This window comes from Mustelus asterias, chromosome 16, assembly GCF_964213995.1.
Source record: "Mustelus asterias chromosome 16, sMusAst1.hap1.1, whole genome shotgun sequence".
In the NCBI taxonomy this organism is placed as follows: Eukaryota; Metazoa; Chordata; class Chondrichthyes; order Carcharhiniformes; family Triakidae; genus Mustelus; species Mustelus asterias.
Window position 1 is genome coordinate 11,015,849 of NC_135816.1, and position 72,089 is coordinate 11,087,937.

At 46.7% G+C, this 72,089-nt stretch overlaps 1 protein-coding gene across 1 annotated transcript; it reads left to right on the forward strand.

The window, feature by feature from the left end:
- Positions 1 to 11,658: 11,658 nt before the first annotated feature.
- Positions 11,659 to 40,642, forward strand: LOC144505647 (H-2 class II histocompatibility antigen gamma chain-like). The gene is made up of 9 exons (XM_078231786.1): positions 11,659 to 11,881; positions 21,131 to 21,309; positions 24,035 to 24,117; positions 26,996 to 27,058; positions 28,495 to 28,590; positions 30,251 to 30,359; positions 33,744 to 33,851; positions 37,593 to 37,790; positions 39,228 to 40,642. Exons 1-9 carry the CDS (start codon positions 11,781 to 11,783, stop codon positions 39,233 to 39,235), a joined length of 945 nt encoding a protein of 314 aa, XP_078087912.1. The 5' UTR covers positions 11,659 to 11,780; the 3' UTR covers positions 39,236 to 40,642.
- The last annotated feature ends 31,447 nt before the right edge of the window (positions 40,643 to 72,089 follow it).

The following is a 72,089-nucleotide window of genomic DNA, read 5'->3' on the forward strand; positions in this document are numbered from 1 at the left end:
ATTGAAATAGAACTCACAACAAACAAACAATTTCAATCACAGCCATGGCCTGAGGTAAAAGTGTCTGGTTTGATGTTTCCGAAGTGCTTACTGACCCAACCAGACTGACAAAAAAGGGGAGATTTACTTGGTGAGGGTGGAAGTGGAGGAGGAAACTGATTGGTGGGTAGATTGAGTGAAGCTGCAGCCTCATTGGACAGGTGACGGGGCAATATGGCACGGCCCATCAGTGATTTGCTCTCCCTTTAGAGTGGCCAGCGTAGCATCATGGGATTCGGGTGTCACTGGCGAGGCCAGCACTTGTTGCCCATTCCTAATTGCCCCTGAACTGAGTGTCTCACTTGGCCATTTAAGAAGTCAACCACTTTGCTGAGGTTCTGGAGTCACAAGTAGGTCAGACCAGGTAAGGACGGCAGATTTCCTTCCCTAAAGGACATCAGTGAACCAGATGGGTTCTTACAACAATCAACAATGCGTTTCATGGTCATCATTAGACTTTTAATTCCAAATTTTATGGGCGGCATGGTGGCATAGTGGTTAGCACTGCTGCCCCACAGCACCAGGGACCCGGCTGCCATTCCCAGCTTGGGTCACTGTCTTGTGGAGTTTGCACATTCTCTCCGTGTCTGCGTGGGTTTCTTCCGGGTGCTCCGGTTTCCTCCACAGTCCAAAGATGTGCAGGTTAGGTGGATTGGCCATGCTAAATTGCTCCTTAGTGTCAGGGGGACTAGCCAGGATAAACACATGGGGTTATGGGGATACGGCCTGGGTGGGATTGTGGTCGGTGCAGACTCGATGGGCCGAATGGCCTCCTTCTGCACTGTAGGATTCAATGATTTTATGAATTCAAATTTCACCATCTGCTGTGGTGGGATTCGAACCCTAGTCCCCAGAGCATTACCCTGCGTTTCTGGATTACTAGTCGAGTGACAATACCACTATGCCGCTGCCTCCTCAGCTTGTTTGGCCATATAATGAGATCATGGCTGATCTGTAATCTAACTCCATCTTCCCTCCATATCACTCTGGTTAACAAACATATGTCAATTGCAGATTTAAAATGGACTCAGCATCAATTTCCATTCGCAGAAGAGAAACTTCCAGCACCCTTTGTATTCCCTGACTTTACTCCTGAAATTTCTGCCTCTAATTTTCAGGTTATGTCACCTGGTGCTAGACCGGCCAAGCAGCAGAAATAGTCCCTCTCCGCCCCACCTGTTCCCCTTCACATCTTTCCTCTAATCTCCCCATTTGCTCTCCCTTGGAGTCAGGATCTTTCCTGGGAGCGAGTGACTGGATTTAATCCGTGCTGTGAATGTCCCACCTCCAACCTGGGGCTCCATCTGGAGTGGGGCTCTGCTGTGTGAGATTACAGTAAGAAGTTTAACAACACCAGGTTAAAGTCCAACAGGTTTATTTGGTAGCAAAAGCCACACAAGCTTTCGGAGCTCCAAGCCCCTTCTTCAGGTGAGTGGGAATTCTGTTCACAAACAGGGCATATAAAGACACAGACTCAATTTACATGAATAATGGTTGGAATGCGAATACTTACAACTAATCAAGTCTTTAAGATACAAACAATGTGAGTGGAGAGAGCATCAAGACAGGCTAAAAAGATGTGTATTGTCTCCAGACAGGACAGCCAGTGAAACTCTGCAGGTCCAGGCAAGCTGTGGGGATTACAAATAGTGTGACATGAACCCAATATCCTGGTTGAGGCCGTCCTCATGTGTGCGGAACTTGGCTATCAGTTTCTGCTCAGCGACTCTGCGCCGTCGTGTGTCGTGAAGGCCGCCTTGGAGAACGCTTACCCGAATATCAGAGGCCAAATGCCGATTACCCCAGTGAAACTGCATCTGATGTCTGAGACACTCCCATCTCACAGTGCTCGGGATGCCAACACTCCGGGGTTAGCCTGGAGTCTCCTGGAATTGAAGATCGAACTCTAGGACACTGCTGTGTGACATCCTGGAGAGAAAAAAATACATCAGGACGTTAATAAAGATTTGATTCTTTTGACATTTTCTTTGAAAGTTTCTCTTTGCCAGATACAAAAACATTGAAAATGGGGGGAAAAGGCTGTGTTCATAAAGCGCCACAGTGATCTCATGGTTGAAGAGCTTGGACACGATTAATTGCTTGGATCACATGTAAAGATCATTCATTTGACAGCAGTGGAGGGTGGGTTGGTACATTATACTGTTCTCAGTTAGTACCTAAGCAGACTGGGACTATATTCATTGGAATTCAGAAGAATGAGGGGAGATCTTATAGAAACATATAAAGTTATGAAGGGAATAGATAAGAAAGAAGCCAGGGAAGTTGTTTCCATTGGCAGGTAAAATTAGACCTGGGGGGGGCAGAGCCTCAAAATAAGGGGAGCAGATTTTGGACTGAGTTGAGGAGGAACTTCTTCACCCAAAGGGTTGTGAATCTGTGGAATTCCCTGCCCAGTGAAGCAGTTAAGGCTACCTCATTGAATGTTTTTAAGGCAAAGATAGATACATTTTTGAACAGTAAAGGAATTGAGGGTTATGGTGAGCGGGTGGGTAAGTGGAGCTGAGTCCACAAAAAGATCAGCCATGATCTTATTGAATAGCAAAGCAGGCTCGAGGGGCCAGATGGCCTACTCCTGCTCCTAGTTCTTATGTCCTTATGTTCAGAGACAGGGAGAAAATTATCGGCAAGAAATGGATCTTATTTACATTGGAGTCATTGAGAGCAAGAGTGTATCTGTGACTAATGTCAAAGTCAGTTTTTAAAAACTCATTCACACGCTGTCGCTGGCTGGCCAGCATTTATTGCCCATCCCTAATTTCCCTTGAGAAGGTGGTGGTGAGCTGCCTTCTTGAACCGCTGCAGTCCATGTGGTGTAGGTACACCCACAGTGCTGTTAGGGAGGGAGTTCCAAGATTTTGACCCAGCGACAGTGAAAGAGTGGTCAATATATTTCCAAGTCAGGATGGTGAGTGGTTTGGAGGGGAACCTCGAGGTGGTGGTGTTCCCATGTGTCTGCTGCCCTTGTCCTTCCAGATGGTAGCAGTCACAGGTTTGGAAGGTGCTGTCAAAGGAGTCTTGGTGAGTTGTTGCAGTGCATCTTGTAGATGGTACACAATAGTATACACTGCTGCCACTATGCATCAGTGGTGGAGGGAGTGAATGCTGAAAGGGGTGGATGGGGTGCCAATCAGGCGGGGCTGCTTTGTCCTGGATGGTGTTGAGCTTCTTGAGTGTTGTTGGAGCTGCACCCATCCAGGCAAGTGGGGAGTATTCCATCACACTCCTGATTTGTGCCTTGCAGATGGAAGACAGACTTTGGGGAGTCAGGAGGTGAGTTACTCTCTGTAGAATTTCCAGCCTCTGACCCAGGGAAGTGTTGATGAAACCGTGGGAAACAGTTGGCATTGAACACACGTAGGGCAGGATATTCTGGCAATGCTTGCCCCAAAAATCGAAAGTCCCCCCCAAGGTCAACAGACCTTTCCATGATCCGCCCCCTCGCCTGCTCCGATTCCCATGGCGGGTGGAACGGGAAAATTCGCGCCATAGTCTTTTTCCCGGGGAAGGGGAATTGACAACTAGAGGGCATAGGCTTAAGGTGATAGGGGAGAGATTTAAAAGGGACCTGAGGGGCAACTTCTTCACGCAGCCGGTGGTGCGTGTATAGAATGAGCTGCCAGAGAAAGTGGTTGAGGCAGGTACAAGAGCAACATTTAAAAAGCATTTGAATAAGTACACAGATAGGGAAGGATCAGAGGGATATGGGCCAAACGTGGACAATTGGGACTAGCTGGGAGAGCACCATGGTCGGCATAGACTGGTTGGGCGGAAGGGCCTGTTTCCGTGCTGTAATGCTCTATGACTTTATGCAAGGTTGACACTCCAATACAGTACTGAGGGAGCACATGCCGACACTATAGTTAAGAAAGCCCACCAACGCCTCTACTTTCTCAGAAGACTAAGGAAATTTGGCATGTCAGCTATGACTCTCACCAACTTTTACAGATGCACCAGAGAAAGCATTCTTTCTGGTTGTATCACAGCTTGGTATGGCTCCTGCTCTGCCCAAGACCACAATAAACTACAAAGGGTCATGAATGTAGCCCAATCCATCATGCAAACCAGCCTCCCATCCATTGACTCTGTCTACATTTCCCGCTGCCTCGGCAAAGCAGCCAGCGTAATTAAGGATCCCACGCACCCCGGACATTCTCTCTTCCACCTTCTTCCTTCGGGAAAAAGATACAAAGGTCTGAGGTCACGTACTAACCGACTCAAGAACAGCTTCTTCCCTGCTGCTGTCAGACTTTTGAATGGACTTAGCCTGCATGAAGTTGATCTTTCTCTACACCCTAGCTATGACTGTAACACTACATTCTGCACTCTCTCGTTTCCTTCTCTATGAACAGTATGCTTTGTCTGCATAGCGCGCAAGAAACAATGCTTTTCACTGTGTGTTAATACGTGACAATAATAAATCAGATCAAATCAAATCAAATCACTGCACTGTCAGAGCTGTTGTCTCCTGGATAAGATGTTAAACCGAGATATCTGGCCATTCCAGTGGATGCAAATGACACTGGTCACCTCTAGTTGAAGAAGGTTGTGTGTGCTGTCTCCAATGACCTGACCAATATTTATTGTTTAGCCAATATCAGTACAATATGGATTACCGGGTCGCTATTTATTTGTGTGAGTCGCTATGTGCAAACTGCATGATGCGTTTCCATCAATTACAGCACAAAAAACTTAAATTGGCTGCAAAATTGGCTGAGCTGGTGAAAGGCGCTATAGAAATGCAAATTCATTGTTTATCCCTTTAATGTTTTGTATTTACAACTGGAGAGTCTGCCATTGGAGTACCAGAAGAACCGGTTTGACCATCACAGGATGGGTAGTATAGCAGGTTTCAAACTGAATAAACCTTTACGCAGTCAGGCAGCTTCCTGTCACCAGCACTTTATGTACCCTTAAGCATGGACTATTCCTTGTCAATAGTGAAATTAGGTAAACACAGTAAGAAGTTTAACAACACCAGGTTAAAGTCCAACAGGTTTATTTGGTAGCAAAAGCCACACAAGCTTTCAGAGCCTGAAGCCCCTTCTTCAGGTGAGTGGGAATTCTGTTCACAAACAGGGCTTATAAAGACACAGACTCAATTTACAGAATAATGGTTGGAATGCGAATACTTACAGCTAATCAAATCTTTAAGATACAAACAATGTGAGTGGAGAGAGCATTAAGACAGGCTAAAGAGGTGTGTATTGTCTCCAGACAGTGAGACTCTGCAGGTCCAGGCAGGCTGTGGGGGTTACAGATAGTGTGACATGAACCCAATATGCCGGTTGAGGCCGTCCTCATATGTGCGGAACTTGGCTATCAGTTTCTGCTCAGCGACTCTGCGCCGTCGTGTGTCGTGAAGGCCGCCTTGGAGAACGCTTACATATAGTGAAATTATCCAAGGGTTTCTACTTTTAACAATGTGGTTAAAATAGCCGGGAACAGCTATGATTTGATTAATAAAGGATTATGTGCTGGAAACAGCACACAATTAGACCATAAGACCATTAGACATAGGAGCAGAATTAGGCCACTCGGCCCATCGAGTCTGCTCCACCATTCAATCATGGCTGATATTTTTCTCATCCCCATTCTCCTGCCTTTTCCCTATAACCTCTGATCCCCTTATTAATCAAGAACCTATCTATCTCTGCCTTAAAGACACTCAATGACGTGGCCTCCACAGCCTTCTGCGGCAAAGAGTTCCCAGATTCACCACTCTCTGGCTGAAGAAATTCCTCCTCATCTCTGTTTTAAAGGATCGTCCCTTTAGCCTGAGGTTGTGCCCACTGGTTCTAGTTTTTCCTACTAGTGGAAACATCCTCTCCATGTCCACTCTATCCAGGCCTCGCAGTATCCTGTAAGCTTCAGTAAGATCCCCCCTCATCCTTCTAAACTCCAACGAGTACAGACCCAGAGTTCTCAACCGTTCCTCATGCGACAAGCTCTTCATTCCAGGGATCATTCTTGTGAACCTCCTCTGGATCCTTTCCAAGGCCAGCACATCCTTCCTTAGATATGGGTCCCAAAACAGCTCACAATACTCCAAATGGGGTCTGACCAGAGCCTTATACAGCCTCAGAAATACATCCCTGCTCTTGTATTCTAGCCCTCTCGACATGAATGCTAACATTGCATTTGCCTTCCTAACTGCTGACTTAAACTGCACGGTACAGGGGAAATGTTAGGGGGGAGTTTTTCACACAGAGGGTGGTGGGTGAGTGGAATGGGCAGTGATGGTGGAGGCAAACTCAATAGGGTCTTTTAAGAGACTCCTGGATGAGTATATGGGAATTAATAGAATGGAGGGTTATAGGTAGGCCTAAAAGGTAGGGATATGTTCGGCACAACTTGTGGGGCCGAAGGGCCTGTTTTTCTATGTTTCTATGTTAACCTTAAGAGATTCTTGAACAGTGACTCCCAAGTCCCTTTGTGTTTCTGATTTCCTAAGCATTTTCCCATTTAGAAAATAGTCTATGCCTCCATTTCTTCTTCCAAAGTGCATAACCTCACACTTTTCCACATTGTGTTCCATCTGCCACTTCTTTGCCCACTCTCCTAATCTGTCCAAGTCCTTCTGCAGCCGCCCTGCTTCCTCAACACTACCTGTCATAGAGTCATAGAGGTTTACAGCATGGAAACAGGCCCTTTGGCCCAACTTGTCCATGCCGCCCTTTTTTTTTAAACCCCTAAGCTAATCCCCATTGCCCACATTTGGCCCATATCTCTCTATACCCATCTTACCCATGTAACTATCTAAATGTTTTTGAAAAAGCATCCAAAGATGTGCGGGTTAGGTTGATTGGCCAGGTTTAAAAAAGAAATTGCCCCTTAGAGTCCTGAGATGCGTAGGTTAGAGGGATTAGCGGGTACATATGTGGGGATAGGGCCTGGGTGGGATTGTGGTCGGTGCAGACTCGATGGGCCAAATGGCCTCCTTCTGCACTGTCGGGTTTCTATAAAAGACAAAATTGTACCCGCCTCTACTACTACCTCTGGCAGCTTGTTCCAGACACTCACCACCCTCTGTGTGAAAAAATTGCCCCTCTGGACACTTTTGTATCTCTCCCCTCTCACCTTAAATCTATGCCCTCTAGTTTTAGACTCCCCTACCTTTGGGAAAAGATATTGACTATCTAGCTGATCTGTGCTCCTCATTATTTTATAGACCTCTATAAGATCACCCCTCAGCCTCCGACGCTCCCGAGTAAAAAGTCCCAGTCTATCCAGCCTCTCCTTATAACCCAAACCATCAAGTCCCGGTAGCATCCTAGTAAATATTTTCTGCACTCTTTCTAGTTTAATAATATCCTTTCTATAATAGGGTGGCAGGAACTGCACACAGTATTCCAAGTGTGGCCTTCAACAAGACGTCCCAACTCCTGTATTCAATGTTCTGACCAATGAAACCAAGCATGCCGAATGCCTTCTTCACCACTCTGTCCACCTGTGACTCCACTTTCAAGGAGCTATGAACATGTACCCCTAGATCTCTTTGTTCTGTAACTCTCCCCAACGCCCTACCATTAACTGAGTAATTCCTGCCCTGGTTCAATCTACCAAAATGCATCACCTTGCATTTGTCTAAATTTAACTCCATCTGCTATTCATCAGCCCACTGGCCCAATCGTTACAATTGGAGATAACTTTCTTCACTGTCCACTATGCCACCTATCTTGGTGTCATGTGCAAACTTACTAACCATGCCCCCTATATTCTCACCCAAATCATTGATATAAATGACAACAGTGGACCCAGCACTGATCCCTGAGGCACACCGCTGGTCACAGACCTCCAGTTTGAAAAACAACCCTCTACAACGACACTCTGACTTCTGTCAAGAAGCCAATTTTGTATCCATTCAGATACCTCACCCTGGATCCTGTGAGATTTAATCTTATGCAACAACCTACCATGCGGTCAAATGCCTTGCTAACGTCCATGTAGACAACAGCAACTGCACTGCCCTCATCTATCTTCCTGGTTACCCCTTCAAAAAACTCAATCAAATTTGTGAGACATGACTGTCCCTCTACATATCTTTGTATCAAATTTAGCAACAGTGCCTTCAGTTCCTTCCTCCAAATCATTAATGTATGTTGTCAATGTATAATGTAAATCGTAAATGTATATGTACAATTATCTCTCGGTCACTGATTTAGCGGGTCCAAACAGGACGTGTGATACTAAATTGGTTGACAGGAATGTCTTCTGGGCATTTCCAATTAATTCGGGTGGCACGGTGGCAGCGTGGTTAGCACTGCTGTAACAGATTTGGACAATTTTCCACATTGCTGGGTAAATGTCAGATGCCAGTGTTGTGGCTAGACTTGGCTAGGGGCACGGCAAGTTCTAGAGCACAAGTCTTCAGTACTATTGCTGGAATATTGTCAGGGCCCATAACCTTTGCAGAATCCAGTGACTTCAGCCATTCCTTGATATCGCGTGGAATGAATGGAATTGGCTGAGGACTGACTGGGTGGCGCAGTGGTTAGCACTGTTGCCTCACAGCACCAGGGACCCGGGTTTAATTCCCGACTTGGGTCACTGTCTGTGCGGAGTCTGCACGTTCCCCCCGTGTCTGCGTGGGTTTCCTCCGGGTGCTCCGGTTTTCTTCCACAGTCCAAAGATGTGCGGGTTAGGTGCATTGGCCATGCTAAATTGCCTCAGTGTCAGGGGATTAGGGGTAAATATGTGAGGTTACGGGAATAGGGCCTGGGTGGGATTGTGGTCGGTGCAGACTCGATGGGCCGAATGACTTCCTTCTGCACTGTGGCGATTCCATGATTCTTTGGAAAGAGTGAGATTATGAGAAATTTAGATGAAAAAGCACAAGGCTCATCCAGACTCGAAACGCTGGCTCTATTCTCTCTCCACAGATGCAATCAGACCTGCTGAGATTTTCCAGCACTTTCTGTTTTTGTTTCCGATTCCAGCATCCGCAGTATTTTGTTTTTACCTCAGAACAGGTTTCCTGTTTTATTGAGTCACAGGTCTGGTCCGGTGAGATCTTTCCAGAAATGCGGACATTGAAGGAGAAGGATTGATGTTGATTCTGAAACAGAAAGGAATTCATCTTCAAAGCCGTCACTGGCCTGCCCCTGAATGAAAGGATATCTCCCCTCTCTCCTCACCTCAATGTCGCTGGCTCCAATTCCACTTATTAAAGGTTAGGTGCATTGGCCCAGATGGCACAGTGGGTTAGCGCTGCTGCCGCACAGCGCCAGGGACCCGGGTTCGATTCCCAGCTTGAGTCACTGTCTGTGTGGAGTCTGTACGCTCTCCCCGTGTCTGCGTGGGTTTCCTCCGGGTGCTCCGGTTTCCTCCCACAGTCCGAAAGACGTGCTGGTTGGGTGCATTGGCCGTGTTAAATTCTCCCTCAGTGTACCCGAACAGGTGTGTGGCGAGTAGGAGATTTTCACAGTAACTTGATTGCAGTGTTAATGTAAGCCTACTTGTGACACTGATAAATAAATAAATAAATAAGTGAAGATCCTGAATCCTTTAACCTTAGTTTTCCCTTATATAGTGGGGATGGTGGCATAGTGGTATTGTCACTAAACTACTAATCCATGGGCCCAGGCTAATGGGACTTGGGTTCAAATCCCACTACGGCCACTGGTGGAAATAAAATTCAATTTTAAAAAATCTGGAATTAATAGTGACAGTTAAACCCATTTGGTTCACAAATGTCCTTTCGGGAAGGAAATCTGCTGTCCTTACCCAAGTCTGGCCTACATGTGACTCCAGAGACTCTGAAATGGCCGAGTGAGCTACTTTGTTCGGGGGCAATTAGGGATGGGGGACAGATGCTGGCCTAGCCAGAGACGCCCACATCCCATGAAAGAATTTATCAGAAAGGCTGATATTTTCCGGCCCTTCTCGCTGGCGGAATCTTCTCGATGGTGACCCCCCCCCCCCCCATCCTGCGGCACGTTTCCCCGGTGGCGGAGGGTGTGGTGCAGGTATATTCCGGTAGACCAGGTGGGACCAGAAGATCCCATGGACGGCCAAAGGCAGCCCACTTCCGCCACCAGAAAATGAGGCGGGGAGAATGTGGACCATTATCTTTCACCTTCTCCGGGTGTCGGGGACATTTCCGTCAATGAAGTCTTTTTGATGTCTTGGTGGATGGAGTAATGTACGAAACACAGCTTCCACAAGACAGCAGTGACCCAAATGACGAGATTCTATTTTCAAGCCTAGAGTTGGTTGAAGGATCAATGTTGCTCAGGACTCGCTGCGGGCTTATCTTTGATGTGCACCCGGCAGAATGGATGTGGGGGCCTTGGGGCTTAACGCTTCATCTGAACAATGGCACCTCCGACATTGCAGCACAATGGCACAGTGGTTAGCACCGCTGCCTCACAGCTCCAGGGACCGGGGTTCGATTCTCGACTCGGGTCACTGTCTGTGTGGAGTTTGCACGTTCTCCCCGTGTCTGTGTGGGTTTCCTCCGGGTGCTCTGGTTTCCTCCCACACTCCTAAGATGTGTGGGTTAGGTTGATTGGCCATGCTAAATTGCCCCTTAGTGTCCCGGGATGTGTATGTTAGAGGGATTACTGGGGTAAATGTGGGGATAGGGGGGGGTGGGATAGTGGGGATAGAGCCTTGGGTGGGATTGTAGTCGGTGCAGATTCGATGGGCCGAATGACCTCATTCTGCAATGTAGGGATTCTATGATTCTATGATTGCCGCATTCCCTCGATTTTGATTTGATTTATTATTGTCACATGTATTAACATAGAGTGAAAAGTATTGTTTCCTGCGCGCCATACAGACAAAGCATACTGTTCATAGAGAAGGAAATGAGAGAGTGCAGAATGTCGTATCACAGTCAGTGCTAGGCTGCAGAGAAAGGTTAGGTCCATTCAAAAGTCTGACAGCAGCAGGGAAGAAGTTGTTCTTGAGTCGGTTGGTACGTGACCTCAGACTTTTGTATCTTTTTCCCGAAGGAAGAAGGTGGAAGAGAGAATGTCCAGAGTGCGTGGGGTCCTTAATTGTGCTGGCTGTTTTGACGAGGCAGTGGGAAGTGTAGACAGAGTCAATGGATGGGAGGCTGGTTTGCGTGATGGATTGGGCTACATTCACGACCTTTTGTAGTTCCTTGTGGTCTTGGGCAGAGCAGGAGCTATACCAAGCTGTGATACAACCAGAAAGAATGCTTTCTATGGTGCACTGTAAAAGTTGGTGAGAGACGTAGTTGACATGCCAAATTTCCTTCGTCTTCTGAGAAGGTGTTAGCATGGGTGGGGGTTGGGGAGGGGGCGGGGGGGGGGGGGGGGGGGGGGGGGTGGAAACCAGGACAGGTTGTTGGTGATCTGGACACCTAAAAACTTGAAGCTCTCGACTCCTTCTACTTTGTCCCCGCTGATGTACTGCACAGGGAAGTGGCAGCCTTGGATAATGTGCTGATGCTCCCCATCCCCCTCTGAATGAAGTGATGAGTGAAACTTGAACCCTCAAAGTATTGACTAAGAGGTGAGAGTGTTATGTTAGATCCCTCCGGGTGCTTATATACAAGGTCGACTGATATTCAGTTCAATACGGTAGGGACTTTCCATGCTAGACCGTGCCAACTTCCTCTTTACTTGTGGCTGAGAGTGTTTAAAACAAAACCCTTGATCAGACTGCGCACATACCTCTCTCTGGCAGCACGAGAGTGAAGTCTTCTGTGGACAGTCCAAACTGGTGGAGTTTGCTTTGACAAAGGTTCCACAATGTCAGCCGATGAGCAGCAGAACGCTTTGCTGAACAATTCACAGCAAGACATTGCCAGTCATTCCAATGTGGAAGCCAGGACCACCGTTACAGGGCAGAGGTAAGATTAACGCTTCAACAATCGTCTGTCACTTTGCATGGAATTGTTTGTCGTAATCCCAGCAAGGGAACAAAAAAACCCCTCTGATCCTCACTCAACAACTGAATGTGGTTCTGACTGTATCCAGAAGGACAGAATCTGAGTCCTGAGAAAGCTGCAGGTTAAACTTCTTACCTGCCACATCTTTCCAGGACTTGTCTTTATTTCTTAATGCATTCCTGGAACACTGGCCTGGGCCAGTATTTATTGCCCATTTCCATTCTGTGGCGAAGCCGCCTTCTTGAACTGTTGCCACCTGTGTGGTGCAGGTGGACCCTTTGACAAAGCTTTGACAAAGGGTCATCTGGACTCGAAACATCAGCTCTTTTCTCTCCTTACAGATGCTGCCAGACCTGCTGAGATTTTTCAGCGTTTTCCCTTTTGGTTTCAGATTCCAGCATCCGCAGTAATTTGCTTTTATCCAGTGTTTTCCCTCGGGCCCTGGTTAATATTTGTACCTCAATCAATATCAACACTGAAAAAACAGTCTGGGGATTATATTACTGTGTGTGGGATCTTGCAGTGCGCGCTTTAGCGAGCGTGTTACCTACATTACAATAGTTATTACACTTCAGAAAATACTTAATTTAAAAAAAATGTTTTGGGACAAAGTGGGATCAGGAAAAGCACTGCCGGGATGGAAATCCCTTTTGTCTTTGTTTAAAATGTACTCAGATTCATAAAACAATGCTCCAGGTTCTGGGAACAAAAGGCGATTTTCTTAAGCTGGACTCTTGAGGGGTAATGGAGATTCTTTATGTAATATGATCCATTGTATCTGTTCAAAGACAAAAGCAGATCGATCAGAATCTGAAAGGGTTACGGTGGGGTCCGAGCTCGAGAGTTTTCCTCACTTTCTAAAACTGCTGCACATATTTTTTCTTTTTGTTTCGAATTTTGGAATCCTTCGTGAGCCAACATCTTTACTTTCGTGTCTTTGTCTGTTCCCCCAAGCTATATCTCGATCCTCTCCCCTTTGTGCAACATCAAACCAGCCGCGTTGAAAAGAAAGATCAGAAGTTTGGGGCAGTTCCATTTCTGTCAAAGCCCAGCACCTCCCAGTCACCCGACTTTATCATTCACAACTTTAAGCAGGTGGTTCAGCCCCACTCACACTCAGCCCATACACACACTCACTCACACACTCATACACACAAAATCCCAGTGTCAGTCACACACCCTCCACCAGAGGTCAGTGGTGAGTTGTGAGGTGCTTCTATCTCATTCTGTTGTAATCTGTTTAACAATGTCTATGATGTGGAGATGCTGGCGTTGGACTGGGATGAACACAGTAAGAGTTTTAACAACACCAGGTTAAAGTCCAACAGGTTTATTTGGTAGCAAATACCATTAGCTTTCGGAGCGCTCATTCACTCCATCTGACGAAGGAGCAGCGCTCCGAAAGCTAATGGTGTTTGCTAACAATGTCTATACCACTGGTCTGAGATCACTGACACTAGTCTTCCTGTCCTCACACCTTCCTCTTCACTCCCAATGAGGAATATTTCCCTTGTGATCCAGAACAGTGAGAGTCAATACAAAAAGTGGGGCATCGTAAATCAATTTATGCTACACTCACCTAATATTGGGCGGCACGGTAGCACAGTGGTTAGCACTGCTGCTTCACAGCTCCAGGGTCCTGGGTTCGATTCCCGGCTCGGGTCACTGTCTATGTGGAGTTTGCACATTCTCTTCGTGTCTGCGTGGGTTTCCTCCGGGTGCTCCGGTTTCCTCCCACAGTCCAAAGATGTGCGGGTTAGGTTGATTGGCCAGGTTAAAAATTGCCCCTTCGAGTCCTGGGATGCATAGGTTAGAGGGATTAGCAGGTAAATATGTGGGGGTAGGGCCTGGGTGGGATTGTGGTCGGTGCAGACTCGATGGGCCGAATGGCCTCCTTCTGCACTGTAGGGTTTCTATGATGTACACACACACACACAGACACATACACTCACAGACCCACACACACGGACCCACACACACACATGGACACACACTCACAGATACACACACACGGATCCACACACATGGACCCACACTCTCACAGACACACACATACACGCACACACACACTCACAGACGCACATACACAGACCCACACACACAGACCCACACACACAGACCCACATACATGGACAGGCACACGCTCCCACACACAGGGACAAGAATACTCACACAGGCATGCATGCATCCACACAAACATGTATATGCACATATACAGGCATATTTGTATGCACATACAGGCATGCTCCCACACACACAGATACACGCATATGCACACACAGACACAAAACAGCCACACACAAAGAACATGCAGACACACAGACACACAGTCATGCACACGCACTGTAGACATTGGTCGGAAACAGGATCTTCAGCTGAATTTGATCCTTTCTCCGGGCCCCAGGACGCCACTGAGCTTTACAAAAAAATGGTCTGCGCAGGGAAAGTTTCCAGCTGTGGTTAAAGTTAATTTCCCACCTCCGATATGAACCTGAATCCAGGTTCAAACCAGGTAGCCCGCATTCACCCAGTGTGGACAAGTTCGCAGGTTTTAACGAACGTTCTCTTTGACGGACTTACAAATAAATTAATTTCTGGTGGAATCTTGGTCTATTTGTTTGTCATTGTAACGGGAGGGATTTACATTGCAGTGTTATGTTCTGAGGGATCTGGATGTGGGGCTTTGTACACTGGCCTGTTACCCTGCAGAGTGGATCAGCTGGGAGGGTGGTTATTGACCTGTGGGCATCAGAGCATTGGATCTACCTTGTATCAGCTTTGGCTGGTATCAAGTGTGATTGACACCTCACTTCTGGCCTGAAACCTTTTTTATCCACTTCCGTCAGGCCAGGCTATAATAAAACCAGAAAGTCAGCTACGGACAAGAAATTAAAGTCACCAAAGTCCCAGAGGACCATTGGCTGCTCTCCCTTTCTGAGAGAGAGCTGACTGGTGGCGATTTTAACCTGATGGGTCACCACACCTCAGACAAGGAGCAAGTTCCTCATGGATAGCCTCAGCTGGTACGGGAATTGAACCCACCCTGTTGGCATCACTCTGCATTGTGAATCAGCCATCCAGCCAACTGAGCTAACCTGTCCCCTTTATTGGCCAGGAGGCAGCCATGAAAACCAGCAAGGGCTAATGTGAGCGCAATCCCTGAACCAGCTGTCAAACAAAATGGCCGCCCTTCTACTGGCAGGGCATTCTTTGAGACAGTGGGCGGGATTTTAGGGCCTCGCTCGCCCTGACACTGTAAAATCCCACACGAGGTCAACGCACCTTCCTGTGGTCTGCCCCTTGCCTGCTCCAAGTACCGGTAAAATTCCACCCATTACTTCAGTTGGACCTGGGCATCAGTTTTCATGAAGTCTGCCCTAACAGGATGGCACGATGGCACAGTGGTTAGCACTGCTGTCTCACAGCGCCAGGGACAGGGTTCGATTCCCGGCTTGGGTCACTGTCTGTGTGGAGTCTGCACGTTCTCCCCCGTGTCTGCGTGGGTTTCCTCCGGGTGCTCCGGTTTCCTCCCACAGTCCAAGGATGTGTGGGTTGGGTGGATTAGCCATGCAGAATTGCCCCTTAGTGCCAGGGGGGACTAGCTAGGGTAAATGCATGGAGTTATGGGAATAGGGCCTGGGTGGGATTGTCATCGGTGCAGACTCAATGGGCCGAATGGCCTCCGACTGCACTGTAGGATTCTATGATTCTAGGATGTGGAGCAGTCATGTATAAACCATTAGCACAGTCCCAAGGTTATTGTTGTCATTTGGGTACTTGTAGCGGCCATTTTGTTTGAGCACTGTCGGGGAGAGAATGGTCAAACCTAAGATGGAATTTCTATGACTCTAAAATGGCTGCTATTCTGTCAGTGGCTGCAATGTGAAAATGATGAAAACTGAGACATTTGTCATAACCTATCCAGCAAGATTCATCAAAAATCCCAATTTAATTTTAAAAAGGGTGAATACAGCTGTGAAAATCATTTGAATCATCCCCGCCCACACTCACAATAGTTTCCTGTGTTTTGATATCTCATCCTTTCATTGCTCAGTTAGAAGAGGAAGTCTTCATTATCTCAGATTTTAATTACATCCGTAAGCGTCCTGGGACAAGAGGACTGTCACTGGGTAAACATCTGGAGAGTGGACTTAAATCAATCCCTCTTTCAAAGGGCCAGTACAGACACAGCAGGCCAAATGGCCTTTCATGCTGCCAGATTCTGAGATGATTCTACAACCAGTGTAAGTTTTCAAGTCAAGCTTATAAACTCACCTTGCTGGGATTAAATTCACCATTCCCTCCCCCCCCGTGGGACCGTGATCTGGTAAAACAAAATGCACCTCATCATAAAGCCTGCTCAATTTCCATTGTAGTGGATCTTAGTGGAATTTTGCGTTCTATAAATGGATGTGGAAGCCATTTGCAAATCGCTACCCATCGTGCGGCAGGCATGAGGTGGAGGTTCCAAAATTTAACTCACTGGCAAAGACATTCTGTTTGATTTGCTTCCCAGACATTTCATCATTCCATTTTCCTTGTTTCATGAACTACCCTGGATGGTCTTTCTCAAACAAATACAGCAGAAGGAAATAAAATTATCATAGAGTTTGACAGCACAGAATGAGGCCTTTCAGTCCATCGTATCTGCGCCAGCCCTCAAGCAGCTTTCTAATCTAATCCCATTTTCCAGCACTTCCTATAGAATCCTTACAGTGCAGGAGGGGGCCATTCAGCCCATCAAGTGAGCACCGACTTTCTGACTGAACATCCCACCCAGGCCCTCTTCCCATAACCCTGCACATTTACCCCACTAATCCCCCTAATTTACACATCTTTGGACCCCAGGGGGCAATTTAACATGCCCAATCCATCTAACCTGCATATCTTTGGACTGTGGGAGGAAACCCACACAGACATGGGGAGAACGTGCAGACTCCACACAGACAGTGACCCAAGGCCGGAATTGAACCCGGCTCCCTGGCATCGTGAGACAGTAATGCTAACCACCGTGCCACCGTGCTGCCCTCACTTGGCCTTGTATACAATGGCGTTTCAAATCCTCTCAATGTTGGAGGGTTCCCACCTCTGCGACAACAGGGTTGTCTTGGTAACAGGCTTCATGCATTTGAATGTATGAATTTTGCCCAATCAAATTAAAGCAGGCACTCAGCTACCAAGAACCTATAAGATTTGAATTTGATGTTTTGACAACAGCAGACCAATCCTATTGTAGGAAAATTGTCAGGTCATCACAGGTATAAAAGAGAGTGAAATGAGGGAAAAACAGTTGGTTAGCAACTGCCATCTCTCAAGTCGAGAGAGAGAGAGAGCAGCTCCACCCTGCCAGCTGTATATATCTCTTAAGAGAACACAGCATCTAACCAGAGAAAGATACCAAATCAAAAGGAACTCAGAGACCGAGGGAATCCACAAAGGACACCAAAAGCTTCTGAAAGCCACAAAACCTGGTTGTATTATCAGAGAGTGACGGAATTCTATTATTATATTTTTGGTTAATGAATGAGTATTGTATTCATTTGAACAGCATTCCAGTAGAATCTTATTTGACTCGGGACGTTACTTGTTCAGTTAAAGTTCCCAGTTAGTTAAATAAATAAATTGTTAAGTGTTCGTGTTAAAGTGAGTGTGGGGTATTTCTGTCCGTCACCCACTAAATGTTACTGGAGAACAGTTCACACCTTCCCACACACTTTTCACAGATTACTAGGCGAGGGATTCCTCTTTGGGTGGATTCGACGTTACGTCTTAAAGGGAACAACCTCCGCGTGGTAACACTATCTATATCTCACATCCAGATTCCCACTTCCCTCTGGGTGAAAAGATTTACATATTTGGATGTTAGCTACAAGGACAATCCCTGGTTCATGCTGACAAATACATCTGAGAAATTCTGGTTGGATAAAACGCTGTATGATTATAGTCTTCAAATTCATGTTGGAATGCGGGCCATCATTTGCTGCCCATCCCTCACTGAAAGAGAAATTCTTGCATTTCTATAGCGCTTTTCACGATCTCAGGGTGCTCTAAGGCTCATTACAGTCAATTAACTACTTTCTAAACTGTTATACAAAAATACAAAATGCAGCAGCAGGAGTGGCCCACATGGCCCATCGAGCCTCCTCCACCTTCAATCAAATTGTGGCTGATCTCGGGTTTCAACTCCATTTTCCCACCCACTCCCCATATTTTTATTCATTCATGGGACATGGGCGTCACTGGCTGGCCAGCATTCATTGCCCAGCCCTAGTTGACCTTGTGCTGTAAGTCAACCACATTGCTGTGGCTCTGGAGTCACATGTAGGCCAGACCAGGTAAGGACGGCAGATTTCCTTCCCTGAAGGGCATTAATATACCAGATGGGTTTTTCTGACAATTGACAGCCATATCCCTTAATTCTCTGAGAAACCAAAAATCTGTCTGTCCCAAAAGAGAAAATGCTGGAAAACCTCAGCAGGTCTGGCAGCATCTGTAAGGAGAGAAAAGAGCTGATGTTTCAAGTCCAGATAATCCTTTGTCAAAGCTAAAAGGCAGAGAAGGTGGGAGATATTTATACTGCAGGGGGAGGGAATGAAGGATGAGTCACAGTCACAAAAAAAGGGGAAAGGTAGCTACCGGCAGTCTATAGAGAGAATAGGAGAGAAGAGAAAGAACCTTCTATTCCCTCTATGGGCTGCCATTAGCAATCTTTGCCCTTGTTTCTGTGGCTATGACTCATCTTTCATTCCCTCCCCCTGCAGTTTAAATATCTCCCACTTTCTCTGCCTTTTAGCTTTGACAAAGGGTCATCTGGACTCGAAACGTCAGCTCTTTTCTCTCCTTACAGATGCTGCCAGACCTGCTGAGATTTTCCAGCATTTTCTCTTTTGGTTTCAGATTCCAGCATTCCCACAGTAATTTGCTTTTAATCTGTCTATCCCAACCTTAAATATGTTCAATGATGAAGCCTCCACATCCCCTGGAGTAGGTAGAGAATTCCAAAGATTCACAACCCATTGGGTGAAGTGATTTCTCTTCAACTCAGTCCTAAATGATTGGCCCCTTGTCCTGAGAAAGGATATACTGGCACTGGAGAGAATGCAGAGGAGATTCACTAGGTTGATTCCAGAGTTGAGAGGGTTGGCTTATGAGGAGAGACTGAGTAGACTGGGGCTATACTCTTTGGAATTCAGAAGAATGCGGGGAGATCTTATAGAAACATATAAGATTATGAAGGGAATAGATAAGATAGAAGCAGGGAAGTTGTTTCCACTGGTGGGTGAAACTAGAACTAGGGGGCATGGCCTCAAAATAAGGGGAAGCAGATTTAGGACTGAGTTGAGGAGGAACTTCTTCACACAAAGGGTTGTGAATCTGTGCAATTCCCTGCCCAGTGAAGCAGTTGAGGCTACCTCATTGAATGTTTTTAAGGCAAGGATAGATAAATTTTTGAACAGTAAAGGAATTAAGGGTTATGGTGAGTGGGCGGGTAAGTGGAGCTGAGTCCACAAAAAGATCAGCCATGATCTTATTGAATGGCGGAGCAGGCTCGAGGGACCAGAAGGCTACTCCTGCTCCTAGTTCTTGTGTTCTTATGAGACTGTGCCCATGTTTTAGATTCCCCGACCAGCAGAAACACTGTCTCAGCATCAATAGGAAATTCAGTTGCTCTTTTACACACAATACAAGGTCTTACCAACATGGTGGTGGAGGTCAGAATATCGGCCTGACTGATAGTGATCAAGCAAATAACCATTGAGCGGGAGACTGGACAGAAGGCCACTACTCTCTCTCAGTGAGTGCTACCTACAGAGTGAAATCAAACAGGAAGCTTTCTTACAATGACCTTGAATCACTCCAGTTGCTATTTGTCATACAGTGGAAGTTTCTAGAATTCCTGACTGCAATCAGTAGGGGATTTCCATGTTCAGGCTCAATTATAATAACACCCTCGTAAAATAAATCTGAGGCATTAGAACAATCCTTAGTCCAGAAACTCCCTCAGACAATTCAAGGCAGCTCCCCAACATGCCCCAGTCCAGGAGCACCTCAGATTAACAATTAACATTCCTCATGGCTTTCCCCTACATTGGATACCTCATGGCTCTCTCTGTAATCTCCTCCAGCCTTACAGGGAGCTCAAACTCACCCCCACTACTTGTTAGCACAATATTGCCCATGTGGAAAGGTCTCCTGAAATGATACAGGAAAACTGATAGCTTACACCAATACACAAGACATTAAAATGCAATGACCCTTGCCCCTTGTTAGCGCAGAGACCCTTGCCCCTGGTTAGTACAGTGACCTTTGCCCCTTGTTAGGGCAGTGACCTTTGCCCCTTTTAGTACAGTGACCTTTGCCCCTCGTTAGCACAGTGACGCTTGCCCCTTGTTAGTACAGTGACCCTTGCCCCTCATTAACCCATTGACCCTTGACCCTTGTCAGTGCAGCGACCTTTGCCCCTCGTTGGCGTAGTGACCCTTGCCCCTCGATAGGGCAGTGACCCTTGCCCCTCTTTAACGCATTGACCCTTGCCCCTGTTTAGCGCAGTGAACCTTGCCCCTCATTAGCCCAGTGACCCTTGACCCTTGTCAGCACAGTGATCTTTGCCCCTCATTAGCACAGTGACCCTTGCCCCTTATTAGCACAGTGACCTTTACCCCTCATCAGCACAGTGAATGTAGGAATAGTTGGAGGTAGAAGATATTGCAGTGAAAGTTCAAGGAATGCCAGCATTTGGCGATCACTTCAACCACCTGGTGCGGAGGGGAGCGGGCAGGCGGGGAAGGCAGAGGACCTCCTTGTGAACCTGCCTCTGGGCCTGGCCAAGCTTGCCATAAACAGGTCCAGGCAGTGGGTGACTGAGGGAGTCATCTGAAGTGACTGCCTGCCCCTCTTCCGCAGCTATATTCGCAGCTGGGTGTGCCTACATAGGGAGCGTGCAGTGTCCACGAGCACCGCTGAGATCTTCTGTACTCATTGGGCACCGCAGGGGCTGGGACGTATTATTGACTCTTTTGATCACATTTTGGTTTGATGTTTCCTTTATGCTTTGTTTCTTGTTTCAGGTGGTCCTCCTTCCTTTAAGGGGCTGCCCCTTTTACTTTGTCCCTCAGTTTGTTTGGTCAGTTTAATTGTTTTGGGAATGGCAACCCCCTCAACCTTAGAGAGCACTCCAATAACCCTCCGTTTGACTTGTCTATTTTCCAGCAGCAGCACGTGCTCTCGAAGCCTCCTCTGGGGCGGTGTGACCGTGCTGGCCGCCATGCTAATCGCTGGGCAGGTAGTCAGCGTCATGTTCTTGCTGAAGCAACAGGACAAGATCACGGGTCTGCAGAAGACAACAGATCGAATTGAAAACAAGTATTCTTCAGGCCGGTATCCAGTCAGTACGTACATCCTCTTTCCTTTCAGTACTTTGACTCAAGCCAAAATAAATCTGAGGGCCCCCGAGATAGGGCAACACGATATTAGCTAAATGGCAAATAGACTGAAAGCAAGTTGTTACATCTCAAGTATTATGCAGAAATGATGCTAGTTTCTTACCGTGCAGGAACTGGATTTACAGCGTTTTATATAATGTTCTAAATGCCATTCAGCTCTCGACTTCCAGCTCTTTCTACAGCTCATTATTTTCCTCAGAATCAGCAACCAGGTTCAAGCACACTGAGCATCAATAGTAAGCAGACCCACATCCGCCATGATTGAGCACTGCACAATCAAGGTTCGCAACAGTAATCTGTGTCAGCAACCAGGCTCAAAAGTTTAAAGTTTTTTGATTAGTGTCACAAGTGGGCTTACATTGACACTGCAATTAAGTTACTGTGAAAATCTCCCAGTCACCACACTCCGGCGCCTGTTCGGGTACACTGAGGGAGAATTTACACTCGGGTACACTGAGGGAGAATTTAGCACGGCCAATCCACCTAACCAGCATGTCTTTCGGACTGTGGGAGGAAACCGGAGCACCCGAAGGAAACCTACGCAGACACGGGGCGAACATGCAGATTCCACACAGTGACCCAAGCCGGGAATTGAACCTGGGTCCCTGGTGCTGTGAGGCAGCAGTGCTAACCACTGTGCCACTGTTCCACCCCCAAGACCTGGTTTCGATTCCCGGCTTGGGTGACTGTCTGTGTGGAGTTTGCATGTTCTCCCCGTGTCTACGTGGGTTCCCTCCGGGTGCTCCGGTTTCCTCCCACACTCCAAAGATACGCAGATTAGGTGGAGTGGCCGTGCTAAATTGCCCCTTAATTTCAGGTGGTATCACCTGGGCACACAATCGGATGGTGGAATCAGGTGAGGTTAGAAATTTCACAAGGCAAATGGACTTTGAAGAGGACTAAGCCGCAAGATTATGGGAATAACATGGGAATGGAGAGCTCTTACACTGACAGGATGAACCGAATAATCACTTTATTGTTGTAAGGCTTTATGATTCTATGATGAGGAGTGGGGCATTCAGCTCCTTGTGCCTGCTAAATTTAATTAGATCATGATGGATCTGCATCTTAACATCGACCACATTACTTCCATCACCCATAACACTCGTGTGTAACCACAGTCTGGGGGCCAGATTCTCATGCTCCTTGTCCGCGTCGGAGCAGAGACAGGTTGAATTGAAAAATGGCAGACCGGGTCTGATCCCGGGATTCCCGCTCCCATTCCCAGTGCCAACAGTTTTCACTGGCACAGGGTGAGGGTGGGGATAGCGAGCTCGACACCCTGTACACCCAAACTGGCCAGCCTCATTGCCGGGATAGGCATCTCATATTCTCCTATCCGCCTCCCCATACTATCCCCTCCCCGCAATTTCCATGGAGCCAGACCAGCTTCTAGGTGACTCATAGCCCACACCTCCTCAGAGCAGATAGGAACTACAGTCTGGATTCAGGAACCTTTTGAGAAATAAGTGTAAAATGTCTTATCCATACTCCCTCTACTGTATCCTCACACACCAGAACCAATCAGCTGTGTCATAATAAATGACACTAATGCTGAGGGGAAAAAGCATTTAGAAATCTGATTTGCAAAAATAACTGCCGTTCTTACAACCCCATAAAAGTGTCAGACAGAGCCATTAATAACATTAATAAGCAAAGCTTCATGTCACAACTCTTCGTCCTGTCCAAATATACATACAGACATTGACAAAACAGAACAAAGAAAAAGATAACTGACCATAATCTCATAAACATGTCAATCAAACAGAACCCAGGCTCAGCTAATCCGTTTGTAAGTCTTAGTGATCAGCCAAGCATTTATAATGAGGCCATCTGGAAACTGTGTTAACAGAATTAGATAGCTAGAGATCTGTTCCTTGAAATGGGCTCATTATGCATTTTATGTTAATGCAATCTAACAAAACTGTTAATCATACCCCTGAACAGCCATGCCACAGGCCATCAAATTTTCAAAATCAGCCAAACATTCATAATAGCCACAGCTATCAAAAGATTATTGAGTTCCCAACTCCAAAGGCTGAAATTGAAAGAGTAGAGGCTGACTTCTGCATTTCAAAACAGATTACCTGTCAATCAATGTGGAGGAGCAACATATTTTTGAATGCATTATAGCATTTTCTTCATGGGAAAAAGTACTGTAATGCATATCAATGCTTATACAATGGTAGTCAAAGTAATGTTCAACTTACCTTTGCAGGATAGAGTCCTGCAATGAAGCACTGCATCAAAACAGATCCACATTGCAATATAACATCTTATAGTAACATTTGAAGGCGTCAAAACATTTAACACTTCCTGTCAAAATGTTCCCAACTCCCCAGGCCTCCTGAAGGGTCATGTGCTCTCCAAGGACATGTTTTTTTTTTGTGTTTGAATACCCGCCAGCACATGAAAATAGCGTGCGGGAGGAAGTAGTCGTCACAATGAGGACTCCTGACCTCAGAAAGGGCGAGTGTGCGTTTTGCACTCAAGGCCTTCCCAACCCGCCAAAAGTCCAGATGAAAATGGTGTGGGGTCGGGAAGGTGGAGGAAAATTGCTTCTTCTGCAAAAAGGAAATAAGCACCGAAACGCATCTCTGTTTCGCTGTCTTCTCTCCATGTTGTCAATGAGTTGCACTCATAACAAAATAATTTCCACTTATCTCTTCAGAGCCTAAGCAAATAATGCATCTCCGACCCATGATGATGGACATGCCCATTTCGTACATCGACCCAGACAACGAAGGTCCAAAGGTAACTTCCAGCAAAGAAAGAAAAGCAAGACATTACACTTCACATGAATGGATGGAACGACGGAGGTTGAGGGGTGACCTGATAGAAGTCTACAAGATTATGAGAGGCATGGACAGAGTGGACAGTCAGAAGCTCTTTCCCAGAGTCAATTACTAGGGGGCACGGGTTTAAGGTGCGAGGGGCAAGGTTTAAAGGAGATGTACGAGGCAAGTTTTTTACCCAGAGGGTGGTGGGTGCCTGGAACTCGCTGCCGGGGGAGGTAGTGGAAGCAGATACGATAGTGACTTTTAAGGGGCGTCTGGACAAATACATGAATAGGATGGGAATAGAGGGATATGGTCCCCGGAAGGGTAGGGGGTTTTAGTTCAGTTAGGCAGCATGGTCGGTGCAGGCTTGGAGGGCCGAAGGGCCTGTTCCTGTGCTGTAATTTTCTTTGTTCTTTGAATAAAGGTTAAACACCGCGAGGAGACACATTGGGCGGGATTTTTCAGCCTTGCTTGTCCTGAAACATAAAATCCCGCCTGAGATCAATGGACCTGTCCAAGCGCCACCCCTCGCCTGCTCCGATTCCTGTGGCGGGCAGGTCGATACCCAACCATTAAGTGGCTCGCCATCTGAGTGACTATTTTTTGGATCTTACTGTGCACAACAGTTGTGTTTGGCCCACCTGATTACAGTGACTGATCTTCACTCAGACTCACTGGGTATGGAGATGTTCTGAGAAGGGGATAAAGCATTGCACAAAGAGAATGGCTGTTGAAATTGGGTTACTGTTCCATTGGGCCCCTCCTCCATGTCCTACTGGGGCCTTCGTGCAATTGGAGGAACCAGGTACCAGGGTAATAATAGGTTGGGGCCGAGTGGTGGAGCCAGCGGAGGGGAAGGTCATCACTCAATGTGAAACTACCTTCTCCGTTTACCTTCCTTGGTCGCCTCGTTACCGCACCCCCCACCCCTCCCCCCCCACCCTCCTCTACCATTATCGGGCTCTGTGTTCAGCCTGTGGTCCGTGAGGCATTCTGACTTCGTTTTCCAACTTGGGTCAGTCAAAATTCTCAGCACCCTCGAGTGTATTTAAGACAGAGATAGATAGGTTCTTGATTGGTAAGGAGGTCAAAGGTTACGGGGAAAAGGCAGGAGAATGGGGTTGAGAAACCTACCAGCCATGATTGAATGGTAGAGCAGACTCGATGGGCCGAATGGCCTAATTTTAATTCTGCTCCTACATTTTATGATCTTATACCCTCTCCATCACCCCAATCCCTAGCTCCCTCCCTGTCAAGTGGATCCAACATTAAGCATGAGTCTTAACCATTCCCCCCCCCCCATCTGACCCGACACCAATCGATTAAACCAAGCTACTCCCAAGCACCTCCCCCCCCCGCCCCCCCCCGCTCCCCCCAATGCAAACGTAAAATAAAGCCTGGGGACGCCAGAGTTGATGCAGGATCCTCCAGACTCGAAACGTTGGTTCTATCCCTCTCTCCACAGAGGCTGTCAGGCCGGCTGAGATTTTCCAGCATTTTCTGTGCTAAGATTAACTGGACAAGCTGAACCATACAGCAAGAGTGGGAGTGGTGGAGGAGAACTCAAGTTTCTCTTCCTCATGCTGGTGAGAAATGGAAAATCCAATCGGTGGCCGTTACAGCCTTCCACAATACAACCCGCACCGTTCAAACACTGACAGAGGAGTGGGAGGAACCACCTGCTGCTTCTCCAGCTCCAGGTTCATGTCACACTACGTGTAACCCTCACCATTTCCTGGGCTTGCAAAATCCGACTAACTGTCCTGGTTTGAGACAATTCACACCTCTTTAACCTGTGATTATCCCTCTCTTCACTCGCACTGTCTGTCCCTGTAAAGACTTGATTACCTGTAAAGACTCGCATTCCAAACATTATCTTACAATTGTGTCTTTGTCTACAAATGCCGTGTTTGTGAACCCAACTCTCCACTCACCTGATGAAGGAGCAACGCTCCGAAAGCTCGTGATTCCAAATAAACCTGTTGGACTTTAACCTGGTGTTGTGTCTCCGGCTAAGATCAGGAGGTCTAATCGCACCACTTTGGAGCTCCCTCACCCATTTTCCGTTAACTTTATTCCGTGTTTGTTTCCGGTTGGATGCTCGAGGGCTTAAGTTCATGGCCACCGGCACATGGATTAAAAGAGGGAAAATGATGGCTTTTGCACAGAACATTCCACACTCCCAGCAAAAGCTTGTAAAGAGAACAACACTGCTCGTCTACAACAGAGGTTGTGGGATCTTTAACATCCCCCCGCTCAGAGGGCAGATATCACGGGTTCCACATCTCATCTGGTGGGGCAGTGTTTCCTCAGTACTGGCACTGGGAGAATCATAGAATCCCTCCAGTGAGAAGGAGGCCATTTGGCCCATCGAGCCTGCACCGACCACAATCCCACTCTGGCCCTACCCCCGTAACCCCACATATTTACCCTGCTAATCCCCCTGACACTAAGTGGCAGTTTAGCATGGCCAATCAACCTGACCCGTACATCTTTGGAGTGTGGGAGGAAACCGGAGCACCCAGAGGAAACCCACGCAGACACGGGGAGAACGTGCAGCGACCCGAAGCTGGAATTGAACCCGTGTTCCCGGCGCTGTGAGGCAGCAGTGCGAACCACTGTGCCACCCTGCCTAGATTTTACATTTGAGTCTCTGGAGTACGTGGGACCTGAACCCACAATGTGCTGATCCAAAGGCAGGGAAGTTATCCAGTGGGAGTTGGTAAATTCTTCCAGAGTTGGAGTGATATATTTTGATGAGTTTTGATTTTGGAACAGTTCATGATGTTTACGACCCGTTAATTGTATCAGAGAAAAATGTAATTTGCTTTTTGTGCTTGTTTTTCCCACAGGCTCCAAAACCCACCCCCGCCAAGCCCCTGACCTTGCTGGAACAGGTGCAGGAACTGCTGAAGGTAGGACATTTTTGAAAGCTTTTGTGGAATCGGGGAATGATACAGAGGTGGAGGAGGTTATTTCTACCCATGCCAACTCCTTGAAAGAAGAACCCAAGTAGTTCCATTTCACCAGCCCTTTCCCCTGAAAATCCTAATCTTTACAGATATTTATCCAATTCTCTTTGAAAGTTAATCATTGAATTCGCTTCTACGGCCCTTTCTGGCAGCACATTCCGGATCACAATTCATTTGTGTGAAAACAAATTCTCCCACCTGGCTCCTTCGCCAATTAACTTTAACCTGTGACCTCTGACCCGGCTTCAAGGAAACAATTCCTTCCCTTATACACTCTCAAAACTGTTTGACCGCCTCTATTCAATCTGCCCTTTAACCTTCTCTGCTCGAAGGAGAACCAACCCAGCTTCTCCAGACCCGCCACATAACTGAAGCTCTTTATCCCCGGCACCGTTCTGATAAATCCCCTCCGCACCCTCTCCAAAGACCGCGACCTTACTGGTCGTTTGCACTCATGGCGCATCAAGGTCAGAGAATTTGACGACCAGCCAAATCTCCATTCACTGCGGCGGGGATGGGAAAATCCCATCAGCATGAACGGTGGTAAGATTCTGGCCAAATTCTTTTTTAAAATTCATTTGATTATTTGACACGGGCGTCGCTGGCTGACCAGCATTTATTGTCCATCCCTAGTTGCCCTTGTCGGGCAGTTGAAAATCAACCACATTGCTGTGGCTCTGGAGTCACATGTAGGCCAGACCACGTAAGGATGGCAGATTTCCTTCCCTAAAGGACATTAGTGAACCAGATGGGTTTTTCCAACAATCGACAATGGTTTCATGGTCGCCTGTAGATTCTTAATTCCGGATGTTTTTTATTGAAGTCAAATTTCACCATCTGCCGTGGCGGGATTCGAACCCGGGTCCCCAGAACATTAGCTGAGTTTCTGCAATAATAGTCTAACAATAATACCACTAGGCCATCACCTCTCCAAGTCAGCCAACCTAATGGTGTTCGGAAGTAGGTATGATCCTCCAGCTGGGGCGGATCTAGTGGTTTATAAAGGGTCTTTAAAAATGATTTTGAAAGGTTATATTTGAGGAGTTATGGGAAAAGGATGGGCAATGAATGCCGGACTAATCAGATAGTTCTTTCAAAGAGCTGGAATACGCTGGATGGGTCAAATGGTTCTATAGCACCAACATGTCTCCATATTGTGACCTGAATGTGGGAAGAATGGCCCAAAAGATATTGAAGGCTTTGATCATTCACGTAAATTTCCCAACCGCGAGGGAAGAAAAAGCACTTGACGGACTTTAAGGCTGTTTGTGTGTAGCTCAAATCTGAACAGAAGGTTTAATATCGTTGAAGAATGGGTGACTACACCTTTGGTTAAACGGTTAGCCAAATATGACATGATGTTGCTTTTTCAATGGCAGAAGGAGAACACAAGCAAGGCGATTCCTGAATTCAACAGCTCCTTCTCCGCTAACATCGACCTACTGAGAGAGAGCATGACCGAATCCGAATGGCAGGTTAGTGCTTTGTCGCAAAGGATTACATCGACCTTACACCACTGGGAAAGGCCATTCGGCCCAACTGGTCCATGCTAGTGTTAAGGCTCCACACGTGCCTCCTCCCACCTCACCCCATCAGCATAACCTTCTAGTCCTTTCTCCCTCATGCAACTTATTAGCTTCCTCTTAAATGCATCTACACTATTCACCTCAACTGCTCCCAATGATAGATTGGTGAATCTGTGGAACTCTTTGCCGCAGAAGGCTGTGGAGGTCATTGAGTGTCTTTAAGACAGAGATAGATAGGCTCTTGATTAATAAGGGGGTCAGGGGTTATGGGGAAAAGGCAGGAGAATAGGGATGAGAAAAATATCAGCCATGATTGAAGGGCAGAGCAGACTCGATGGGCCGATTGGCCTAATTCTACTCCTATGTCTTATGGTCTTATGGTCTTATAGCAAACTCCCAGTCTCTGGTTGACAAAATTTTTCCTGAATTCTTCTTGGATTTATTAGTGTCTGTCTTACACTGATTTCTCTCATTCTAACAGGTCTAAACAATATAGAAGCAGGAAGGATGTTCCCGATGGTGGGGATGTCCTGAATCAGGGGTAATAGCATTGGGATACAGGGTAGGAAGTTTAAGACGGAGATGAGGAGAAATTTCTTCACGCAACAAGTGGTCAGCCTGTGGAATTCCCTACCCAGAAAGCAATTGAGGTCAAAACATATGTTTTCAAGAAGCAGTTAGATATAGCTCTTGGGGCGAAGTGGATCAAAGGGGGAAGACGGGATTAGGCTATTGAATTGGATGATCAGCCATGATCATAATGAATAGTAGAGCAGGCTCAAAGGGCTGAATGGCCTCCTCCTTCTCCTATATTCTATGTTTCCAGGTCTCTTTAGTTTTAGTTTCTCCCACAACTCATGAACTGGAAGAGGCCATTCAGCCCCTCCAGTGTGTTCTGCCATTCAGTGATATCATGGCTGATCTGTGCCTTAATCCCATCCTGGCTCCATAATTCCTTGATACCCATGGCTAGCAAAGATCTATCACCCTCAACTTTGAAAATGTATAACTGAGCTGGCATCTACTGGGGCGGCACGGAGGCACAGTGGTTAGCACTGCTGCCTCACAGCGCCAAGTACCTGGGTTCAATTCCGGCCTTGGATGACTGTGTGGAGTTTGCACGGTCTCCCCGCGTCTGCATGGGTTTCCTCCGGGTGCTCCAGTTTCCTCCCACACTCCACAGATGTGTGGGTTAGGTGGATTGGCCATGCTAAATTTCCCCTTAGTGTCATGGGAAATACATGGGGATAGGGCCTGGGTGGGATTGTTGTCGGTGCAGGCTCGATGGGCCGAATGGCTTCCTTCTGCATTGTAGGAATTCTATGATCCTTCTATTCTATACTGCTTTTCTGTGGGAGAGCGTGCCACACCTCCAGGAGCTTCTGTGTGAAGAATTGGAACCATCTTCTCTGCGTCTACTCTTCCTGAACCATTTGAATGTTTAAAGTTTGTGGAAACTTTTCCCTTCAGTGTTTGAGCTTGGTTTGAGAGATGCTTCGATACCTAACATTAAAATGTCTGCCTCCCGCCAGCAAAAGTAAACCCACAATGCAGTTCAGAGGACTCAAGCCATCAGATACTGACCTGGTGATATATCTTTTGTTTACAGGACTTCGAAACTTGGCTCCGAAACTGGCTTCTCTTTCAGCTCATTCAGGAGAAGAAGCCAGTCCCGACAACCAGTCCCCCCAAACCTGAACCTCAACCTAAACACAACGGTATGTATCTGTGATATGCTTTATATGATTGGCACCTCATCCACCACCTTCGACATTCACTCCCCCTGCCCCCGCCCGCCCCCATACTGACGCACACTGCGGCCAGAGTGTTCCATCTACAAGATGCACTGCAGCAACTCACCAAGACTCCTTCGACAACACCTTCCAAACCCACAACCTCTACCATCTGGAAGGACAAGAGCGGCAGATACCTGGGAACTCCACCACCTGCAAATTCCCCTTCGAGCCCCTCACCATCCCGATTTGAAAATATATCGGCTGTTCCTTCACTGGGTCAAAAATCCCTAAGCTCCCTCCCTAAAAGCACTGTGGGTGTACCTACACCACATGGACTGAAGAAGTTCAAGGTGGCAGCTCACCACCACCTTCTCAAGGGCAACAAATGCCTAGCCTGGCCAATGGCACCCTTATCCTGTGGAAGAATGAATTAAATATGTTGAGCACCAGTCAATTAACTCCTTCTGAAGTATAACCACTGTTGTTATATATACAAAATGATAACCAATTTGTGCTCACCACAAACACAAGTGAGATAAATGAGCAAATCATTGATTTTAATTGAGGGATTGATGCTAAATGGTAAAAAGGCTGCAGTGATTGGGTGGAGGTCTTAAATACTTCAAAGAGTTTGCACGTTCCCCTCGTGTCTGCATGGGTTTCCTCCGGGTGCTCCGGTTTCCTCCCACACTCCAAAGATGTGCAGGTTAGGTGGATTGGCCATGCTAAATTGCCCCTTGGTGTCAGGGGGACTAGCTAGGGTAAATGCATGGAGTTACGGGGATAGGGCGGGATTGTGGTCGGTGCAGACTCGATGGGTCGAATGGCCTCCTTCTGCCCTGTAGGATTCTATAACGTCCCAGTCAATGAAATAACTTGAGGTGTATTCTCTTAGGTGGACATAACAGACTCCACAGAACTATTTTGAAAAATAGGGACAGTCTCCGTTGGTGGGCTGAGCCAATATTTATTCCTCAACAACATCATGAAACATCATTAAATTTAAACAAATTATCTGGAAATGATCTCATTACTGTTTGGGAGACCTCCCTGTGTTGGGCAAAACTGAGTGTGGCACAGGCACAGCGGTTAGCACTGCTGCCTCACAACACCAGGAACCTGGGTTCGATTCCTGGCTTGGGTGACTGTTTGTGTGGAGTTTGCACATTCTCCCTGTGTCTGCGTGGGTTTCCTCCGGGTGCTCCGGTTTCCTCCCACAGTCCAAAGATATGCAGGTTAGGTGGATTGACCGTGCTAAATTGACGATTAGTGTCAGGGGATTAGTAGGGTAAACATGTAGGGTTACAGGAATAAGGCCTGGGTGGGATTGTGGTCAGTACAGACTCGATTGGCTGAATGGCCTCCTTTTGCACTGTAGGGATTCTATGACCAGTGGGATTGGGAAAATTGGATCACTCTTTCAAAGAGGCAGGATGGGAAGACTGGACTCCTTCTGTTCTCTGATTCTATGGCCCCTACTTTTCCAGAACAGCTGTAGCTTCCTTCCCTCCAAGGAATCTCCTCAGCTCCCACATGGCTACTGATCCTGCTTCCCTCACCAGCTGTGTCCCTGCCTGATCCAAATGCTCTTGTTCCTCCCTCTCTAGCAATGGATGGGAATCCCATTTCCCAGACACCAGGAGGTCACTGCTGTGTGGGTGCAGTGACTCTGCTCCAAAGGCTGGTGAGCAGACCTGGCTGAGCATACTGAGAGAGATCCACTCACAATAAAGGGCAGGCAATGGCCTAGTGGTATTATCACTAGACTATTAACCCAGAAGCTCAGCTAATGTTCTGGGGACCCGCGTTCGAATCCCAATTTTATTGAATTTGAATTCAATAAAAAGTATCTGGAATTAAGAATCTACTGATGACCATGAAACCATTGTTGATTGGCCGAAAAACCCATCTGGTTCACTAAGTTTACTTATTAGTGTCACAAGTAGGTTGGCATTAACACTGCAATGAAGTTACTGTGAAAATCCCGTAGTCGCCACACTCCAGCGCCTGTTCGGGTACACTGAGGGAGAATCTAGCACCTAACCAGCACCCGGAGGGAACGCACACAGACACGGGGAGAACATGCAGACACTGCACAGACAGTGACCCAAGCTGGGAATTGAACCCAGGTCCCTGATGCTGTGAGGCAGCAGTGCTAACCACTGTGTCACCGTGCCACCCCTTATGTCCTTTAGGGATGGAAATCTGCTGTCCTTACCTGGTCTGGCCTATTTGTGACTCCAGAGCCACAGCAACATAGTTGACCTCAGGCAACTAGGGATAGGTAATAAATGCTGGCCAGCCAGCGATGCCCATATCCCACAAATGAATAAAAGAAAACTCACAAAGTACTCATAAAGACATCACTTGCTAACTAGTGCTGTGGCCTTTCCCTTTAAATCATTCAATGGATGTCACAAGAGGGGTTTACATCAACAAAGCATTTTGAACCCAGTAAGATATCCCAATGTGTTTCACAGGCAGTATTTTACACTGAGCAACATAATGAGATATTAGAAACATGGAAACATAGAAAAACTACAGCACAAACAGGCCTTTCGGCCCCACAAGTTGTCCCTACCTTCTAGGCCTATCTATAACCCTGTTATTAGAAGTCATCAAAACCCTGATCTAGGATGTACATTTTAAGGAGAGAGAGGTAAGTAGATGCAGAGGATTCAGAGGGGATTCGGAGCTAAAGTCCAAGGCAGCTGAAGACATGGCTGCCAGCGATGGCCTGAATCAAGTCAGGGATGACGGAGTTGGGAGAGGGCGGATAACTCGGGGAGAGGGGGGGTTTGTCTGGCTACGGTTTCAGTGAGACCATGGAGGGATTTGAAAAGAAGGGTGGGAGTTTTGAGATTGAGGCTGGACCAGGATGCACTACAGAGGGTGGCGATGACCTAGTGGTATTATCACTAGACTATTAATCTAGAAACTCAACTGATGTTCTGGGGACCTGGATTCGAATTTTGTCACGGCGGATGTTAGAATTTGAATCAATAAAAAATATCTGGAATTGAGAATCTACTGATTGTCGATTGTCGGAAAAAACCATCAGGTTCATTAATGTCCTTCAGGGAAGGAAATCTGCTGTCCTTAACCGGTCTGGCCTACATGTGACTCCAGAGCCACAGCACCGTGGTTGACTCCTAACTGCCCCTTGGGCAACTAGGGATGGGCAATAAATGGCCAGCCAGCGACGCCCGTGTCCCACGAATGAATAAAAAAAAAAGATCCACAGTCATAGAGGATGATGGGTATAGTGCGCAAACCACATCGGCACCAACTTGCTCTGGAGAATTGGTGCCAAGTGCATCATTGTAATGTTATATTAAACTGCTGCATTATTTGTGTCTGCGACAGGGAGAATGATTTATTCAAGCATTGTGATGAAACCAATGATGGCTAACCTGCCAGATGAAATCAAGCCGAAGGAGGCCAAATCTCCCAATGTCATTCCTGCATTGAAGGGTAACTATGGCAACTAATGTTTAATCCGTGGCGAATGCGGGGATTGGAAAGGACCAGTGTGGTTCAGCGTTTGGGTGTCAGTGTAACGGTGAGACTAGCCCTCCCTTTCCCCCACCCCATACGCAGAGCAAAGATTCGATCTGGGTTAGGGATGGTGTCTTCAGGCTGTTCACTCACATTGCTCAGAACAGCAGAACCAGCTCAAAGCAATAAAATTCAGAAGTGGTTTTGAGACATGCGGGCCGGAATTTTACTGGCTTGCCCACTCCAGAATCGGGGCGCAGAACCGGGCATTCTCTGTTGGCCTCGGGCGGGATCTTACGAGCCTCGGGTGGGCGAGGCGGTAAAATTCCGGCAGCTGGGTGGGATCTCCCCCCTCCCGCCCCCAATGCTGGTGGTAGGGTCACAGGCAGGGGTGGGAAATTTGGAGGGATGCCCGTCTTTTAACGGCCCTGCAAATTTTCTCGTCCCGCCCACGACGATGCCCCACCTGTGCCAGGACTGGAAAGTTCTGCTGGATGTCTGGTGAGTGTAATGTGCTCCGAAGAATGGGTAATTTTGGATCTGGGGTTCCCCAAGTTCTCCGCTACTGGGGTTTTTCCTCATCTCCTGCCTGGGCCTGTTGTAAACTCAGTGGCACCATTTGTGACACAATAAGTTCTGACTCATTGATCACCATGATTAGTGAGAAACGCGTGCAAATGGGGAGTGGGGGCTCAAGCCAAAGAGCCTTAGCCATAGCATGTGTACAGGCTGGGTTCACCAGAATGATTCTGGGGATACGTCAATGTTATGAGGACAGACCTGAATTATTGGGAATATTTGCACTGGAGTAGAGAAGAATTCATTGAGGTTTGTAAATGTCTGATGTGCCTTTGATTAGGGAATTGATTAAAGGGAAAGGTTGTTTCCCCTTGTGGGAGAGTCCAGAACCAGAGGACACAATCTTAGAGTAAGGGGGTCACACACTTAAGACGGGGATGAGGAGGTATTTCTTCTCTCAAGAGGGGAGTGAATCTGTGGAATTCTTTACCGCAGAAGGCTGTAGAGGCTGGGTCATAGGATCATAGAATCCTACAGGAGGCCATTCAGCCCATCGAGTCTGCACCGACCACAGTCCCACCCAGGCCTTATCCCCAAACCCCATGCATTTACCCCAGCTAGCCTCCCTGACATTTAGGGTCAATTTAGCATGGCCAATCCACCTGATCCGCACATCTTTGGACTGTGGGAAGAAACTGGAGCACCCGGAGGAAACACATGCAGACACGGGGGAGAATGTGCACACTCCGCACAGACAGTGACCCAAGGCGGGAATCGAACCCGGGTCCCATCGTTAAGTATGTTCAAGGCTGAGATAGACAGATTTTTAATCAGTAAGGGAATCGAGGGTCATGGAGATAAGGCAGGAAAGTGGAGTTGAGGATTATCATATCAGATCATGATTCCATTGAGAGGTGGAACAGACTCAATAGGTCGAAGGGCCTACTTCTGCTCCTACGACTTATGACCTTATGGATGCATAGAGTTTAGAAGAAACATCTCCACACTGGCTGGGAACTTGTGCCACGGGGAGTTACTGAGGCAGGAACTGGCTATTGAATGGAAAACTAGTGAAAGCCTTGATTCAGAAAGTACAAGGTGAAAACCCGTCTGTGGGATTAGGGTTGGATTGATCTTGAGAAAAGGAGACAGACAAGATGTGTTGAAAGACCTCCTTCTGTGCTTAAAGGACAAGGTTCAACCATGGGATTCTAAGGTCACAGAGCCAAGCTGAAACCAATCGGCACAAAAAGAACTGAGCCATTATTGACAATTATTTGCTCACTCAAAGAAGTGGACCCAGTTCTGACCACACACATTTCACAAAACACAAAGACAAAGAAAGTCAACTTGAGAGACAAAACCAACAGTTATCTTTTCTGGGGAGGTATTATGATTGATTCTCGGGATGTGGGCATTGTGGGCGAGAGCTACGTTCATCGGTAAAGGGGATGGTGGAAGTTCTTCTTTGAAGTCCTCCTCTCTGTGGGATATTCCTTGAAGAAACTCAGGGCCCTGATGGGCAACTTCTGAGGACAGTCAACAGTCGACCATGGTGGTGTGGGACTGGAGTCACATTTAGGCTCATATCAGGTAAGGACAGCAGGATTCTTTGCTAAACGGATATTAGTGAACTAGTTGGGTTCGCATGACAACAGCTCCTTACTCACTTTTACTGATATCAATATTTCATTTCAGTATCTATTTTTGAACTGAACTCCAACATTCACCTCACAACTCGCAACCCTATGCACTTAGCATGGCCCATCCATCTAACCTACACAACTTCGGACACTAAGGGACAATTTAGCATGGCCCATCCATCTAACCTACACAACTTCGGACACTAAGGGACAATTTAGCATGGTGCATCCACCTAACCTATACATCTTTGGACACTAAGGGGCAATTTAGCATGGCCAATCCACCTAACCTACAGCCTTTTGGACACTAAGGGGCAATTTAGCATGGCTAATCCATCTAACTTATACATCTTTGGACACTAAGAGGCAATTTAGCATGGCCAATCCACCTAACCTGCATACTTTTGGACACTAATGGGCAATTTAGCATGGCCAATCCACCTAACCTACAGCCTTTTGGACACTAAGGGGCAATTTAGCATGGCTAATCCATCTAACTTATACATCTTTGGACACTAAGAGGCAATTTAGCATGGCCAATCCACCTAACCTACATACTTTGGACACCAATGGGCATTTCACCAGGGCCAATCCACCTAACCTGAATATCTTTGGACCGTAACCCCATGCTTAGGTTCCATCTTATCCCAGAGCTCCGAGACTGCCCCCATGGAATATCAACATTGCTGAGTTCAAAACTGATCTGCTTATTCCACACGGGATCACATTCCATAGGAACTCAAGCACAAGATCAGGAATGTTCTAGAATGCTGAGCTTTGAGTGTAGGTTTTCACCTACACATCTTCTCAAGAAAGGACTCTTAAGTTCTTTTGTTATGCCATTGGAGACTTGTCCAGTGTCCCCTTCACCTTCGTAGAAGCATTACAGTGCAGCAGGAGGCCATTCGGTCCATCGAGTCTGCACCGATGTTAGGGCGATGGGCCGATGTTAGTCTTTGCTGTGGATGTTAGGATACTGACCCCTCGTTCCCGGTCCCTCAGGATATCCTGATCCCCTCTCTTACCGGAAAACGTGCAGTCAGCAGAGTTACAAATCCCAACTCCAGAGACGTCTCCCAATCATGTGTGCTTTGAATGGGGAGTTAGAGGCATCAGTTTTAATGAGGGGGGGAAGCAACAACAGTAATGTGCATTGATATAGCACCTTTAATACAATAAAATATCCCAACCTACTTCACAGGGGTGATGGGCACCAAGCCACATAAAGGGACACCAGGATAAGCTTGATCAGAAAGTTAACTTTAAAGAAACAGTGAGCTAGGGAGGCAGACAGGGTTATGGAGGAAATTCCAGAGCCGATGGCCTAGGCAACTGAAGGAACCACTACCAATGGTGCAATTAGAATCAAGAATGCGCAGGAGGTTAGAAAGAGAGGAATGCCGAGACCCCGGAGGCTTGTAGGGCTGGAGGAGGTGACAGAGATAGGGAAGAAGGAAGAGGCCCATGGAGGAATTTGGGGAAGGAACTGCAAGCAAAGGACCTTGGGGTGTGAAGAACATCATTCTGATGTCAAACATTGCCTTCCCTCGTCCAGTGCTCAAAGCCGACACCGAGTGTGAGAGACGCCGCAAGCAAGCCGACTTGAAGCCTGGAGTCTTCCGCCCTAAATGTGATGAGGAGGGCAACTATGAGGTGAAGCAGTGTTGGCCCAGCACGGGGTTCTGTTGGTGCACTTACCCGAATGGAACTCAGATCGCAGGAACAGCCAGCCGTCACCAATTAGACTGCAAACGTATGTTTTAGTTTTCTTGCTCTTGGTGTGATTAACAAGTCTCCCATTTCAGAGTAGCTGATGCCCACGTGTAGCAAGACCTGGACAATGTTCAGGTTTGGCTGGCTACTGAGGAAATCACTCCATACAAGTGCCCGGCAATGACCATCTCCAGCAAGAGAGAGAATCTAACCATCTCCTCTTGACATTCGCTGCTATTACTGTTGTGGAATCCCCCGTGTCTCTGAATTACACTAACATTGTCCAGCATTCTGTAATCCTGCAAAGCAGGCGAGCCTGCAGAGGTTCAAGGCTAGAGCCACTACCCACCTGTGCTACGGATCGCGCTATCATTTGCCCTCTAGATAAGGAAGGTCTGTTGCACGTGGTACATGCTCTACCCAAAGAACTTAACAAAGCAAGAAATGAAGAAAGACCTAATGTATTACCCCTACCAATCTCAAAGCCCGTGTACAGGCTATAATAAACTCTACGTATCCATTCGTTATCCTCTCACCGCCTATGTGCCCTCCACCCTACCACGGGTTCTCCCCACCCAGCTATGTCCTGAGGGAAAATTCAATATAAATGTTCCCTGATGCCAAAAGGTCATTCAGCCCAATGGGTCCGTGGGGTATTTATGTTCTTGACCAACTACCCACCTCCTCCTCTTTACACTCAATCTCATCCAAAACCTTGCTGCCCGTTAGCTCCCAAAGAAACAATGCCTCCTTTTCAAAACTCACATCCCAGTCTATGCAACCCATCCTTGTAATTTTAACCCTGTAAAGTGGGGATGGGGGGAACGTTAGCAGGTAAAGAAAGGGGTGTGTTTTGCTCACTATTTACGGTAATGTTGTTAATGCACCCACCATGGTTTTTTAACTTTGCCTTTGATGGAAATTGCAGACAGAGTCCCAATTGAACCTCTAAGTTTCTGTCATCTGTGCCTCAATGAGTTAACGCTCTTGTTTCTGAATCGGAAGGTTGTGGGTTCCACAAACTCAGACTTGAGCACAATCTCCAGGCTGACACTCAGGGGCTTGTCTTGGGTCATTGCCTGTGTGGAGTCTGTGTGTCTGCGTGGGTTTCCTCCGGGTGCTCCGGTTTCCTCCCACAGTCCAAAGGTGTGTGGTTTAGGTTGATTGGCCATGATAAATTGCCCCTTAGTGTCAGGGAAATTAGCAGGGTAAATATTTGAGGTTACGGGGATAGCGCCTGGGTGGGATTGTTGTCGGGGCAGGCTCGATGGGCTGAATGGCCTCCTTCTGCACTGTGGGTATTCTATGATTCTATAGCCAGTGATGCCTATGTTCTATGAAAGATTTTAAAAAATAAATCTACACAAATTGTTTACATACAGAAACCAGAGGAAAGCAACATTTAAAAAAATTGTTGAAATTTCAAAATTTTGTATTAATTGTCAAGCTGATGTGAACTCTTTCTCTTTGATTGCAGCGCACTAAGGGTGAGGATGGACTCATGATGGAGGGTCAAACTCATCCTGATTGGCTTCGCTCCACAATTAAATCATACATTAATTGCAACTACTGATTTCTATTAACCTTGGGTATGATTGTTAACCATTGAGAGCTGGCTCCTTATCTGACTATCATAATTTCCTTCTCTTGTGTTAAAGATTTGTCTTCACTGATTTTGTTTTATATAAATATAGTAGATCACCCTGATCTTTGACACGATTCATTTTGCTCCCCCCCCCCCAAAAAAAGAATTGAATTTCCACAGAGATGTTCTGATCCCATTCCCGAGGGGGACTTGGCAAAACGCAGCCGTGTCCGGCATTCCTCTCCAAGATCCGTTCCTGGGTCTCCCACCAGAGTTGTGACAGGGGACAGTGGGGAGTGGGGACTGGGGGTGTGGGGGAACAACATCTCCTCAATTCCAGGCCCTTCCTTAAAAAAAAATCTGCATTTTCAAACTTGTAAACATTGAGACACGAGGAGACGTGAAGAGTAAAATGCCACACAGGTCTGATTCAATCCTAGGAATCCCAAAGGAATGTAGACTGGGACAGGGTATCATGAGTAACTGGACACCAGAACACTGCATTGAATGGTAGAGTTCTGAAAATTCACAACATCCAAAAGGGAACCAAATTAGGGCAATGGTTTGAGATTGGGACCCTTCTTTGTGTCCCATGATGTCTCCCACTTGTTATATAAACCTGCCCTTCTCTCTTAGATACTGACCTATCCATTAGCCACACACCCCATCTTGATTTGAACCTATAACCTCCGTTTGTTCATTAATACTGGGTCATGATCCTAGAACTCTGGCCACACCCTCTCTCCCCCTCCCCTCTCACCATCCCCCCCACCACCCACTCTCACCCCCCCCCCCCCCCCCCCCCCACCCTCCACACACCCCTTGTCTCTCTGCGTTCCACCCCGCCTACTGCAGGCTGCAAGGAGCATCACTCCACAAGCTAAAACAATTTCAGAAGAAGGCCCACACCATCTTCTCAAAGGTCAACGAGGGATGCTCAATGTATGTTGGCCTGGCTAGCATTGGCCACATTCAGAAGCAGAAGTAGATAAATTGGGTTAAAAATTGTTCCTTTGCAATTTGTTTTTAGATGTCAAGTGATTTTGTTCCCATCCCCATATTTTGAGGTTCGAGATTTGAGCCAGTTATAGTGTTACCAGTTTATTTTCCTAAAACACCACACCTTACAGAAGCATCACATTACAGCTGTATTCTTGGCTATTGATTAATTTGTTTGAAGCTAGTTTTGCCTATAATCAACTTATGAGAAAATGACATTGCTTCCTGATCATTTTTATTTGTTACGGAATGGCGATTGCTGACTGTAGATGGGGAAAATCTTTTCGCAATAAAGGGAGGGAATTTTATCCTTGTGTTTTATTTTGGACAATGGAAGTGACCAATGTGTGACTGACAGAAATATAAAAGGTTTGCCCGGTTCATGGGGCCTAGCAATGAGGCCTCAATCCAATAACAACTCCTTGTATTATGAGCAGTGAATGGGAAAGCTTCATTGCAGGGTTGCCAAAGCTCCGGGGCTGTCCTGGAACCTACAAAAATTAAAGATTAATCACCAGGACATTTCTAGAGGAGAAAATCTATGGCCACATTTCAAAAATGTTCGGTGTGTCTTTTTTTGTTATTGGCTAAATTGGAAAAGGGATAACAAGTCTGTTTGCAAGCATCAACTAATCTGCTAGCTATGAGACGGGTTTACTATTGGGAGGTGGGGAATGGACAGGTTGGACAACCAATGATGGGACTGTGTGGGCAGAGGAGGGAGGTCACACAACACAACCTGCCGGAATATGTCCAACCAGAGTTGGGAACCCAAGTCTAGAGTGGAATTTTCCCGTCCTGCCCGCCAGGGGAATTGTAGCGGACGGGACACAGACCATGCAAAGGTCCATTGACCTCGGGCAGGATTTTTGGCCTTCGGGTGAGCGCGGCTGGAAAATCCCGCCCAAGTGTCTGTCTTTTTATTGCAGTTCTTTCACACACACAAAGTTAAAAACATCTATTCTCTGAAAATAAAAACTTGACAAAATCTTCTCGATCTTTCCATCCTCCAATGAACAACAAGTGCGGTATAAAGAAGAGTAGGAATAGTTGGAAATCAGACAGTGAGGGGGGCGATTGGTACAAAGGGCTAGTTTCACTTTGCTTCTACCACATGCTAATCCTTAACTACTCAGGGAATCAGTTGTGAACCGTTTTTTGCCAGTCCATTGTGACAGCTTGACAGAAGAGAAAAAATATATAAAATGTGTAATTTCTATTCTTAAACTCGTCAAATCCCACAGTATGGAAGGCAAATGGTGAACTTCTGCACTGTAACCAATCAAGTTGAGGTATTATAGTGAGGTCTCAATTTTAATCACACGTCAAGAGCCTTGGAGCACTGAAGGAGGCCATTCAGCCCACTATACCTGTGCTGGCTGTTTAATGGTACCAATTGATCCCTTCTGCTCTTTATTCTTGCCATTATTTTCATTTCCAAATGTAGATATCCACTTTCCTTTTGAAATTTTTTCGGGAAGGAGCATTAATTTGAACAAAACCCAGTATATATTTGATCTTCATTGAGAAACTCAGGTGGAAAGGCAAAGCTTAACATGTGGGATAGGTAGTAAGACTGGAGGGAAAATGTGCACACGGGAATGTAGACTGCTGGTGGTTCGGAGATGCAGCTTCTATCAGGGAGAGGAGTGCTCTGGTATCTTTCAATAATAGTCTGAAACATATAAAGGGCGCAGTTCAGATGTTCAAGAAGAATTTAGCAAAAGGTTTATAATAGAAAAGGGAAGTTGAATTTGGCAGTCTTTTCACAGAGATTCAAAACTATTCATGCAAAAACTCCGAGACATCTGCTCTGGGCTTTGAGTGAATGTCTCGCTGAGGCTGTTTCACCTTTGATTGGTGTATGAGGATGGACTTGAGAGAATCTTGAGGAGAGATCGATGACTATTCCATAGAATGTACAACTCCAGAACAGGCCGCACTGCACACCAATGAGGGGAGGGCGGGGGTTAGGTGGTTAAAGATCAGGAACACATTGCCTGAGGGTGCGGCGGAGGCAAATTCAAATCGAGGCATTCAAGAAGGAGTTGGATTGTTATCCGAAATGGAAGAATGCGCAGGGGTTTGGGAAGAAGGCAGGGGAGTGGCACTAAGTGAACTGCTTACGCAGAGAGCCAGCACTGTCACGGTGGGGCCGAGTGGCCTCCAGGGCCGTACCGATTCTGTGAACCGATCCGTGCGGTGTTCATGCTCCACACGAGCCTGTTCCAACTTGTCTCACCCCCATCAACAGACCCATCATTCCCCTCACCCTCAAGCAGTTCAGATCGAGAGACACCAGGCCTGACAGGCGAGAGGGGATTAGGGAATCGGGCAGACCCGGAGAAACGGAACACAAGAACCAGAAGGTGAAACAAATGTCCACTGGCCTCAACCGTCTGGGGCTAGGTAGGCAGGGAGGCCGGCACACCCGGCATTCACATTGGAATCTTGCTGTGCAATATTAGCAAACGCGTATTAATGATCAGGATGAAAATCCTTCATCCAATATTGGAATAAAATACGTCTGACTTTATTAAAGCCTTGGACAAATTCCCTGTAGACAGATTCATATCCTTCACTGCCAACTTTAACTCACAGTCGAGGGTGAAAATATTTCTCTCTTCATTCCCTTTGATCCTCTCACAGAGACACACAAGCCAATTCTAAACCCACCCCCCACCACAACCATCCCACTGGTGTTTGCTGGTCGCAGTGGCTTCAATCTGTCAAATAATCTAATAAAGGCGATCCCATCTTGTTAGCTTTCCAATCAAAATGGTGGGGGGATGGGAGGGGATTGGGGGGAGTGGTGGAGAGGGAGTCAGATGGGGCAGGCGGGGTATTAAGCCCTGAGCTGGAGAATTGGCTGCACTTTGTATCAAGTGACCCCATGCCAATGCCTCACCTTTTACAGGCCACACCAGGGCTCCCATTCACAACCTAGGCCCCAATGACAGGACGTCCCTGCGGAACTGGGCAGTTTTGCAAACAGTTTCCCCAATTCTTCTGTCAGTCTGCAATAGAGTTGCTGCAGCTTTAAACAATAGAAATCGTTGCATATTTTTTGCTGAGGAACCTTGTGTTTGAATAAGGGCGTGTTGCGGTGGGAAAGGTCGCTGTTAGGGCCACTTTTTAAATTTTAGGCTGATTTGCAATTGACATTGAAAAGCTGTGACTACTCTTTTAATATTTTTTGCATTGCCGGATTTATAACCAGAACTTTTCCCAAAAGCGGGAGATTTTTTCACGGATTATTAACTCATTTTAGCTTGCATAGACATCAGGGCTAACCAATCACCTGCTGGAGTTTGTGTGGTTTTGCATTTTAAGGCTGCGTTGTTTTAAGATTTGCATATTTTAATCAAGATTTGCTTAAATAAAGGTTTTCCTGTGTTTGGTTGGGTCGGTGTTGGTGGATAAAGTTAAGGAAAAGGGGCATTAAGCCAAGAATGCCGGATTATATCGGAATGACCATTGCTGTCTCTCACGGGGGCACTGGGCAGTGAATTGTGTATTTGGGGAAAGATACTGTCAATGGTGTGATGGTGACTCCATGATCAAGAGGGCAGTGGGGTTTCAGAGAGATTCTGAAGTCCATGTGAGATAAGAGAATGGCTTCTGAATAATGTGATTTGTAAAAGATTTGGATTTGTTATAAAGGAGAAACAAAGGAATAAATGCCCCAGAGGAAAATTAAATGACTGTTTCCTTCCTGTGTGGTTTTGTCTCTCTCTCTCTCTCTCTCTTCATTCATTGCTCGGGTGTGTGTCACTAGCAAGGAGAGAACTTGTCCTTGGGGACATGGTGGTGAGCCATCTTGATGGACCACACAGTCCACCTTCTGTTGAACTCCTCATCCATGTCTTTCCACCACTCCATAGCTCCTATTTCTAGACTCCCACATTCCATTCTCCCTAAATTTATGATGTCTGCGTCCTTTTTTTCTAATTCGTTCATGGGATGTGGGCGTCACCGGCTGGGCCAGCATCTATAGCCCATCCCTGAGAGCATTTTAAGAGTCAACTACATTGCTGTGGCTCTGGAGTCACATGTAGGCCAGACCGGGTAAGGACGACAGATTTCCTTCCCTCAAGGACATTAGTGAACCAGATGGGGATTTTCCAACCATCAATAATTGTTTCATGGTCACGATTAGACTTTTAATTCTGGATTTTTATTGAATTCAAATTTCACCATTTGCTATGGTGGCATTTGAATTCAGATCCCCAGAGCATTACCTTGGGTCTCTGGAGTACTAGACAATGCCACTATATCACTGCCTCCCCAAACTTGTACCAACAAAAGAACATATCCCTGTCTACATCATTGGTAATGAAGTAGAAATGGTCAACAGCGTCAATTTTTTAGGTGTCCAGATCTTCAACAACCTGTCCTAGTTACCCCATGCCGGCACCATAGTTAAGAAAGTCCATCAACATCTCTACTTTCTCAGAAGACTATGGAAATTTGGTATATCCACTACGCCTTTCACCAGCTTTTACAGATGCACCATAGAAAGCATGCTTTCTGGTTGCGTCACAGCTTGGTATGGCTCCTGCTCTGCCCCAGACCACAAGGAATACAAAGGGCCATGAACAAAGCCCAATCCATCACGCAAACCGGCCTCCCATCCATTGACTCCATCTACACTTCTTGCTGCCTCGGCAAAGCAGCCAGCATAATCAAGGACCCCACGCACCCTGGACATTCTCTCTTCCACCTTCTTCCATCGGGAAAATGATACAAAAGTCTGAGGTCACGTACCAACCGACTCAAGAACAGCTTCTTCCCTGCCGCCGTCAGACTTTTGAATGGACCTATCTCGCACTAGGTTGATCTTTCTCTATACCCTAGCTATGACTGTAACACTACATTCTGCACTCTCTCATTTCCTTCTCTATAAAAGGTATGCTTTGTCTGTATAGCGCGCAAGAAACAATACTTTTCACTGTATACTAATACATGTGACAATAATAAATCAAATCAAGTCAAATCATTCATTCACTATCACCCCTCACCCACTCGCTGATCTATGTTGGCTCCTGGTACAGCAACGTCTTGATTTTACAATCCTTCTCTCCATGGCCCAATCCCTCCCCATTCACCAACCCAAACTCTCTGGGATCTCTGTGCTCCTCCAGTTCTGGCACCTGCCTGATTTTAATCATCTCACTCCGCTCTCAGCTGCTGAGGCTCAAAACTCTGGAATTCAATCGTAAACCTCGCCAGCTTGTGGCTTCCTGCTCCTCCTTCAAGATACTTTCTGAAACCTTTCGACCAAGGCTGAGATGTTCCATTCTGGCCTTTATGGGGTGGTGGTCGGGGGATCGCCGTGGCTGGGAGAGAAAATCTAACGGACCGGCATAACATACGTTGACTTTGGGCGGGAGTTTCTAGTCCTGCGGTGGGGGCAGATAGGTGTTTGGCCACCCACCAATCTCCTCACTTTGGCTGACTATCCAATCAAGCCCTCGTGCTCTGTTAGCAGAAGAATTCCAAAGATGTGCAGGTTAGGTTGATTGGCCGTGCTAAATTGCCCCTTAATATTAGGGTAAATTAGCAGGGTAAATATGTGAGGTCACATAGAACATAGAACATTACAGCGCAGTACAGGCCCTTCGGTCCTCGATGTTGCGCTGACCAGTGGAACCAATCTAAAGCCCCTATAATCTACACTATTCCAATATCATCCATATGTTTATCCAATAACCATTTGAATGCTCTTAATGTTGACGAGTCCACTACTGTTGCAGGCAGGGCATTCCACGCCCTTACTACTCTCTGAGTAAAGAACCTACCTCTAACATCTGTCCTATATCTCTCACCCCTCAATTTAAAGCTATGTCCCCTCGTGCTAGCCAACACCATCCGAGGAAAAAGGCTCTCACTATCCACCCTATCTAATCCTCTGATCATCTTGTATGCCTCTATTAAGTCACCCCTTAACCTTCTCTCTAACGAAAACAACCTCAAGCCCCTCAGCCTTTCCTCATACGATTTTCCCACCATACCAGGCAACATTCTGGTAAATCTCCTCTGCACCCTTTCCAACACTTCCACATCTTTCCTATAATACGGCGACCAGAACTGTACGCAATACTCCAAATGCGGCCGCACCAGAGTTTTGTACAGTTGCAGCATGACCTCCTGGCTCCGAAACTCAATCCCTCTACCAATGAAAGCTAACACACCATATGCCTTCTTAACAACCGTATCAACCTGGGTGCCAACTTTCAGGGATCTATGCACATGGACACCCAGATCTCTCTGTTCATCCACACTACCAAGTATCTTACCATTAGCCCAGTACTCTGTATTACAAAGTCACGGGGATAGGGCTTGGGTGGAATTGTTGCCGGTGCAGACTCGATGGGCTGAATGACCTCCCTTTGCATTGTAGGGATTCTATGATTTAGAATTTCACTCCAAAGGATTTCCTTTCTCTGGAACCTGATGTAACCGCCGGATGAAATAATGAAAGTGGGCGTGGGCCATGTCGTCTTTTTGTGTGTTGGAATGGTATCTTGGAATGAGATAATTCACCGAGAGACTGCAGCTACAGCCCCCCCTTGATAATTCCCAGATTACAATGCAATTCGACTGACCTCATCACTATTGTTATGGTTCAGGTCGGAAACTCCAAAGCGTTCTATGGAGACCGCCCGGATCATATATTTTGCATCTTGAATTCGGCTAGGATGAGCATGCGATGTTTCACTTCAGATATGATTCAAGTGACCCACTGGGGAGCTTTCATAAAGCAAAGTTTATTTAAGAATACAGTTAACATGTATTGTAAGAAAATTAGCAATAACTTTTTATCAATTACAAACAAGAAGCAAACAATCATGATAATGTACAGCCCTTAACAAAGATATGCACAATGTTCCAATCAAACCAACCCCATAGAAAAAAAGACCCTTTTCACAAGTTTAACACAGCACAGACTAATGCCCACGTGATACTGGAAATTGAGTCATTTGGTTGAAGATTCAGTCTTGAGGAAGACAAGACAGTTTCCCAAAACACCAGAGAGACTGGTCCAGCAACAGCAGATTTTCACCCTTCAGAAAAGCAACAGAACTTCCAAAAAAATAACAGAGAGAGAGTCTTCTCTTTCAGCTTGATGCTTTCAACGCTTCAATTCCCAAAACCGAAACAGGGAATGAATCCCTGTCACCTGACCTGCCCACAGCTTTTTCTTCCTCCCAACAATGACATCACCTAAGGTTGTGAGCATGAATTTTAAAAAAATCTCTTAAAGGTACACTAACATCACATTATGGAGAAGGCGGTACATCTTCACCAGCCAATCAAATCGAAGAATGGTAGTGAAGCTGTATTAATACTCATTGTGTGGAACCATGATGTCTTTTTGGATGAGGGTGTCAAACCCAGGCCTCACCTGCCCTCTCAAGTGGGTAAAAGGTCCCCGGCCTCTATATGGAAAATGAGAAGGGGGTGCTCCCCCATGTGTCCTGGGCCAACATTTATCCCTCTCAAACACTCGTATCTCAACCTGCATCCAGGAACTATCAATAAAACTCCTGTGTTTCTATAGTTTTTGGGGCAAAGAGGATGTAGCTGCCATAGCTGACTGGTTGGAATATGTGAATGCTATGAGATGTGGGTGCGGGCCATGCGACAGTGGTTGGACTAACTCCTGAGAATTCATTGAAAGGGATTTCTGATGGGTGAACGATGGGGCTGTGGTGCATTGGGAAGTGGGAGAGGTTGGTGGTGTATAATGGGCAGGTTATTTGAGGGTGCATTCACTGACCTGGACCTGAGATCTTTGAACTTCCTGTGGCACTACAGCCAGGTCTTGGCCTGGCCCTCATTTTAAAGATCCACCCCCCTCGTCACTCCTAAATTATCAATTCCTTTCAGAATCCAAAAGACCTCAATCAAAGTGCACCATAATCTTCCATATTCCAAGACATACCAGATTAAAACTATGCCCACGAATCTTGTCAGACCTGGGTGTTGGCTCGCTAGTGTGTTGCCAAAGTCATTGATGACTAGAGTGAATAAAGATCCTTATTGGACATGAATAGCCACTCCCTTCCAATTTGAGTATACACCCATTATCCTTCCACTGCTTAACCAATTGCCTTACCAGATCAACCATTTGCCTTCAATTCCATGGCCAGGGTGCTACATAAAAACATAGGAACATAGAAAGTCGGAGCAGGAGTAGACCATTCAGCTCTTCGAACCTGCTCTGCCATTCATTTTGATCATGGCTGATCATCAAATTCAATATCCTGATCCTGCCTTTATTTCCCTCTGAGAATTGGTTACTCTGGACGCATGCTACATACAAAATATCTTTGTTTAAGATAATGCTTAGAAACTAGAAGCAGGAGTTGGCCATTCGGCCCTTCGAGCCTGCTCCGCCATTCATTTTGGTCATGGCTGATCAGCAAATTCAATATCCTGATCTCCCCCTTCCCCCTCATATCCCTTTAGCCCCAAGAGCTATATCTAATTTCTTCTTGAAATCAGACAGCATTTTGGCCTCAACTACTTTCTGTGGCAGTGAATTCCACACATTCACCACCCTCTGGGTAAAGAAATTTCTCCTCACCTCAGTTCTAAAAGGTTTCCCCCGTATCCTCAAACTATGACCCCTAGTTCTGGACTCCCCCAATCATTGGGAACATTCTTTCTGAATCTACCCTGTGTAACCCTGTTAGAATTTTATAAGTTTCTATGAGATCCCCTCTCACTCTTCTAAACCCTAATGAATATAATCCTAACTGACTTAGTCTTTCCTTATATTATGGCCTCACCCTGTCTATTCCAGTGGATCTTGGCGAGCCATTTAAATCTCCATTCAGTATAACAGATCCATCCGTACTATCCTGCTGGGTGGCACGATGGCACAGTGGTTAGCACTGCTGCTTCACAGCTCCAGGGACCTGGGTTCGATTCCTGGCTTGGGTCACTGTCTCTGCGGAATCTGCACGTTCTCCCCATGTCTGCGTGGGTTTTCTCTGGATGCTCCGGTTTCCTCCCACAGTCTGAAAGACGTGCTGGTTAGGTGCATTAGCCATGCTAAATTCTCCCTCAGTGTACCCGAACAGGCGCTGGAGTGTGGCAACTAGGGGATTTTCACAGTAACTCCATTGTAGTGTTGATGTAAGCCTACTTGTGACACTAATAAATAGACTTTAAAATCCTGGCCCATGAGTTATAATTTTAGCTGACAACCAGTTATGTGGAACCTTGTCAATAACGTTTTGGAAGGCTGCATAAATTACAGCCAGAATTACAGCCAGTCTCACATGTCCCACCACTGCTGGCCAGCGAGAATGGAAAATCTGGTTCTCAGCTAAATCTCCATTCACTGCAGTGGGACTGGAGAATCCCAACTGCGGGCAAGGTCAGAGAATCCAGCCTACATCTGTAGGCATCCTCCATCCACTACTTTATTTGATTTGATTTGATTTATTATTGTCAAGTATTGTTTCTTGCGCGCTATACAGACAAAACATACCGTTCATAGAGAAGGAAAGGAGAGAGTGCAGAATGTAGTGTTACAGTCATAGCTAGGGTGTAGAGAAAGATCAACTTAATGCAAGGTAGGTCCATTCAAAGGTCTGACAGCAGCAGGGAAGAAGCTGTTCTTGAGTCGGTTGGTACGTGACCTCAGACTTTTGTATCTTTTTCCCGACGGAAGAAGATGGAAGAGGGAATGTCCGGGGTGCGTGGGGTCCTTGATTATGCCGGCTGCTTTTCCGAGGCAGCGGGAAGTGTAGACAGAGTCAATGGAGTTAATTGATTCCCCAAAATATTAACTTGGGTTTGTTAGCTGTGACCTAACTTTTTTAGCAATCCATCTTGGTTCTCTCGAATCAGTTTAGATATCTCTAAGTATTGAGTCATTCTGACCTTAATTACATATTCCATCAACTTCCCTACACAGCAGCTGTTGGATTAATAGGTTTATAACTTCCTCATTTCTCTCTGACAACTTTCTGAAATAATAGTGCTAATTTGTAATTTTCTCTCAAGGGCCTGTTCCTGGATCAAGAAGATTTGCAGGATCAGGGTCAAAGCATCTGTGTTTTCATTAGAAAATTTAGGTTGTCCACTGGTGTGGAAGACACCAGTCGCTTTTTTTCATTCAAAGAACAGAGAACAAAGAAAATTACAGCACAGGAACAGGCCCTTCGGCCCTCCAAGCCTGCACCGACCATGCTGCCCGTGTGAACTAAAACCCCCTACCTACCAGGGACCCTCCATTCCCATCCTTTTCATGTACTTGTCCAGACGCCCCTTAAAAGTCACTGTCGTATCTGCTTCCACTACCTCCCCCGGCAGCGAGTCCCAGGCACCCACCACCCTCTGTGTAATTCAATCCTGGGAGATGGGCGTCGCCGGCTGGGCCAACATTTATTGCCCATCCCTGAGGGCATTTAAAAGTCAATCACATTGCTGTGGGTCTGGAGTCACATGTAGGCCAGACCGGGTGATGATGGCAGATTTCCTTCCCTAAAGGACATTAGTGAACCAGATGGGTTTTTATGACAATCGACAATGTCTCCAAGGTCACCATCAGATCTTTTAATTCCAGATTTTTTTTATTGAATTCAAATTCCACCATTCGCTATGGTTTAATTTGAATCCGGGTCTCCAGAGCAGTACCTTGGGTCTCCAGATTTAAAATTTTATTTCATTTATTAGTGTCACAAGTAGGCATCCATTAACACTGCAATGAAGTTACTGTGAAAATACCCCAGTCTCCACACTCCGGCACCTGTTCGGGTATACTGAGGGAGAATTTAGCACGGCCAATGCACTAACCAGCACGTCTTTCGGACTGTGGGAGGAAACCGGAGCACCCAGAGGAAACCCACGCAGACACGGGGAGAATGTGCAGACTCCGGACAGACAGTGACTCGAGGCTGGAATTGAACCTGGGTGCCTGGTGCTATGAGGCAGCAGTGATAACCACTGTGCCACCGTGCTGCCCCCATTATTAGTCCAACCACAATACCACCACGCCATCACCTCCCCTAAACCTCTGGGGGATTTGTCAGTCTTGAGGTGCCATTATTTCTTAGAATAAATCATAGAAACCCTACAGTGCAGAAGGAGGCCATTTGGCCCATCGAGTCTGCACCGACCACAATCCCACCCAGGCCCTACCCCCACATATTTTACCTGCTAATCCCTCTAACCTACGCATCTCAGGACTCTAAGGGGCAATTTTTAACCTGGCCAATCAACATAACCCGCACATCTTCGGACTGTGGGCAGAAACCGGAGTACCCGGAGGAAACCCACGCAGACACGAGGAGAATGTGCAAACTCCACACAGACAGTGACCTGAGCCGGGAATCGAACCCAGGACCCTGGAGCTGTGAAGCAGCAGTGCTAACCACTGTGCTACCGTGCCGCCCACCATTCTAACACCATTTTTGTTGCTTGTGAAACGTTAGTGAGTTTCCACCCCTCGATTGATTATTCATTTCCTGGATACAGTAACCTCTTCCTCCATCGTAGTCATTCAAAAAGTCTTCCATTTCCTTATTTTCATTATCAATATTACATGCTTCTGTTTTTAAAAGGCCCACGTCAGCCTTTCTCTTTCTCATTGTAAAAGTTTTTTCTGTTTGAATGGGTATCCAGAGCAAAGAACCAATGTACGTAGCACCTTTAGTGAACTCAGGGCACCTCAAAGTACTAAACAGCTATCAAAGAGCTTCTGTAGTGCGGCCACTGCTGATGTAGGAAATAATGGCTGAGACTGCCAGGCCGAACTCCCTTCCTCTTATTCTACTTAGTACTGTGGGGTCTTTCACATCCACCTTGGAGAGTCAATGGGAATGGGGGAAGGGTTGATTTAATTTGATTGAATTTGATTCATTATTATCACATGTATTTGGATACAGTGAAAAGTATTGTTTTTTGAGCACTATACAAAGCATACTGTACATAAAGTACATCGGGAAGAAGGAAAGAATAGGGTGCAGAATGTAGTGTTACAGTCATAGCTAGGGTGTAGAGAAAGATCAACTTAATATATGGTAGGTCCACTCAAAAGTCTGATGGCAGCAGGAAAGAAGATGCTCTTGAATCCGTTGGTGTGTGATCTCAGGTGGAAGAGAGAATGTTCGGAGTCCGTGGGGGCCTTTCCGAGGCAGCGGGAAGTGTAGACAGAGTCAATGGATGGGAGGCTGGTTTGCATGATGGACTGGGCTTTATTCACAACCCTTTTGTAGTTCCTTGCAGTCTTGAGCAGAGCAGGAGCCATACCAAGCTGTGATACATCCGGAAAGAATGCTTTCTATGGTGCATCTGTAAAAATTGGAGAGATGTAGCAGACATGGTGAATGTCTTTAGCCATATGAGAAAGTGGAAGGTTTGGTTGGTATTCTTAACTATAGTGTTCACATGGGGGAGACCAGAACAGCTTGTTTGTTTGACATCTTGCCTGAAGGCAAGCATTTCCAACAGTGCAGTTCTCCCTCAGCACTGCACTGGGAGTATCAGTTTGTTACACTCACGTCTAAGGAGCGAGACTTGAATCCATAACAATGCTTAAGTCTTAACTGCCTCTGAAAATGGCCACTGCACTCCATTGTCACCACCAGCCTCTCAAGGGCACTAGGGATGGGCAATAAAATTAAAGCAAATCACTGCGGATGCTGGAATCTGAAACCAAAAAAGAAAACGCTGGAAAATCTCAGCAGGTCTGGCAGCATCTGTAAGGAGAGAAAAGAGCTGACGTTTCGAGTCCAGATGACCCTTTGTCAAAGCGAAAAGGCATAGGAAGTGGGAGATATTTATACTGCAGGGTGAGGGAATGAAGGATGAGACAAAAACAAGGGAAAAGGCTGCTAATGGCAGTCCATAGAGAGAATAGAAGGTTCTTTCTCTTCTCTCCTATTCTCTCTATAGACTGCTGTTAGCAACCTTTCCCCTTGTTTTTGTGGCTATGACTCATCCTTCATTCCCTCACCCTGCAGTATAAATATCTCCCACTTTCTATGCCTTTGAACTTTGACAAAGGGTCATCTGGACTCGGAAACGTCAGCTCTTTTCTCTCCTTACAGATGCTGCCAGACCTGCTGAGATTTTCCAGCGTTTTTTCTTTTGGTCAGAGATGGGCAGTAAGTGCTGGCCTCCCCAGCAACACCCACGTCGTACCAATGAATTGAGAAAAAAATCCCTTCTGACTCAGAAGTGAACGAGCTACTGAGGCAATGATAACTGCAAGGTCCCAGCACCTGTGACAGCAAACGGAACCTGAACAAGTGCAGAAACTGCCTTTCCCAAGGGGAACGAGGAATGGGCAATAAAATGCTGGCCCAGCCAACGATGCCCACATCCTGCAAATGAATAAAAGAATTGCAGGGACTTCAGTTCCACTATTGGTCCCTTGCCCCTTGATGTATGTTTGCCAGTATTTCCCACTCCACCGATGCTACCTGACCTGCTGGGTACAGCCAGCATTTTCTGTTTTATTTTCTGCCTTCTTTCCAGTTTGAGCTAGGATGAGATCAGCCCCCTCAGCGATAGTTGTCATGATTTGGAACGTGCTGCCTGAAAGAACAGCTGAGGATGATTCGAGGGTGACTCTCTAAAGGGGAATTGGACAAGTTCTTGAAAGGGAAGGAGGTTGCGGAGCTGTGAGCTAATAGAGGGGTGGGGGAAGGTGTGGGGCTGACTGGATAGCTCACGCTGGCACAAACACGACAGGCCAAATGGCCTCTGCACTCTGCCATTCAGTGAGCTGAGAGTTGGGCAGTGGGGATTTTCCGTGTGGGAAGGTAACTCCACCCCCTGCATACCTCTCCAGTGAAAAGAAAAGGTATGAGATTCATCGCCTGGCAACAGGCTGAAACGGAAAGTCCCCAACACAAGCTTCCTGATTCACTTTAACAAACTGAAACCCACAAAGAGGATCGGTTTGAATGGTTTTCAGGACTTTGAAGATTTACTTTTGATCATGAAAAGGCCTATTGCTGCATGTCAGTGTGTCCTGAAAAGTTTATTTCACCCTTCGTCCAAAGATATGCCGGCTGGGTGGATTGGCCATGCTAAATTGCCTCTTAGTGTCCAAAGATCTGTAGGTTGGGTGGATTGGCCATGCTGAATTGTCCCTTGGTGTCCAAAAATGTGTTGGTTAGGGGGTTAGCCATGGTAAATGGGCAGGGTTATAGAATCATAGAATCCTACAGCACAGAAGGAGGCCATTCAGCCCATCAAGTCTGCACCGACCACAATCCCTCCCGGGCCCTATCCCCACAACCCCATGCATTTATTCTAGCTAGACCCCCTGATACTAAGGGGCAATTTAGCATGGCCAATCCACCAAACCCGCACATCTTTGGACTGTGAGAGGAAACCGGAGCATCCGGAGGAAACCCACGCAGACATTGGGAGAACGTGCAAAGTCCACACAGATAGTGACCTAAGCCAGGAATTGAACCCGGGTTGCTGGTGCTGTGAGGTAGTGGTGCTAACTGCTGTGCCGCCGTGCCGCCCATGGTTATGAAGATAGGGTAGGGGAGAGATCCAGGGAAAGTCAGTGCAGACTCAATGGGCCAAATGACCTCCTTCTGCACTGTAGGGATTCTATGATTCTATTCCATGATTCGCAGTTTATTGACTTTATATCGAAACGAGGAGATTGTTTTTCTCAGAGGGCCGTGAGTGTCAGGAACTCTTCCCCAAAAGGCAGTGGGAGCAGAGTCTTTGAATATTTCTAAAGTAGAGCTGGATAGATTGATCAGATTGATAAAGAGGAAGGTGTTGAATAGACTGTCAATACTGAAAGTTGACAAGGCAATAGGGCCGGGTGAGGTACATCAAGGATATTGAAGGAAGTGAGAAAGGAAATAGCAGGGGCGCTGACAATAATCTTCCAATCTTTAGACTCAGGAGAGGTGCCAGATGCCAGGAGATTTGCAAATGTGACGTCCTTGTTCAAAAACGGTTGTAAGAAAAAGTCCCAGCAATTACAGACCAGACAGTTTAACATCAGGGGTGGGGTAGCTTCTAGGATACAATTATTCAGGATTGAATTGGTAATCACATGGGAAAATGTGAGTTGACTAGGAAGAGCCAGCGTGGATTTCTAAAGGAAAAATCGTGTTTAACTAATTTGCTAGAGCTTTTTGAGGAGGTGACAGAAAGGGTCGATGAGGGTAATGCAGTTGATGTGGTGTACATGGACTTTCAGAAGCAGTGCCACGCAACAGACTTGTGAGTAAAGTTATAGCTCATGGAATGAAAGGCACAGCAGCAACGTGGATACACAATTAGCTGAATAATAGGAAGCAAAGAGTAATGCTCAATGGATATATTTTGGGCTGGAGGGAGGTTTGTTGTTGTGTTTCCTGGGCGTCAGTGTTGGGTCCTATAAAACTCCAACAGGGCTGGACAGACTGGATGCAGGGGTGTTGATTCCTCTGGCTGGAGGGGACCAGAACAAGGGATCACAATCTCAGGATATTGGAGTAGGCCGTTTAGCTCTGAGATGAGGAAAAACCTCTTCACTCAGCGGGATTCCTGTGGGATTGTTTACAACAGAAGGCTGTGTTAGCCAAGTCATTGAGTATATTTACAAAGGAAATAGATAGATTTCTAGATTCTGAGAGTGTCATGGGGGGAGGACGGGAGCATAGTGTGGATTAGCCATGGTCAGATTGAATGGTGGAACAGGCTCAAAAGGCCAAATGGCCTACTCCTGTTCCTATTGTCTATATTCCTAGGTCACTTGTCCACTTACAGGCCTCTGTTAATGGTGGCGCTTAACTGCGATGAAGGTGGGAAAGTGGCAGCGACCCACCCTGCCCGATTAAATGCCCTCCCCCCCTCATCCCCACCAACAAACTTAGCAGAGAGGAGGAACAAGATTCCTCTCCATAGTACAACTGAAAGCAGCAAAGCTGAGAGGAAAAAGGATCTAAAGACAAAATTTTAAAGTTAAAATTTATTTATTAGTCACAAGTAAGGCTTACATTAACACTGCAATGAAGTTACTGTGAAATTCCCCTTGTTGCCACATTCTGGCGCCTGTTTGGGTCAATGCACCCTAACCAGCACGTCTTTTAGACTGTGAGAGGAAACCAGAGCACCCGAAGGAAACCCACGCAGACACTGGGAGACTGTACAGACTCCACACAGACAGTGACCCAAGCCGGGAATCGAACCCAGGTCCCTGGCGCTGTGAGGCAGCAGTGCTAACCACTGTGCCACCGTGCCGCCCCTTCACCAAGATTGTGGGAGGCATGGACAGAGTAGATAATCAGAAGCTTTTTCCTAGGTTGGAAGAGTCAATTACTAGGGGGCATAGGTTTAAGGTGCGAGGGGCAAGGTTTAAAGGAGGTGTATGAAGCAAGTTTTTTACACAGAGGGTGGTAGGTGCCTGGAACTCGCTGCCGGGGGAGGTAGTGGAAGCAGGTACGGTAGTGACTTTTAAGGGGCGTAAAAGATCCCAAGGCCAGTACTTCAAAGAGGAGAGGGGATTTCTCCACCAATATTTATCCCTCAGTCAATGTCACAAAATCAGACTATGTGGTCATACCACAGTGCTGCTTGTGGGATCTCGCTGTCTGCAAATTGGCTCAGTAACAGTTTTAACAACACCAGATTAAAGTCCAACAGGTTTATTTGGTAGCAAATGCCATTAGCTTTCAGAGCGCTGCTCCTTCGTCAGATGGAGTGGATCGGACGAAGGAGCAGTGCTCCGAAAGCTAATGGCATTTGCTACCAAATAAACCTGTTGGACTTTAACCTGGTGTTGTTAAAACTCTAACTGTGTTTACCCCAGTCCAACGTTGACATCTCCACACCATGCAAATTGGCTGCCATGATTTCAACATAACAACACTGACCAAAAGTATTTAATTGACTGCAAAGTATTTTGGAATGTGATGAGCTTATGGAAGGTACAAATTAAATCATGGTTATGCAATAAAGGCAAAGGAGGGAATTTTCCTGTCCCATCCACCATGGGAATCATAGCAGGCGGGTGGGGGTTGGGTGGGGTGGGGGGGGGGGGGACCATGCAAAGGTAATTGACCTCGAGCAGGGCTGTGCGGTTTTGGGGTGGGCGCGGCTGGAAAATCCCATCCAATGTTGCTCTGTTTTCTTTAATCTGAAGCCTGTCTTCACCATCATGCAAGTTGCAAGTGATCAGCCCAGGACTGTGACAATTGGAGGGCGGCCAATGATTGTGTAACACAGGGTATACAAGTAGCATTTGTGTTAGTATTGGGAGAATGCTTGTGGATACCTGAGCTCCAGTATATGTCAATTTCACTGCTTTGTTTCCTGCATTACAATAGTGGTTGCACAACACAAAGTATTTCATTGGCTGTAAGGGGTTTGGGATAAGCTGAGGTTGTAAAAGGTGCTATTGAAATGCACCTTTCTTTTTTGTGTTCCTTCTCAGTGCTGTGTGCAACTAAGGTGTGATCCTGACAGCAATTCCTTTTCATCTGTTCACATGATGTGATCATCGCTGGCTGGGCCAGCATTTATTGCCCATCCCTAACTGCCCTTCGAGAAGGTGGTGGTGAGCCGCCTCCTTAAACCGCTGCAGTCCATGTGGTGTAGGTACACCGATAGTTCTGTTAGGGAGGTTTTGACCCAGCCACAGTGAAGGAATGGCCGATATATTTCCAAGTCGGGATGGCGAGTGACTTGAAGGGGAATTTCCAGATGATGGTGTTCCCACGTACCTGCTGACCTTGTCCTTCTAGATGGTGGCGGTCTCCAGTTGGGAAGGTGCCACCGAAGAAGGCTTGGCGAGTTGTAGATGGTACACATGGCTGCTAATGTATGACAGTAATGGAGCGAGTGGATGTTTGTGGGAGGGATGCCAATCAAGCGGGATTGCTTCTTTCTGGATGGTGTCGAGCTTCTTAAGTGTTGTTGGAGCTGCACTCATCCAGGCAAGTGGGGAGCATTCCATTACATTCCTGACTGGTGCCTTGTAGATGGTGGAGTTAGTAGGTGAGTTATTTGCCACAAGACCTATGGTGTTGTAGCCATAATATTTGTACAGGAGTTTCAGTTCAGTATCTGGTTAGAGAACAATTGTGACGTATTTTCTTAGAATCCTACAGTGCAGAAGTAAGCCAATCGGCCCATCGAGTCTGCACCCACCCAGGCCCTATCCCCATAACCCCATGCATTTACCCTAGCTAGTCTCCCTGAAACTAAGTGGGCAATTTAGCATGGCCAATCCACCGAACCCACACATCTTTGAAGTGTGGGAGGAAACCGGAGCACCCGGAGGAAACCCACGCAGACACGGGGAGAACGTGCAGACTCTGCACAGAGAGTGACCCAAGCCAGGAATCGAACCCAGGTCCCTGGCGCTGTGAGGCAGCAGTGCTAACCACTGTGCCACCGTGCCACCCAAGTTGTAAGATACTGGGCTAAATCTCTGGATCTATGAGCCTTGCGTGCAATGTCGCAGTTCCCACACCAAAATACTGTACCCTCGTTCTTCCCAGAAGCATGCGGTACAGTGGAAGAGGAACTTTCATGTGGTTCCGGTTTTCTCTGTGACCAGGAGCCTGGAATCAGTCCAGCTGAGCAATCTGAAACTGTAGATCCAACCGACCCCCCCCCCCCCACCCCCTAAACCTCGTTACAGAATTCCGAAATGGGCGGCAAATAGGCTGCACACTTCAGCATTTCCACTTGGGGCAGTAACCTGGGGGAAACTGATCACACGTCCATTGTACGATCTCTTCCATCTTCAACTGCATTGAAATGAATGGGACAAATATGGAATGTGTTCTGGAGAGGAAATATCTTCCATATCGTGACAGCCAATGAAGCACCTTTTGAAATGTGGCCACTGTTGTAATGTAAGGAACGAGGCAGCCAGGTTTGGGCACAGCAAGATCCCATAAATAACGCTATCTTAAATGACAAGACCGTTTGTTTGTTGTGATGCCGATTGAGGGATAAATATTATTGGCCAGGACACTGGGAGAACAATCCTGCTCTTCTTCAAAATAGAGCTATTGAGAGCTTTTAATTCAGCCTGATAGGCCTGGGTTTAACTTCCCAACTGAATGCAGATACTGCCAGCAATGCAGCATTCCCTCAGTACTGCACCAAATGTGTCAGCCTAGATTATGTGCTGTGATGACATTGTGGTACTGACGTATTTCATATTAAAGGGGAATGTTTTAGAGTTCAGTTTTTTCCACAGGCAGTCGGTGTGTCTCGGAAACATGCAGCTCAGATGCTGGGAAAGCAGGATAATTACTCATTTTAGGTGAGTCATGTTTATTTAGGATTGAGCTAATGGATTTTTATTTATAGATGAAAATGTCCCCTGGTTTATTTTTGATTAAAGGAATAGAAGGTAGGTTTAGGTATACAGGAACATGTGATAATGTGATTAATGGGAGGAGCTAGATATGTAGCAGAGAGAAAATGATTTCTGTTTAGTTTCTGTGGGGCTGTTTAAGGACAAAAGTCTGCAAGCTGCTCTGAAAATCAAATCGTCTCCGAAAGCTACAATACTGCAAACACAATTTATAGCAAGTCTGCCTGGGTTTGCTAATTGTATTTATGAGCATTTGAGCCAAAGATAAGTGTTGCTTATTTGGCATTGAAATAGTGATAAGTTAGAAATTAGAGTTATTTCATTTCTTTAACAATTGTTTCACTGTTCAGAGTTAAGCTGCTTCATTTTGTTAGAGTTATATTTAAACTGTGTTATGAATAAAGCTTTTTTGAGAAAAGATCTCTAACTTGTCAGTGGAATTACTGGGAAGTGAAGCATCCTGTCCTCATATTAATGCCAAAATAGAAAATATGTTGGGGTCTAGTCTGGCTTCATAGTATACCATGGGGGTTCGGGCCCAGGACCCTAATGGTGCTCTTAATTTGAAAATGTTCTGAGATAATGAATATTCATGGGATACAAATGTATCGAAAATAGGAACTCACCACCAGATGGCCGACTATCAGAAAACTGAGATTTCAGCTTCAGCCCAAGTGAATCAATCCATCCACCACATTCCCCATTCTCACAGACCCCATTAAATACCATCCTTGGACCTCCCTGAGGTCGAGGTACTTCAACAAATGATACTTACAAAAATATTGCTTCCTGAAGACTCTGGGTTCACTTCCTCCAGCTGAGGGATCTAGGGTGCGGTAACCAAATGGATACAAAATTGGCTTGATGACAGAACACAGTGGGTGGTTGTAGAGGGTTGTTTTTCAAACTGGAGGCCTGTGACCAGCGGTGTGCCTCAGGGATCAGTGCTGGGTCCACTGTTATTTGTCATTTATATTAATGACTTGGATGAGAGTTTAGTAGGCATGGTTAGTAAGTTTGCAGATGACACCAAGATTGGTGGCATAGTGAACAGTGAGGAAGGTTATCTCGGATTGCAATGGTATCTTGATCAATTGGGCCAGTGGGCTGATGAATGGCAGATGGAATTTAATTTAGATAAATGCGAGGTGATGCATTTTGGTAGATCAAACCAGGGGTGGACTTACTCTGTTAATGGTAGGGCACTGGGGAGAGTTATAGAACCAAGAGATCTAGGCTCCTTGAAAGTGGAGTTACAGGTGAACAGAGTGGTGAAGAAGGCATTCGGCATGCTTGGTTTCATTGGTCAGAACATTGAATACAGGAGTTGGGACGGCTTGTTGAAGTTGTACAAGACATTGGTAAGGCCACACTTGGAATACTGTGTACAGTGTACACCCTATTATAGAAGGGATATTATTAAACTAGAAAGAGTGCAGAAAAGATTTATTGGGATGCTACCGGGACTTGATGATTTGAGTTAGAAAGAGAGGTTGGAGAAATTGGGACTTTTTTCTCTGGAGCATAGGAGGCTTAGGGGTGATCATATAGAGGTCTATAAAATAATGAGGGGTATAGGGGTTAGATAGTCAATATCTTTTTCCAAAGGTAGGGGAGTCTAAAACTAGAGGGTACAAGTTTAAGGTGAGAGGGGAGAGATACAAAAGGGTCCAGAGAGGCAATTTTTTCACACAGAGGGTGCTGAGTGCCTGGAACAAGCTGCAAGAGGTAGTAGTAGAGGTAGGTACAATGTTGTCTTTTAAAAAGCATTTAGATAGTTACATGAGTACGATGGGTATAGAGGGATCTGGGCCAAATGCGGGCAATTGGGATTAGCTTAGGGGTTTAAAAAAAAGGGGCAGAATGGACAAGTTGGGCTGAAGGGCCTGTTTCCATGCTGTAAACCTCTATGACTCTATGAGAGCCCTGCTCCTCCTCCTTCCCTTGGCGGCTTGTCCTACTCTATATCGCCTTTACACAATCTCACTGTCAGACTTTTGGCTGAGGGGCAGGGAAACCACTGTGTCCATGTTTGGAAGCAAGCAGCCTTTCTTGGAATGTGAAGCAAGGCCATGCAATGTGTGAATTTTTGTGTGACCTTTTTTCCAAGATGGCACCGGAGCAAGGCGACTTCCTGCGAGCTGTGCCCAGCATACCCTCTAATTCTATCTTTTACTCTTGTCCTACACTTCTAAACCTCTATCCTAACTCTTTTAAACTCTCTAACAATGCTCTATTACAATCTCTTAAACATCCTGTAACGCTACATTCTGCACACTCTCCGTATCAAGAACAGCTTCTTCCCTGCTGCCATCAGACTTTTGAATGGACCTACCTCATATTAAGTTGAGCTTTCTCTACACCCTAGCTATGACTGTAACTACATTCTGCACCCTCTCCTTTCCTTCTCTATGAACGGTATGCTTTGTCTGTATAGTGCGCAAGAAACAATACTTTTCACCGTATGTTAATACATGTGACAATAATAAATCAAATCAAATCAAATCAAATGCCACTTCCTGTCGTCATCGTCTATTTTAAATCCCAGTGGACAACCCGAAGCAATCTACAAGCTCAGCAGCAGCCGGTAAAAATTAATCAGCAACTAGCCAGATCACAGTGAATGATTCATTTAAATCAAGCTGGTGGGGTCCTTCCTGCTGTCGACTACTTGCTCCGCTGTGTGAAGTTAAGAGAGCATTTTGGCTGGAGCATTGGTGTTGAAAATAGCACCACTGGAGTCAACCATACCCACAGGCTGGCATCACAATCTGCCGACCACCACATGGTCCTTATGCCCACAGCGATGCCCTTGCCAAAATGACGTCTGGTGTGTGCCACACTGGCAAGTGTACAAGCAAAGGTATTGTGGAAACTATGGGGGGGGCGAAGGAACCAAATTTTGTTTCTGAAAATGGACAGCCAGAACTTTCATGAAAAAAGAGAAGGGATGACGTAATCGAGTTCTTTAAAGGTATGAACATTGTGAAGCAGCAGTGCTGACCACTGTGCTTCTGTGCTGACCCAGGCAAAAGGTGTTCACGTTGTTTGGTTTAGCAATGATAAATTGCCCCTTCATGTCCCAAGATGTGTAGTGTAGGGGGAATAGCAGGGTAAGTACATGGGGTTATGGAGATACGGCCTGAGTGGGGTGCTCTGTCGGAGAGTCGGTACTGAATCGATGGGCCGAAAGGCCTCTTTCTGCACTGTGGTGTTTCTAAGGTGTCGTCCCTCCCAGCATTCTCCAATGCTGAGTATCTGCTTGAGAGCGGCTCACACCCAGAACACTCCTGTCCCAACACAACCCCACCCCTCTCTCTTTCCATCTTAAAGACACTTCTTAAAGCCGACCTCACTGGGGAAATATTAGGCCGAGTCTCCTAATATCTACTTCATCATCTCAGTGACATATTTAGTTTTATAATGACCCATTGCCTCTGATCTCTGGGATGCTGAATCCAGTGTAGATCCATAAAAGTGTGGGGAACACATCCCAAACCGGAATATCCATGCAGGAATTGCAAGGGAATTTCTCAAAAAGTTCAAACCTATATTGGGCAATTTCTGGCACTGAGAACCATCCGATACTCTGATTTTATTCCCAATCATTGCATTGTTTCAATTGTATTCCAGAAATAGATACCCCGGAAAAGTGAGAATTGAAACCACTTCTAACGCCTCGGTAACGATGGGACTGGCACACTCCAACACCCCCCCTCACTTGATCTCCCAACCAACTTGAGAAACCCATCCCCAGTGACAGTTTCCCCATATCTACCCCCCGATTAGCCATCTGACCGCTGGCAACCCTGAATGCCCCTGAAGCATCACAGGACACACATTACCCGACACCCCAACACCCCCCCCCCCCCCCCCCCCCCCGCCCCCAACCCCCACTGACTCAGTGACCCCACCGTCCAGGTAGAACCAATCCCAGAAATGCAGGGCTTTAAAGGGGTACATGATGAATCTGTGAGATGGGTGGCAGTGATTTGTGGGATTACGAGGAGAGAGCAGGGTAATGGATCAGGAAGTGTAACTCTTAAAATGATCCATCACAGACACGATGGGCAGAATGGCCTCCCTCCATACTGCTTCCTCTCCATCACTTGCCACAGGGTCGTCACCGGCTGGGTCAAACAAACGCAACGTCTGGTGAGTGCAAGGTCACTACAGAACTTTAAAAGGGGACATTAATCCGGAACAACGTAGATGAACTTGGGGCGTGGATTGGTACTTGGGACTACGATGTTGTGGCCATTACGGAGACGTGGGTAGAACAAGGACAGGAATGGTTGTTGGACGTTCCGGGGTATAGATGTTTCACTAAGTATAGGGAAGCTGGTAAAAGAGGTGGAGGAGTGGCATTGTTAATCAAGGATAGTTTAACGGCTGCGGAAAGGCACTTCGAGGGGGATCTGCACACTGAGGTAATATGGGCTGAGGTTAGAAATAGGAAAGGAGTGGTCAGTTGTTAGGAGTTTACTATAGGCCCCCAAATAGTAATAGAGATGTGGAGGAAGAAATTGCTAAGCAGATTATGGATATGTGTGGGGGTCACAGGGTAGTTGTCATGGGGGACTTTAACTTTCCAAATATTGATTGGAGCCTTTGTAGGTCAAATAGTTCGGATGGGGCAGTTTTTGTGCAGTGTGTGCAGGAGGGTTTCCTGACACAATATGTGGATAGGCCGACAAGAGGTGAGGCCACATTGGATTTGGTACTGGGAAATGAACCGGGCCAAGTGTTAGATTTGGTTGTGGGAGAGCACTTTGGAGATAGTGACCACAATTCGGTGTCTTTTGTTATTGCAATGGAGAGGGATAGGGCCGTACGGCAGGGCAAGGTTTACAATTGGGGGAGAGGTAATTATGATGCGATTAGGCAAGAATTAGGGGGCATAAGTTGGGAACAGAAACTGTCAGAGAAAGGAACTAATGAAAAGTGGAACTTTTTCAAGGAACAAATACTGGATGTCCTTGATAGGTATGTCCCTGTCAGGCAGGGAGGAAATGACCGAGTGAGGGAACCATGGTTCACGAAAGAGGTGGAATGTCTTGTGAAAAGGAAGAGGGAAGCTTATGTAGGGATGAGGAAACAAGGTTCAGATGGTTCGATTGAGGGTTACAAGTTAGCAAGGAATTAGCTGAGAAAGGGGCTTAGGAGAGCTAGGAGGGGACATGATAAGTCCTTGGCGGGTCGGATCAAGGAAAACCCCAAGGCTTTTTACTCTTATGTGAGGAATAAAAGAATGACCAGGGTGAGGTTAGGGCCGGTCAAGGACAGTAGTGGGAACTTGTGTATGGAGTCAGTAGAGATAGGCGAGGTGATGAATGAATACTTTTCTTCAGTGTTCACCAAGGAGAGGGGCCATGTTTTTGAGGAAGAGAAGGTGTTACAGGCTAATAGGCTGGAGGAAATGGATGTTCGGAGGGAGGATGTCCTGGCAGTTTTGAATAAACTGAAGGTCGATAAGTCCCCTGGGCCTGATGAAATGTATCCTAGGATTCTTTGGGAGGCAAGGGATGAGATTGCAGAGCCTTTGGCTTTGATCTTTGGGTCCTCACTGTCCACGGGGATAGTGCCAGAAGACTGGAGAATGGCGAATGTTGTTCCTCTGTTTAAGAAAGGGAATAGAAATGACCCTGGTAATTATAGACCGGTTAGTCTTACTTCGGTGGTTGGTAAATTGATGGAAAAGGTCCTTAGGGATGGGATTTACGACCGTTTAGAAAGATGCGGATTAATCCGGGATAGTCAGCACGGATTTGTGAAGGGCAAGTCGTGCCTCACAAATTTGATTGAAGTTTTTGAGGAGGTAACTAAGTGTGTTGATGAAGGTAGGGCAGTTGATGTCATATACATGGATTTTAGTAAGGCGTTTGATAAGGTCCCCCATGGTCGGCTTATGATGAAAGTGAGGAGGTGTGGAATAGAGGGAAAGTTGGCCGATTGGATAGGTAACTGGCTGTCTGATCGAAGACAGAGGGTGGTGGTCAATGGAAAATTTTCGGATTGGAGGCAGGTTGCTAGCGGAGTGCCGCAGGGATCAGTGCTTGGTCCTCTGCTCTTTGTGGTTTTTATTAATGACTTAGAGGAGGGGGCTGAAGGGTGGATCAGTAAATTTGCTGATGACACCAAGATTGGTGGAGTAGTGGATGAGGTGAAGGGCTGTTGTAGGCTGCAAAGAGACATAGATAGGATGCAAAGCTGGGCTGAAAAATGGCAAATGGAGTTTAACCCTGATAAATGTGAGGTGATTCATTTTGGTAGGACTAATTTAAATGTGGATTACAGGGTCAAAGGTAGGGTTCTGAAGACTGTGGAGGAACAGAGACATCTTGGGGTTCATATCCACAGATCTCTAAAAGTTGCCACTCAAGTGGATAGAGCTGTGAAGAAGGCCTATAGTGTGTTAGCTTTTATTAACAGGGGGTTGGAGTTTAAGAGCCGTGGGGTTATGCTGCAACTGTACAGGACCTTGGTGAGACCACGTTTGGAATATTGTGTGCAGTTCTGGTCACCTCACTATAAGAAGGATGTGGAAGCGCTGGAAAGAGTGCAGAGGAGATTTACCAGGATGCTGCCTGGTTTGGAGGGTAGGTCTTATGAGGAAAGGTTGATGGAGCTGGGGCTGTTCTCTCTGGAGCGGAGGAGGCTGAGGGGAGACTTAATAGAGGTGTATAAAATGATGAAGGGGATAGATAGAGTGAACGTTCAAAGACTATTTCCTCGGGTGGATGGAGCTATTACAAGGGGGCATAACTATAGGGTTCGTGGTGGGAGATACAGGAAGGATATCAGAGGTAGGTTCTTTAGTCAGAGAGTGGTTGGGGTGTGGAATGGACTGCCTGCAGTGATAGTGGAGTCAGACACTTTAGAAACATTTAAGCGGTTATTGGATAGGCACATGGAGCACACCAGGATGATAGGGAGTGGGATAGCTTGATCTTGGTTTCAGATAAAGCTCGGCACAACATCGTGGGCCGAAGGGCCTGTTCTGTGCTGTACTGTTCTATGTTCTATGTTCTAATCAATGTCACAGAACATTCCTGGTTCCAGGGAGTGAGTGATCAGCTTAGATTGGGATGCAGCTGAAGCCTCAGGGAATGCGGAGAACAATCACTCGGAACATTCTCCTCAATTAGCCACGGTCCATTCTGTTCCAAGAGGGAGTGTAACTTGAAGATGGGATGTGTGCGTGTGAGCTCACACTGTCTACTGGACAGGCTGAGTTTGATGGTGCTGATAGTCTTTCTGTGTGTTTGTCTGTACAGACTGGAGAGTGAATGTGGGAGCCGCCTGCAATGTGACTCACAGAGTTCACTCAGTCAGTAGCTGAGCCTGTGGACAATATGTTAGCATCGTGTCAATGTGACTGGGTTAGTAATCCAGAGACTGGAATAATGCCAGACACACGAGTTAAACACACACTGCGCCGGAAGGAGAAATTAAACTCAATTAATGTAATTTAAACTGAAAAATCTAACGTCAGTAATGGTGACCATAAAACCGTAGATGATTGTTCTAAAAACATCTGGTTCACAATGTCCTTTAGGGAAGGAAATCTGCCGTCCTCACTTTGTTTGGTCTACAGCACGTCAATCAGGCAAAGCCAAGTTGGTGAGTCACCACGATCTTCTGATGGTCAATTAGGAATGGACAATAAATACTGACCTTGCCCCTCACACCCACACCCCATGATTGAATAAAAATACTCCCCAGTCTGTGTGTGAAAATGAAGGGAACTCTCTTCTTCCCATTTCTGTTTCTGTCGATGATCCGCGCAAAAATGAGAAAACACACACAAAGTTTGTCCAATTTGAAGCCACATTTATTTCCAGATTTGAGGTTTTACTCATTGAAATAACGACATTTGAAAGATAATTGTTGGATGGACAGCTCCCTCTCTGCTCCATCCACCTCTCCCTCACAACCGCAATGCCTTGTTCATCACAACATACTGACTCATCCCCACCCCCCCATCCAGACCATGTGATCTCCAGGGAGAGGCGAAAACCCAGAGTGAAAACCCCAGGGCCAATATGGGGAATATAAATCTGGGAAATTCCTCTCCGACCCCCTGTGGCGATCGAAACGAGTCCAGGAGATCACACTGGCCCTGATCGGAAAATGCTTCCCAAGACAATTGATTTCCATTTCTGTTTTACGAACACCATCTGAACCCGCTGTCTCAGAGACTGGTTCCCAACTATCCGCTGTCTCGCTCTGTACTGGCACCAACAAGACCAACATTCAATGATGGCTTGAAACTAGTTAACGAGCTCTTCCCATTTCTGTGTTATTCCAACTTGAACAAAAACTTTCCTCAATCCTTTCTCTGAATTGTTAAGTTGCTGAAATTCATTCCCCCAGTCAACACAACCCATATCTCAAAGCATTCACTGAAGAGCCTTTGTAAAACCTCAAGCCTGAGCTCAAACTCCCAGTGAGGGGAATTCTGGAAGCCACAGTTTCAGACTCTGGCTCACCCTCATGTTAAACATGAAAAAGCTGAAATGCTGGAGGGCTGAGCTGGAGCGACCAGAGGCTGTGACGTGTGTCTTGATGAAGGATTCTTGTGAACCACCAGCAGTTGGGGTTTGAAAGCAGCCTGACACTGGCACCAGTCAACACAGACACCTCCGAGCCAGTTGGTGCCAGTGAGGATTCTTTATCATATCCTGGGACTCTCAGTACAAGCTGATGCTGAGAGTCAGTGGTGTACAGTGGACTGCAAATGACCCCTCCCTGTGGGATTGAGTTCCAGATTGTCACAATTCTTTGTGTAAAAAAGTATCTTCTGATTTCCCAGTTGGATTTCTGGGTGACTGTCTGAGATCGATGGCTTCTCTTTATCCTCTTCCCCATAAGAGAAAACATTCCCTCTGTATCCACTCCATCAAACCATTTAATCATTTTAACAACTTCTATTCAGTCACTCCTGCTTTATTGCAAGATAAAATAGACCCAGCTTGTCAATCCATTCCGGGTGTATAAACACACACATTTCTGGTATCATTCTTGTGAATTTTCCCTGCAGCCTCCCAGTCATAGAGTGATTGAGGTTTACGGCATGGAAACAGGCCCTTTGGCCCAACTTGTCCATGCCGCCCTTTTCTTTTAAAAAGCCTAAGCTCGTCCCAATTGCCCGCTTTTGGCCCATATCCCTCCCTTCCCATCTTATCCATATAACTGTCTAAACACTTTTTAAAAGACAAAATTGTACCCGCCTCTACTACTACCTCTGGCAGCTTGTTCCAGACACTCACCACCCTCTGTGTGAAAAAATTGCCTCTCTGGACCCTTTTGTCTCTCTTCCCTCTCACCTTAAACCTATGCCCTCTAGTTTTAGACTCCCCTACCTTCGGGAAAAGATATTGACTATCTAGCTGATCTATGCCCCTCATTATTTTATAGACCTCTATAAGGTCACCCCTCAGCCTTCTACGCTCCAGAGAAAAAAGTCCCAGTCTATCCAGCATCTCCTTATAACTCAAATTATCAAGTCCCGGTAACATCCTAGTAAATCTTTTCTGCACACTTTCTAGTTAAATAACATCCTTTCTATTAAAGGGTGACCAGAACTGTACGCAGTATTCCAAGTGTGACCTTACCAATGTCTTGTTCAACTTCAACAAGACATCCCAACTCCTGTATTCAATGTTCTGACCATTGAAACCAAGCATGCCGAATGCCTTCTTCACCACTCTGTCCACCTGTGACTCCACTTTCAAGCAGCTATGAAGCTGTATCACGAGAACCTCTTTGTTCTATTACTCAACCCAACGCCCGACCACTAACTGAGTAAGTCCTGCCTTGGTTCGATCGACCAAAATGCATCACCTCGCATTTATGTAATTTAAACACCCTCTGCCATTCATCGGCCCACTGGTCCAATTGATCAAGATCCCGTTGCAATCTGAGATAACCTTCTTCACTGTCCACTATGCCACCGATCTTGGTGTCATCTACAAACTTACTGACAATGCGTACTAAATACTCATCCAAATCATTAATATTAATGACAAATAACAGTGGACCAGCACTGATCCCTCAGGCACACCGCTGGTCACAGGTCTCCAGTTTGAAAAACAACCCTCCACAACCACCCTCACTGGCTTCTGTCATCAAGCCAATTTTGCATCCATTTAGCTACCTCACCCTGGATCCTGTGGGATATAAACTTATGCAAGAAACGACCATGCGGCACCTTGTCAAAGGCCTTGCGAAAGCTCATGTAGACAACATCAACCGAACTGCCTGTGGTGGACCTCAGTTGTACCTTTGTCCTATATGGACCACCGTTGTGTGTGTTTGTCGTACCTGGACACACCCCCTTCCAGTTTGGTTCCTCCCCTCGGCACCTAGTATAAAGGTGGCTGTCTCCTCCCCCTTGTTCAGTCCAGGACGGTTATTTGTTGGGATCTGCTCCTGATTCTGTTGTTAATAAAAGCCTACACTTGTATTGGCACACCGGTAGTCTTTCGCCTTATTGATAGCGCATCAATTTTATTCACAACAGTTGACCAGCATGGAGCAGTTTCTAAAACCCGACAAGTTAGCATTAGACCCTCAAGAGGTTGGAGCCTCTGATAAATCCGATCATTGGCTGGACTGCTTCGAAGCATTCGTCGACACCGCTACTGCCATCGACACCGAAGACGCTAAACTCCACGTGCTCCGCGCCCGGGTAAATGAAGCCGTCTATGGAATCTTCCGGCACGCTGCTACATACGCAGACGCTATCGAACTCCTAAAACGGCAGTTCCGAAAGAGCCCTAACGTGGTTTACGCCAGTCATCTCCTAACTACCCGCAAGCAGCAGCCAGGAGAATCGGGCGCCCAATTTCTGCGCGCCCTGCGGATCCTAGCTCGAGCTTGTGACTGTAAGGCTGTTACAGCAGCTCAGAACACGGAGGACCTGATCCACGACGCCTACGTTGCGGGCATTGAGTCTACATACATCCGGCAGCGCCTGCTGGAACAAGATGACCTAGATCTCCGAAGAACAGCCACGATGGCTTAAACATTAGAAGCGGCCTTTCACAATCTCGGGTCTTACCCTGCATCCCGTTCTATCGACGGCTCCACCGCGACGGCTGTTCCGGCGGGGCCCAAATGTTACTTTTGCGGCCTACCCAAGCACCGTCGGCGTCGCTGCCCGGCGAAGGACGCGATTTGCTCCGGATGCGGTAAGCTAGGCCACTTCGTTAAAGTCTGCCGGGCAAAGCCGCTTCCGAAGCCTCGTGGCGCGAGTTCGCGAGAACGTGTGTTCCGCGGGCGCAGCCATCTTTAATGCAGGCGGCGGCTGCGCGCGAATCGCCATCTTTAATGCGGTCACCGGAAGCGCGGGAATCGCCATCTTTGATGCGGTCACCGGAAGCGCGGGAATCGCCATCTTTGAGACTGGCATCAAGACGTGCTGAGCAGGAAGCTTTATCCGTGACGTCATCAGACGGCGACGAAGATGGATTCTTCTTGGATTCGACGGTGGCATCGATTTGCCTGGACCAGTCGCAGCCTCATCAACTCTCCAAGTCAATAATGAAGATCAAGGTAAATGGTCATGCAGAAAACTGCCTGTTCGACTGTGGGAGCACAGAAAGTTTTATACACCCTCGCACAGTGCGTCAATATGCTCTTCCCGTGCAACCCTGGGGCCAGACCATCTCCATGGCCTCGAATTTCCACTCGGTGGAGGTCCTCGGGTGCTGTTTGGTGACGCTGACGGTACAGGGCACAGTCTACGAGCGTTTTCGGCTCCTCGTGCTGCCGCGACTCTGCGCAGCTATACTGCTGGGGTTAGATTTCCTCAGCCATCATAGGAGCGTCACCCTGCAGTATGATGGCCCTTATCCTCTGCTCTCCGTCTGCAAGGTGCCGTCACGGCAGTGCCCCTCGCGCACCGCCTGCAGTCTCTCGACCCTCAAGATCACCCCCCCCCCCCTTATTTGATAAACTCACCCCGGATAGTAGGCCTATAGCCACCAACAGTAGGCGCTATAGTGCGGATGACCGGGCCTTCATTCGGTCAGAGGTACAACGGTTGCTCCAGGAAGGGATTATCCAGGCCAGCACCAGCCCCTGGAGGGCGCAAGTGGTCGTAGTTAAATCGGGGGAGAAACACCGCATGGTAATTGACTACAGCCAGACCATAAACAGGTATACCCAACTAGATGCGTATCCTCTTCCCCGTATCGCGGACATAGTCAACCGCATCGCGCACTGTAGGGTTTTCTCGACGGTCGATTTGAAATCGGCTTACCACCAGCTCCCTATCCGCTCGGAGGATCGCCCATATCATGTGCCAGCGCCCAACTAGACCAGCTACAGTCCCTCCATAACAACCTCTGTCATCTGGGTGTCACCAGATTTTTCCACTTTGTCAAGTCCCGTAACCTGCCCTACTCCCTCGAGGAAGTTCGGACGATTAC

Coding starts and splice junctions, on each gene's coding strand:
- LOC144505647 (XM_078231786.1), top strand. CDS start 11,781: ATGTCAGCCGATGAGCAGCAGAACGCTTTGCTGAACAATTCACAGCAA. Junction 30,360..33,743: donor ACCTCAACCTAAACACAACG/GTATGTATCTGT, acceptor TGTCTGCGACAG/GGAGAATGATTTATTCAAGC. Junction 33,852..37,592: donor TGTCATTCCTGCATTGAAGG/GTAACTATGGCA, acceptor TCCCTCGTCCAG/TGCTCAAAGCCGACACCGAG.